Source organism: Phoenix dactylifera, chromosome 14 (genome assembly GCF_051530095.1).
Source record: "Phoenix dactylifera cultivar Ajwa chromosome 14, Ajwa_hap1_PhDact_Kaust_v1.1, whole genome shotgun sequence".
Taxonomy (NCBI): Eukaryota; Viridiplantae; Streptophyta; class Magnoliopsida; order Arecales; family Arecaceae; genus Phoenix; species Phoenix dactylifera.
Window position 1 is genome coordinate 16882998 of NC_143203.1, and position 72089 is coordinate 16955086.

Below are 72089 nucleotides of genomic sequence, written 5' to 3' on the forward strand. Positions count from 1 at the left end.
TTTGAGTGAAGATAGATTTTGCACGCTTATGAGGGAATTAGGCATATGTGATCCTTTTTATTGAGGAGATATAAAAGGGAGCAAGCAGTCTCATGATACACTCCTCCCATTTCTAAAAACCCATGAAATATTTGTCAAACTTGTCATCTGTAGATTTCTTACTCATGTATCATTGTCCCAGTAAGAATTTGTAAGGATTGGAAGAAAGAAAAATTTTTAAAAGGAAAAAAGAGAGAGAAAGAAAAATTTCTGAACTTGGGTCGACCCAACCCAGAATAGGGTCGACCCAACGTTGAGTCGACCCAAGAAAAATCTAGGGTCGACCCAATGACGGGACCCCACTGTTAAAAGGAGGACCCGTGAGCCATCTAGGGTACTGTTTTCACTTTGTCCTCTTCCGAAAACCCTATTTTCCACTCTCAAATCTCCCCCAATCATCTCCAAACAGTAGATTACATCAAGATCTTGAAGAAATGGGACCCAAGAGAGCCGTAGCCAAGCGATCCGGGAGAGTTTCACGGGTCACCCGTGCGGATAGGTCTACTACAGAGCCGTCTACAGTGTCTCCACAAGGTGAGACACGTGTGGAGCCTCCTCCTCCTCCCTCCCCTTCGGTCCAACTTGCAAAATTTGCGGGGAGACCGGTTACCATGGGGAGAAGGATCCACTCCGAGTTTTTGGATCAAGAAGGGTTCCGTTTGGGGGAATGGATCCGAAGGCAAGGATGGGAGTATCTTTGCTCCCTAGATGTAGTGATCTATCCAGGATTAGTCCGTGAGTTCTATGCCTTCCTCAAAACTGGAATGGGAGGGCTTATATCTGAAGTTCGAGGAGTTAGGGTTAGAGTTTCCGAAGAGAGTTTGAGTGAGTTGCTTCATCTCCCATGCGAAGGAGCAACTCCAGAAAAGCCCGAAAACAAACTGAGAGCCTTGCAGTTGATTCTTGAGAATGAAGACTTCGATTATTCTGAAAATGTAATAGCAAGCTCTCTTTTAGCTGAAATGAGGTTGTTGCATAACTTCATAGGTCGGATTTTATTTTCGAAGAGTGGAAGATTTGATCTCATTTCTGAGCGAGATCTGGTTGTTATGGAGCACATTATTCAGGGCATTCCCCTGAATCTCCCGGCTATGATACTGAGGCAGATGAGCAAGGTTATATGCAACTCCAGAGTCTCCCTGCCTTATGGTAAGATACTCACCCTGATCTTCCGACAGCATGATATATCTGTAGAGGGAGAGATCTTTAGGCATCTACTATTCATTGACACATACACTGCACGATCCCTTATTCGCATGGGTTATGAGAAGGTGAACGGGCAGTGGGTACGTGCTGGAGCTGGGATTTAGGGTGATGCACCAGAGATTGGAGACCCCATCCCTGAGGATGAGGAGCCTACGGATCATCCTACAGCACGTTCAGAGGCTGGACCTTCGTCATCTATTCCTGCGGGAGATACGGATGAGTTTTGGAGTAGGATGACTGAGCTTATGTCAGCTCAGGCGAGGACTATCACTGATGGACTGACGAGCAGACTGGATACTATGACTGCTGAGATCAGTGATCTTAGAGAGCAGATAGGAGCTCGACGGAGAGAGAGAGAGATTCATGGACCATCTGTGCCACAGGCAGCTGAGTCAGAGATTTCGGCACAGAGTCATCCAGCTCACCGAGCTCCACGCCAGACTCAGTCCCATCAGGCTCGACCTCCCCTCGCCACTTATGCTAGAAGGATGAGGACTAGATCACAGCCATTAGATACCCCCTAGGCTGATATTAGCATTCTGATTAGAGCCTAGGATATGTATCTAGTTCTCATATGTATTTTGTGTTGATCATGTACTTTGAACTTTGATTGAGGAACATTGTATTTATTTTGTTTTGGCATTATTGTACTACAATGTTCCATTTTGATCAATGAAACTGAAATGTTTGTTAATTATTGTGTCTATTCCCATGCACCTATTTGATGATAACAAAAAGATGGAGAAGCAAGTAAAGAGAAATAAGTTGAGCAAGAAAAGAGAAATAAGTTGAGCAAGGAAAGAGAAATAAGTTGACAAACAAGTTGAAAATTATAATAGGAAAGCATATACATTTAAGGGGGAGCAATTTGTAACAATGAAAATGTTAAAGTCTAAAATTTAAATCGAATTTCAGAATTTGGCACATACAATTTTAGAATTTGGCACATACCTTTCACACCTCGATACATAATCTGAAACTCATGCTTTATCTCAAATTTTTGAAGTTTCATCTTTAATGAAATATAAAAGAAAGGGGGAGTAATTCAAAAGGTCAAATTGGAAACATTTGGATGAAATAGGGGGAGACTTCACTCTCAAATTTGAAAAGCTGAAATTCAGCAACTTGAGCCCTTTTAAAACTAATTTTAAGATAAGTATCAATAGGCTCATACTCTATATTTTGTAATCATCAAAAAAGGAGAGATTGAGGATGATAGTGGTATTTTGATGATTAATACAATAATCAAGAGTATGTTACAAGTTAATTCGATACATCATTTATAAGTCTGTTACTCTCAGTACATTAGTATAATAAGATAAAGATGCATTTCATTGTTTATATGGATGAATCTAACCTTAAGTTGCAGTAAAGTGTGGATTGAGTCGACCCTAAGGTTGATTGAGTCGACCCCGGCACATCAAGAAAGCATCTGGCACACTTCTGCAAAAATGGCATGGATGAACAGTAGTTGGGTCGACCCAAGCAAAGAATGAGTCGACCCAAACCTCAAGCCTCTCAAGCCTCAAGAAAACAGTTCTCTGGAAACACTGAGAGGGTCGACCCAAATGAAACTTGAGTTGACCCAAACTTAAGTCGACCCTAAGTTAACATGAGTCGACCCAAAGGCAATGACATTCAAAAATAGGTTCTCTGAAAATCCTGAGAGGGTCGACCCAAGTGGAAGTTGAGTCGACCCAACTGAACCTTGAGTCGACCCAAAAAGATGTTGAGTCGACCTAAGTGAAGGAAGGCTGAAATGCAAGGTTCTGTGGTTCTGAGAGGGTCGACCCTAGCAAAGGTTGAGTCGACCCAAGTGAAAGTTGGGTCGACCCAAGTAAAAGTTGAGTCGACCCAAACACGGGCAGAAGCATAACGGCTAGTTCTGCAGAAGTACTTTTTGACCTTCCAACAGTGAGTAACGGCTAGTTTTTGAATTCTAACCATTGGGGCTTGTCCAATGGATGAAGGAAACTATTTAAAGTGACACTATTCATCAGAGAAAATATCCTTTTGCAAAATATCAAAGATTACACAAGAAAGACAAGTGTCCTAATCTTCTTCATCCAAGTGCTTCATTCAAGAGTAAAAAGAAAGTGGTTGAGCAGATTCCAAGAGACATTAAGAGCTCCATCCACCCTTGAAGAGTGAAGCATTCTTGACAAAGAAGAGAGAAGTCTCATCAAGCGATAACTATTCTCTAAACTCTTCTTTGTAGATTATAATTGTTATATTTGCTCATCTAGGAGCTTAAACTTTCTTCCTTCTTTTATTAATCACCTTGTAAAGGTTTGTTGGTGAGCCCGCAAAACCAACGGAGTAGGTTTATTGGTGAACCCGTAAAACCAATTGTAAAGTTTCGTTGGTGAGCCCGTAAAACCAACATAGGTTCGTTGGTGAGCCCGTAAAACCAACATAGGTTTTTGGTGATCCCGGAAAACCAAAGTGTAAAGGTTTTTGGATTGTGAGCCCGGAAAACAATCCAACTGTAATCCGCGGGATTATAGTAAATTCTCAAAGGGTCGCTTGGGGAGTGGACGTAGGTGCTTGGGAGAGCACCGAACCACTATACTTCTTGTGTGTTTGTATTGTGCTTTGTTATATTTTACTAACTCATCAATTGACATAAGTAAGATAGTAAAAATTAAGAGAAACCAATTCACCCCCCCCCCCCCCCTCTTGGCTTGTCACCTTGGGCAACAGTATGATTAGTCCTTTGACCTGAAGTGCCTTGGCTGTTCACTATGAGGTTGTTATAATTTGACGAGTACATACACATAGGCCCTAGCCATTCGGATCCTTATCGTACAGATTGGTTGCAGCAAGTTCACTGTAGGAATAGGAGTGCATCTAGATGGGATCTATCAACCTTGATAGATTAAAAGTGATCCTATGTAATTTATGGGACTAAGTTCGATTAAATTCTTGGCCAGATATTTTAAAAAAGGAGTTTTCCAAATTTCGAACTAGAGTCAAATAAATCTTGCATATGATAGACAATTGGGTTTGACGAGTTATCCATAACCCTCATCCTGTCGGAATCCATGATAGAGGGACTGTATCATACGCTAACTGCACCTAGAGGTTCATATATTTCGTTCTACTGGGTTGCCACTACATACTGCTAGGTGTCACTGGTGGATTGTGAGACTTACGGGCATTTATCTGATGATCGGTAAACCCTGATAAGTAGAACTGAAATCGTTTCAGTCCACTGAAAGGAGTTTTAGTGATATTGAGATAGGGATCTCAATATATCTCAGTACTAGATAGAATAGAACCTACAGGGTCACGTACATTAGAGGATTTGATTAGTCAGATTGTCGTAATTGTAATTTAGAATCACAATTGGTGTCAATTATCAATATGATTGGTGATTGAATTAACCCACTAAGTGTTAGTGAATTAAAGGAAGAAGAATTGAGCGGAATTGATTACAATTGGATTGCAATTGGGCTGATTTGATGAGCCAAATCAAATTGGGTTCGTCCCAAATTGAGTTGGGCTCATAATTGGATCAACCTTGATTAGATCAAGGTATATTCTTGAAAATATGCCTTAAGTCATGTTCACACCATGCGGACTCTAAAGTTCACATGGCATTGTAGGATAAATATGCTTTAAGTCGTGTTCACACCATGCGGACTCCGAAGTCCACATGGCACAGGATCATGCATGGCGCCTCCCCTCCTCCTAATTTGATTAGGATTTAACCATGGGACACATGGCATGCATCCAAGGGTGGGCAGCATGAAGAGAATTCTTATCCTCTTGATCAAGGCGCCATGGACACTTGGCATTAATCCAAGGATGGACTAAACCCTAAACGCCTAGTATAAGGAGGGAGGGGAGGTGTGTGAAGGATCATTGGAGTTCTTCCTCCTCCACACCTAAGGCCTCTTCCTCTCCTTCTTCCTCTTCCACGGTAGCAAGAAAAGTTTCTTTCCTTCTTCTCTTCCATCGCAAGCAAGCAAGGTTGAAGAAGAAGAAAGAGTTTCTTCTTCAAGGAGCAAGGATTGGTTACTATTCTTCTTCTTTTCTTCTACGACAATCAGGAAAGATCTCTGCAAGGAGCTACCACCCCGGTGAGATCCTATACTCTGATTTTCAGATCCTCGTGTGGATACTTGTAAAGGCCGGACATGTGTGCGGCTACAAGGAGAAGCTATACAACAGTCATCAGATTGCGGCGAGCTTCTACCCACACAAAGATGAAGATGGGATCTTTACTTCTGATTTTTGTTTTTGGTTTTTGTAATCAAGTTTTAGTCTTAATTTTCTCCCCCTTATGGATTCAAAGAGATGTTCTGGATTATTGAATCTAGAAAAAATTTTGAATTCAACAATCTGTGGCAAGTTCATGAGATGAACAAACCCTGTGCGTGATTTCCGCTGCGATCGTCGCATCGCGCATGGGGTAACTCAATAGTAGTATTAGAGCCAGGTTTTTGGAAGCATGATTAAGATTTAAAAGTTTGATTAAGTCATAATTAGATTTGATATTTAATTTTAATGCTTGCTGAAATTTTCTGCGTGTTGAAATTTCAGATTGCTGAAATTTTTAGCATGCAGATTTTATTTCTTTTGATCTTGCAATATTGTTTTTGGAATTGCAATGAGATTGCAATGTTTAAATTCAAGTATTGCATGATCTAAATTTCAGAGGATAGCATTATGAATTAAAATACAGATCTGAAACTTTCATGCATAAGATGCATGTAGTGATGATCAATGGATCGAACCCTTTTAGTATCAAATTGTAAAGACCTATGATGTTTATAATGTCATGTAATCTTTATTTTTCAGATGCATGCGCGCATCTTATTTGATGTATTTGAGGGACCTGCATGTCTCATAAAAGGGTTGTAATATTAATTATTATTTTTGGGTTGTAATCTATGATGTGATGTGTGTCAACGATTGATAGATGTACAAGCATGAGATGCATTGCACGATCTGAGCGAATGATGGCGATGGATTAAGGTGTTCATCAGGATCGAATCAAAGGTGCTCAGGATCAGATCAAGAGTTGAAGACGATCTAATCGATTGACGTACATGTGTTTGTAATATGATCCAAACCGGATCCATGATCATCACCAGTATAAATTTACATCTTTTAATTATTGCTTTTAGCATTAATTGATATCTGCCTGCAATGAGCTTTATATGCATGAGATGCGAATGTGAGCTGAGTGGGGTAGATTTTTACATTAGATGTAAACCCATGAGACTTCTGACACCCTTACTGATATGAGACTTAATGAGCATCAAACTTAAGTGATTAGATCGCTCCCACCGCTCATAAGAAGCCTTATCAGTTGGCGAATTTGATTCCATGGGGATGGATGGTTCATCCACACGAAGCCCCAAATCAAGATCCATGCACCCTAAAGTCAACAAAATTTTATCTTTCTAGTAAGAATAATTATCACCACTCAATAATGGAACTCGAGATGATTTAGTACTCAAAAATGTAGGTGGAATAACTGTCATAACGAAGAACATATTATGCTATGAAACATTTCCCAAATTAAAGTAAATTCAAACCTCCCTGTGGGCAAAGGTTGCAACATGCATTGAATTTACTTAAACTTTATTAATAAGACTAGTAAATATCACACACTAAAAATAAGAAATTTTCATTATCTGTGGACATAGAAAATTCTCATTTTAGTGATGAATTCACTAGCTTATTCCAATTAAGTTAATAAAATAATTATTTTCATGTGGGCATAATAATTATTCTATTAACTTGATTGCAATGTTAGATACTGTTTAATCACTTAATTTGTCTTACAATACTGAATGTGATCCAAAATTACATGTCATAATAATTTAAGATGCTGTGGCTACTCCCAAATTATCATGATGTTTTCTTTAAAAACGGTATCAAAATAAAGCTTTAATGGGATAAATGCTTTATTTGAATAATTATAATTTATTTTAATTATTCCAAACAATAAGACTTAATTGTAATATTAGATACCATTTAGTCCCTTAATTTTGTCCACGACTCTGAAGCGATCCAAAATTATACGTCATAATAATTTAAGATGCTGTAGCTACTCTCAAATTATCATGACATTCTTTTTAAAATGGTATCAAAATAAAGCTTTAATGGAATAAATACTTTATATGAATTATTATAATTCATTTTAATTATCCCAAATAATAAGACTTAATTGTAATATTAGATACCATTTAGTCCCTTAATTTTGTCTCACGACTTTGAATGCGATCCAAAATTATACGTCATAATAATTTAAGATGCTGTGGCTACTCTCAAATTATCATGACGTTCTCTTTAAAATGGTATCAAAATAAAGCTTTAATGAGATAAATACCCTATATGACTTATTATAATTCATCTTAATTATCTCAAATAATAACTTTATATGATTTACCCCTTTATGATAAAACTAATGCATTAAGTATGATAGTTAATGAACTTTAGATGTCTAGTTGAAAAATTCAAAAAATAACAGTCAGATCAACTCCAGATCGGTGGTGGAGCACTAGGCTCACTTAAGCACTAGTCTTTCTTATGCACGTATGTCCTTTTGATAAGCTTTTCTTAAACACCGTTATTCAATGGATAATTTCACTAGATATTAAAGAATTCAAGGCTTTTGGGCAACAAGATTTCATCATAAATATCATACTAATAACATTATTTTATCCTATCATTAACCTTGTATAATAACTTCCCTTTGGGGCCAAGTTATTATGTATGATGCAAGTGTTCAATTTTATGAGATGGTGATAAAAAATCTCTTATTGACTAAATTAAAGCATTCAAAAATTTATGGGATGCTATGACTCGTCACCACAAATATGCAAAAATTTAATCATCTTTGTCTTATGCATGTATCACCCTTGATCATAAAAATATTAACAAATTAAATAATCATGATTCATCATAAGAAAGCAATACATAATTATTAGTGTACTATTCTGTAATAAAACTTGAGTACAGAGACCAAATAAATAGATTGGAGGACCTGTATGTAATAAAACTTACTTCTGGGGACCATATGTAAGTTTCAAAAGACCCTTTTTGTGAAATAACGTATGTCAGGGTCAATTAAACATCTTACGGACCTTTATGTAATCCATTTTTTTGGGGGGCTTAAATATAAATTTCTGAAGCCCCTTTATCTGAATTAACATACTATCAGGGGTTTAACTGTAAAAGCATAGTTCAGGCCGAAGGGATTGGGGTTTTAGGATTTTGGTTTGAAACCCAATAACCCAAAACCGATTAATCCCTTTTTTTAGATTGTAACCGGATTCGGATTGCGGGTCGGATTCCAAAGCCCGAAAACCCGAACCCGGTTCTTCATCTTCCCGATCGATAGGGAAGAGAAGGGGCCAAACTGTCTGGGTTCTGCTACAGGTGTGCCAGGCTTGGGCATGGAGAGGGTGTTTGCCTGTTTCCTTCCACAACTCCGGCGATGTCCGGCGAACAGGGAGATTCCCTCCCCCAGGATCAAGGGGCGGAGTTGAAGGAGGGGGACAGGCTGGGAAGCCGGCTGCCCTTCGGCCCGTGGCTGTCTACATCAAAACTTTGGCAGCCGAAGGGGAACAAGCCGAAGGGGAAGCAGGCCGTGGTGCCGGAGGTCGACAGTACGCCGGTGCAGGAGGCCTCCGGGTCGGGGCCAAGGTCCCCTTCAGCTGCGAAGTCCCTCCCCGAGTCGCCCACGGACACGGATGGTTGGCAAAAGCCAACCAAGGTAGCAAGGAGGAGATCGCCGGAGAAGGAAGAGAAGGAAGCGGCGGGTGTGGGGATGGTCACTGAGTCCACTCTAATCGGACCGGAGTCCGGGTTGAACTCGGTGTCTGATCTAATGGGCCGAGCAGAACCTGGGCAAATTGAGGCGGTCGGGCCGGATCCAGGCCCATCATCGAAACCTAAGGATGGATCGGGTCAGGCGAGAGTGGGCCAGGCTAGTGCTATTGGGTTGGCCCGTGGAAAGGGGCCAAGCCCAATGAAGCGGGCTCGCAGCCCGGCCAAGTCGTCCAGGGGCCCGGGGGCGCGACGGAATGCACCGGATCATCTCCCTCGGTCAATATCGTCGTCTTCCTTCGACGATCCGAAGCTCCGACGAAGGGAGGAAGGAAGAAGGCACTTCCGGAGTGCCTCCTTGCCGCCGGTGAGGCCCCCAAGCCGGCCGGCCACGGAGGGTGGCCCTATAGTTGCAGAAGCTATGGGGCCAGCGGCGGTCACCTCTACGTTGAGTAGCTCCGGGCCGGTGGTGGTGGAATTGGTTCCTCAGCCGAGGGAGGCTGTGGCTGGTGGCGGTGAAAAGACACCAGCTACAGGAATGACCCTGGAGGTTGGGTCGATGGAGGGGCTGTCGGCACCAACTGTGCAGAGTGGAGCAGCCACGGGTCTGCTAACAGAGGTGTTGTCAGCTACGGGTGAAGTGGACTTCTCTGTGCCGATGGAGCCCTCCCTTGGTGCATCAACGAAGGTGGTGATGAGAGGCATCCCAAGCAGCTCCGGTCAGGGCTCTGGCTCCCCTATTCATACCCACGGGATGGTGGTGGACCTGCTGCGCGCGGTGATTCAGGGTGGTGGGATGGAGTCCGTGGAAGACACAAGGGGTTCACAGAGTGTGGTTAGCCCAAGTTAGGGGCGAGCCTCATCTTTAAACCATATTGATAAATGAAAATCCTAGCTTGGAACTGTAGGGGGGCGGCCAAGCCTTCATTCTTGACGACGTTCAAGAGATTAGTTCAACTTCATTGCCCCGAGGTTTGTTTTATTTGTGAAACACGAGTTTCTGGAGAAGGGCTGCGCCGGGTGTTGAGGAGGTTGGCTGTTGACTGGGAGTCTATTGTGATCGAGTCTCAGGGCTTGTCTGGAGGTATTGTGATGCTGTGGAGACGTGGAGTGGCCTCAATTGATGTCTTTTGCAACTGCCAGCAGCAGGTTGTGATGGTCATCTCGGAACCGAATGAACCCCCATGGGTCCTATGTGGGGTCTATGCCAGTACTGATTACCGTACCAGGAGAGTCCTCTGGGGTGAGCTGACATGTTTGTTGGCCCAGGGGGTGCCGACTATGGTAGTGGGAGACTTTTACTGCATCCTTGGCCCCTCTGAGAAACGAGAAGGCAGAGTCTATTCTGATTCAGTGGACAGGAGGGAGTTTCGAGAGTTTCTGGATGTGTCTGGCTTAGTGGATCTTGGGTTTGCCGAACCGCGATTCACATGGTGTAACAATCAAACTGGACGATCGAGAGTATGGGAGCGGCTTGACAGGGCCATTGCCTCCCCGGACTGGATTCAGCGGTTCCCCTCCTACCAGGTTAGCCATCTTGCTCGGATTGCCTCAGATCACTGTCCTCTTCTGATCTCTACAGCGTCAAGTTCTAGTTATCATAGTCCTTTTCGCTTTGAGAAATTATGGTTGTCTTATCCCCAATCTTGGAGAATAGTTAGAGAGGCTTGGGGCTTACCAGTACAGGGAGATGCCATGCAGAGGGTGTCGCGGAGATTGGAGCTCACCAAGCGCCGTCTTCGCAGATGGAACAGCGAGGTAGTGGGTAACATATTCAGGAGACTAGAGGAGGTGGAGGGTATGATTGCAGATCTTCAGGGGAGGGAGGATCGTGAGGGGGAGCTGGACGAGGGTGAGATGGCGGACTTACGACGCTATTTGGCGTCACATCATTCCTTGCTGCATCAGCAGGAGACAATTTGGCGGCAGAAGTCGAGGGTCCAGTGGGTCAAGGAGGGTGATCGGAACACTAGCTTCTTCCATCAATCGACGGTTATTAGAAGGCAAAGGAATATGATTCGGTCGTTGAGGGTGGGGGCGGGCCAGCGGGTGGTGGAGGACAGTGCAGTGAGACAGGCTCTGTTTGAGTTTTTCAGATCCAGGTGGACGGAGGTAGAGGGGCCCTATGTGATGGATCAGCTTCCCAGGCCGGCAGTCCGGGTTGAGGAGTCAGCAAATGCAGCATTAATCCAGCCAGTGTTAGATAGAGAAGTGCAGGAGGCAGTTTGGGCCCTGGGGGAGGACAAGGCACCAGGTCCGGATGGATTTCCGCCCTTCTTCTTTCGGAGGTATTGGAGTATCATTCGGAGGTCAGTGGTGGAGGCAGTGCAGTTATACTTCTCTCGAGCGATGATGGCAGATGACTGGCAGGTCACTTATATCACCTTGATTCCGAAGCGTCAGGATGCGGCGGAGCCGGGCCACTATAGGCCCATTAGTTTGTGTACTACTCTGTACAAGGTAGTAGCGAAGATCATGGTTGGGAGAATGAGGGCCTTGTTGCCTAGCATGATTAGTATGGAGCAGGGGGCGTTTGTGGGGGGACGGAGTATATCGGATAATATCTTGGTAGCGCAAGAGATGATGGGAGACTTGCAGCGTGCTTCTAGGAGGCGGTGTTTGATGGCTGTGAAACTGGATATGGAGCGTGCTTATGATCGGATCCGCTGGGACTTCCTCAGGCGTGCATTGGAGAGCTTTGGATTCCATCAGATCTGGATTGACTGGGTCCTTGGCTGTGTGCAAGGGCCTAGTTTCTCCATCTTAGTCAATGGTATGCCATCCCCCTTCTTTCGAGCCACTATGGGGCTTCGCCAGGGATGTCCTTTGTCCCCATATCTGTTCATTATTTGCTCTGATGTACTTTCTCGTTGCCTACATGTAGCTTGCGAGGACCAGGGGTTGGCTGCCTATAGTCCAGCCCCTGGTGCCCAGTCCATTTCTCATTTGTTGTTTGCAGACGATTGCCTGCTGCTTGCCAGGGCGAGAGCGAGGGATGCCCGGACCTTTCAGAGAGTGTTGACTGAGTACTGTGCGGCATCTGGACAGAGGATTAATCTCCAAAAGTCGTCTATACATTTTAGTCCGAGCACGGAGCGGAGGGTGCGACGGGAGATCGGGGGGATATTGGAGTGCGAGAGCTGGAGGGGGCATTGGACTATCTTGGAGTCCCTATTACTGGGAGGAGGCTGCGGGTGACAGAGTGCTCCTCATTGGTGCAGAGAGTTCAGAGTAGGCTTGAGGGTTGGAGGGCCTCATCGCTTTCTATGATGGGCAGGCTGACGCTGGTCAGGTCAGTGCTCTGCTCCATGCCGGTTTACATTATGGCTCACACAGTTGTGCCGAAGACGGTGCTGGTGGGGATTGAGCGGCTTATGCGTAGCTTCCTGTGGGGCTCCTTGGGGAGGGGCTACGGGGTGCATCTGGTAGCCTGGAAGAGAGTTTGTCTGCCTTTGAGCGAGGGTGGCCTGGGGGTACAGTCACTCCTGGCGAGGCGAGAGGCACTCCTGGCGAGGCGGGCGGTGCAGTTTGTGCTGGAGCCACAGGGACTCTGGAGTCAGGTCATGATGGTGAGATATGGTCGAGCAGGCTTCGCGGGCCAGGTGGCGGGTAGTCGGAGGAGCTCCCTCATGTGGCGGGAGGTTGGGAGGTATCTGCCTATGGCTCAGGCACACTCCAGATGGTTGATTGGCGACGGTCGGACTATTGATGTGATGGAGGACCCATGGGTGGATGCCCTCCCACTGAGCTTGTGGCCGACGATGATCAGAGGTGAGAGGGCTGCGGGGCTCCGGGTATGCGATCTCCTCGTGCCAGGGGAGATGGAGTCGGACGAGGACAGACTGGGCCAGTTATTTGGGGAGCACTTAGCGGAGCGGGTTCGGGCTCTTCCCATTCCTGGATCAGCTGGTCCAGATGTCAGGGTCTGGAGTACTACATGCAGGACCAGAGTCAGAGTGGGTGATGTTGCTCGGGTTTTTCTGCAGGAGTCTGAGCTGGGTAGGGACTGTGGTTGGGTATGGAGGTTTGGTCTACACCAGAGGGTTGCACTATTCCTCTGGAAGGTGGCCTGGGATCGACTGCCGACTAGTTTAGAGCTGAGCCGACGGGGTGTTGGCATTTCCCCCCTGTGCACGCTCTGTGAGGTGGAGGAGTCAGTGGATCATGTACTCTTTCAGTGTGGTTAGGCGAGGAGGACTTGGAGACCGTCAGGACTACCAGCGGGCGCTTGGAGCCGGAGGGAGTGCTTCCTGGAGGAGGTTCGGAGCTAGTCTAGATCCCCACAGACGCGTTTTGCGGCTATCAGAGCGTCATGCATAGCTTATCAGGTTTGGTTGGCCAGGAACGGCCGTATTTTTGGTGATATCAGTCTGTCCCCGTGGTTTGTGATGGAGCGGGCCCGAGCACAGGCTGCGGACTTCTTCTACGCAGACATGGACCATGGACCTTTGACAGTTCGGGACACCTAGGGCTCCCACTCTGCTTCGGCAGCTCCTCATGTGGTGTTTTTCACCTGGGAGCCCCCACCCCCGAGCTTCCTCAAGGTTAATTTTGATGGCTCAGTCCAGGAGGGTGGTAGGAGGGGTGGAGCCGGGTTTGTCATCAGGAGCCCGGATTCCAGCATGGTGGCAGCAGGAGGCTGTCAGATCTTCGACAGCTCGGTTCCAGGGGCAGAGCTGCGTGCGGCTTGGATGGGGTTGCGATTTGCGCGATTTGTTCTTCGGGCGAGCTCCATCATCTTGGAGGGAGACTCGGCCACGGTGATCAGCTGGATCCGGAAGGGCTCTCACAACAATAGGGGAGTTCATCCATTGCTCCGGGATATATGGTTGATGCTGAGGGAGGGGGTACTATGTCGAGCTGTGCATGTATACCGAGAGGCCAATGGGGCGGCGGACTGGGTGGCGGCGTATGTTGCGAGCCACTCAGGCAGCTCCCTATGGGTTGGTGAGGATGATTTGCCTGGTGCATTTCGGGACATTTTGTATGTAGACTCTTCTAGGTGCATTCGTACCCGTATAGTATGAATCACCGTTTTTAGCAAAAAAAAAAAGAGAAGGGGCCAAACCGGCACCCCTTTCTCCCCATACGGCGGCGGCAGCCGCCGCCTCCCCAAAACGCGCCGGCGGCCTCTCATGCCACATGGGAGGCGCCGTGTCACTCCCTCCGGGCGGGAGGAGACCCGACGGGAAGGAGAAGACCCCCCCTGCCCCTTTCTTCTTTCACGCTGGCGCGGCCACTAGCCGGACGGCGTGGCCCTTGCAGCCTCCGGTGGCTTCTCAGGCCACCACATGAGAGCAAGGTACGGCGGAGGAATCCTGAACGCCGCCGTCCTTCATCTTCATCCCTCTCCTTTTTTTTTATTATAGGCCGACGGGAAGAAGAAGACCGCCCTTGCATGGTGGCGCGGCCGCGAGCGGCATGGCCCTTGTGGCCACCGGTTGCTCTCCGGCCACCACAGGGGAGGAGGGTACGGCGGCGGAAGCCTGAGCGCTGCCGTCCTTCCTCCTTTTCCCCTTCGCCCGCCTCGGCCATGGTGGTCATGGCAGATCGCAGCCGCTGCTGGCTCGCCGCTGCCGGGGAGGCGGCGGCCGGCTGCCTCCTCTCCCTTCTTCCCTTCTCAAACAAAGGGGAAAGGGGCTTGGGTAAAGGAGAAACTTTAGTAAAGTTTTCGTAAAACATATAAAGAGTTTTTTTTCATGGGTGAAAAATTTTAGTCCAACTCCCGAGATTTATCTTAATGTGGAATAAGCTTTATTAAGTGGGTCACATATTTTAGAAAACTTGATGTGGCCCACTTGATCAAGCTTATCCCACATCAAGATAAACGTCGTTTAAATACTGATTAAATCCAATCAAGAAAGAGGTTATATTGAGTTTATCTTATCTAGTAGTTTTTTTTAATGAATGGAAGCAATTAGAGATAAATCTTATGGATAAGAATATGGATCCCTTACCTAGCAGTATAAATAAGCCTGTGGATCCATCACCTAAAACACTCAAGTCCTGCATAAGTTAGAAGCTCCGGATCTCCTCTTCTCTCTCTCCGACACCAGGGCTTTTTGTTGCCAAAGCCTAAAAGGGTTCTGCACTTCTGCTGGGCCAACACCGGTCCAGTTGGATCCGGCCTGTCTGATAAGCGGCAACCCCGAGAAAAAGAAAGCAAAAATATATGTGGGCACATGAATTGCACGTGGAGGAGTCGTCGTCATCATTATTATTTGCCTGCATTATATAAAAAAAAGAGAGAAAAATGCCATTTAATGGATGGTTGTGAAATAGGCCACATTGTTTACGCTGTATCACTCTTTCCTTATAGTTGATGTGCTAAAATTATTGTTAGCACGTCTCCTAATTTTAGAAGACTTGATGTGGCCCACTTGATCAAGCTTATTCCACATCAAGATAAACATCGTTTAAATACTGATTAAATCCAATCAAGAAAGAGGTTATATTGAGTTTATCTCATCTGGTAGTTTTTGTAATGGATGGAAACAATTAGAGATAAACCTTATGGATAAGGATATGGGTCTCTTACCTAGCAGAATAAATAAGTCTGTGAATCCATCACCTAAATCACTCAAGTCCTGCATAGGTTAGAACCTCCGGATCTCCTCTTCTCTCTCTCTCTCTCGCAAGTCTCTTTCTCTTTCCCTTCTCTCTCATGTGGGTGCTTAATTAAGGTGGTTTTGGTGCTTAATCTCAAGGGTGCTTAATCAACAATTGCCAAAGGTTAGTAAAAATTTATTTGGTTATTATTATTTCGCTGCATAATATGCTTACATTGTGGTATCAGAGCGGATAAACTGCTCTTCTATGGCCTTCATAAAATTATTTGCCTTATGACAATCAGGGATCGAACCCTGATGCCTTTACTGATGCGAGACTTAATGAGAATCAAACTTAAGCGATTAGATCGCTCCCATTGTTCATAACCGATGTAGGACTAAACATATGCCCATACGGTCCTCATAAATACTTAAAAAGTATAAGATGCAATGCATACTTAACTTGTGGATTGCAACTTATTTAATATTCAAGCTCAGATCATCCAGCATCAGGCCATAATAAACCAATAATATCATGACACCACGTCCCGTTGAAGATCAATAAAAATATGTCTACATAAAAGTTCATGTACCTTTTCATTTTTGAATACAGGCAAATAAATCTTTTTATCAACTAACCTCTGAAAACTTGTGACCAACTTTAAGCGGTTCGTAAATCACTGCATTCACTGCACTAACCATTTCCGTTGGTGATGTGAATCCATCATTTTTCATATAAAATAGGTGCAGCGTTCTGCTCGTCTTGCAAATAGGTCCTTGCAAGCTCTTGGAACCACACTTCCCTCATTCTGCAACACTAGTCTCCGTAGTTCTGCTCTGCTAGAGTCAATTATGCTTTGAATCTCCCTAATAGCCTCTTCTTCGGAAGTGGAACCGCGACTATGAACAATACGAAGCGTCACACTATTCAACTTCCCTTCTTTGCCTTCCCTCTGCCAAAATACTCATTAGTTTCAAAACAAATTATCAATCCACAACTATAGGTAGAGCTTCATAGCAAGGAACTTAATGTCCACTAATATGGGAGGCTACAATCACCCCTAAGCAATATATTACATCGAACTAGATAACTACTAAGTGGTTAATATATTAAGCCTGAGGTTAGTCTAACTCTTAGGAGGAAATCCTACTTTATTTCCATTTTACCTGCGCTATTTGGGTTGTCCTTGTTATCGAACGAAAAACACCATCAAACTTGTTAAGACATCTTGCCCTTCAAGGGAGGAGGTATTATTTGGTAATATGAAGCATAAGTGGCAACTATTGGGCAGGACAAACTAACAATTGAGGCTATAAGGAGAGAGGTTTTCTATAACTAAAAATATAAATAGTGTTGTCGGAGAATTTTGTTCATTATTATGCTCATCTCCTTGCTTTCTCATTATTTCAACAGTTGCTCGATCACTTCGCCTTCATCAAGGTCATTCCTATACTAAACAGTAAGTACACATGTTTTTTCAGATATGTTTGTCCATAACATTGAAAGGCATTGAAACAAATGAGTGACATCCACAGGTTCTAAGAATTTACAGAAGTAGATGATTAGACAAGATTCGAAAGGCATTAATGTGTGAAAGTGGTATCCAAAACAATTGGTAAATATGTCTTAGGTTAAATGATCTTATTGCTAGAAACAGGCTGGATACATTCAAGGAATTTGGTGATGGAATACTAAGAGCCATATAGTCTAATGAAGAAAGTTCTATATCAAAACAAAGTCCAAATTAAAAAATTAAGCCCCATGGTATATACAAAATCCTTTTTAAAGCCTCGCAAGAAGGATGCCAATGAATCTCAGGAAGATGGGTGAACCAAGAATCATCAGTATTAATTTGTATCATTGCACATAAATGTTATGATACTTGGTCCAAAATTTTTAAAGATTTAATTTTGCAAAAGAATACTTCATACATGAAATTATTGTTGATATTTGGAGAATAGTACCGTTAACGTTTAGAATGAGCACTTTTACAGCACAGTGTAAAATTAAATGCACATCCAAAATCTGATGCTATTAATAAAAAAAAGAATACATATTTTAAATGATCAAAACTTGTTTATTCATAAATAGAAATCCATCAAATATAATCTTCAACAGGAACCATTTTTTATTTTGCATTTTTGACATAGCTCCTGAAATAGAAAATCAGACGTATACTGGATGGCACTGGGCATATCCTGCTGAAATAGCTCCTTGAAATAGAAAATCAGAGACATCTATTGGTAAACCGTAAACATGTGCTTCTATGTCCGGAAATCATAATGATAAACAGAATAATGCATGGTATCATTTAGCATACATCTTATTGTTTAATATTTGTATGTGTGCACTCACATGTACACACACACACACACACATGCATGCAGGGGAATTGAGAAAGTAAAACCAAACAATTTTAAATGGAGGTGGTGTGATGAACTGAGAAAATGAAATCTGTGTCAAAGAACTAAAACATGGATGGGAGATAATAGATAACTAGGAAGGATGAATCCAATAAAAAGTACAGGGGAAACAGGCTTGAAGGCTTGCTTGTCTCAAGTACATTATGTACAAGAAAATGCTCATGTATGCAAGTTAAGAAGACATGCTGAACGAAGCATAAGCAGTTTGAATCCCTAGATTTGTCATCTTTGAAGGTTCTGTATGATGTCCAGGCAGCAATATCTCTCTGGTAATCAGATCATAATATCTTGTCCAATGAAGTACATATTGAACGTAGAAGAAAAAAAATAAAAAATGTTACCTCAAAACTTTGCATGTCATTAAGGAGACGCCCGATGATACCGACTAACTTGTTTAGATTATGATATTCTGGATCACCAATGGCATCAACTGAAAGCTCCTGTCCAACAAAAAAGAGTGTCGGGAGAATTATGGGTCCTAAAGCAAATGATATGTACCCATTTGCCATATATTCATCCATTGTGGGCACTGTATTGGTCCTTGCCCACTCTGACTCTTTCATCATTGCTTTCACCAATGTAAGCCACTGTCAAATATAAAGCCAAATGTTGCAACACCGCTCATAAACTTATCTAAAAATAGTGTTGTGAAATCACATCTCACTGTCTCAACAATTTGGTCGGTCACGCAACGCTTTTGCAATGCAGATGCTTTGGCTCCGATTTCGTTAATTGTACTGTAGAGAGCCGAATATAAGATGTTGACTCGTTCAGAGCAAAATTGTTTTTCATGATTTCCATCCCACCTGAGGCACCTAGTGCCCACGTGGGGGCCACATGAGGGGGGAACACGGGGCTCCCCTGCCAGATATTGTCCGGTTCTGGGGCTTCACGCAAGCGTCCTTCATCCCTCCCCGATTTTGTTTTCCACCCAAAACGCGTCTGCAGGATTAGGAGACACCCGCCTCATATACCCAGGCTCTAGAAAGAGTCTTTCCGATGTGGGACTATTGGGCCTCACACCCTTCCCACCATCGGACAAGAGCCGTCCTCGGCTCTGATACCAAATGTCACGCCCCCGTCTCTGCGAGGCACGTGAGGCACCTAGTGCCCACGTGGGGGCCACATGAGGGGGGAACACGGGGCTCCCCTGCCAGATATTGTCCGGTTCTGGGGCTTCACGCAAGCGTCCTTCACCCCTCCCCGATTTTTTTTTCCACCCAAAACGCGTATGCAGGATTAGGAGACACCCGCCTCATATGCCTAGGCTCTAGAACGAGTCTTTCCGATGTGGGACTATTGGGCCTCACACCTAATAACTTAGAGCAACCAGTAGGGTAACACCAATTGAAAAAGAAAATAAGTCATACTTCTCAACCAATGATATAAAATTTACTAATTCTTCTCTAGATCCTCCATTGTCAAAAAAGTCATCGATGGCGATGGGCACAGTATTTTTGGCCCAAGACATGCGAGCATCAGAACTTTCAGGGGAGAATATCATAGCCGCAGCTGTGAAATAGCAATATATCTGTTTCTGCCGAGCAAATTCTAGCTGATCCAATCTCTTTTCTTTGACCCAACTGTTCAATTAAAATTATCTACATTGAACTAAGAAAAGGAATAGGCTTGTGTTTCACTTAAAAGTGAGGAAAGAATATGTACCTCTCAATATGTTGGAGTTCTTTGCGGTATATAGACTGACATAAATTGAAATCTTCCAGTGCCAGTTCTAACAGATCCTTGTCATCAATGCCAGAAGACCCGATAAATGGTTCAATGCATGAATCGTAAGTGCAAATGGAAGACAGGATTTTCTTTCCAGACAAGTTAATACTCACGTATATGATGTTTTGAGAACCTGAAGGTTTTCAACTTTAAAGTTCTCAATATAACTCTTGTGCTCTAGGCGTTCCAAGTTGGCATAGAAGGGAAATTTAAGTGCATAATCCACCTGAGATGACAAGAATTTGAGTTATGAAACTTCCATTGCTATTTCCAGATGTTTACAAATTTTCTGTCCTGAACATGCAAGTACATTGAGTTTTTATAGGCTCAAATCAAAACTTGCCTCCTGAGAAAGAACTTGGAGTCCATGCTCTGAATTGGCAGATAATGCCTCTCTCAGAAAATTACTTGACCAAGAACCTAGTTTATCGAGAACCTGCTCATTCGGTAAGATTTTGATTTGTGATGCCTTGTATAACTCTAGAACTGTTTTCATATCTTTCAGATGCCCTTGGTTTGAATTGAAGAAAAAGTTTGAATCACCAAATTGAGTTAAGGCGTCTGCATCACACGTCAACATATTAGACCAACACTAAAGATAGATAGATACACCATGGTAACCACAATTCAAAACCCTACAGCTTGAAGCAGAAAGTACCTGACGATATATCAAATCCATTCATACGTAATAGACGAAATGCCATGGCACATGTAGCCATGTCTGCGTTGATCTCTTCATCATTATTTAACCAGCATCTGAATGATAGCTGAAGTCAGATTAGTAATGAGAATGGTACTATAAGATGTTTTAACTTCTGAGCATGTTTTAAGCTCACTACCTATATATTCTGTCTAAAATGTTCTTTATCTCATAACTAAAATGTCGAGCGATTCCAAGCCTCTCAATTTTGTCAACCACACAAAGAAGTGTATGGATATCTCTAGGATATGAAGTAGGCACTGTACAGAATCAATAGCAAAAATGTTACAGCCTTCCAAAAGTATGAAATATTAGCAATATAATGTTTTCAAAATAATAAAACAGTGGCATTTACCTGAACTGCCAAACTTCTGTAGAAGCGAATGCAAGTACTCAAGGGCTTTAGCATCGTATATATGGGTCAGTGCAGCAGCCGTTGTGGAAGGTGAATTGAACAGAGATCCATTGTCTCTCTGATATTTCATAACCTCATGCCAATCTTGTGACTTAACCAATCCTTCAGCAACATATGCCAGATAGGCTTTCCTACCCTCAGAACTGTTTTCAGACACTCTGAACGAAAGTACATGAATATTACTATTTAGCAACTACAGGAGATAAGATATGATAGTCAAAAAGATGTTGATGATAAAATGAAAAAAATAAGTAATAAGTAGAGCTATAAATACTGAGAGTTTCATAGCATAAGAAATTAGGCTATCATGATACTCCAGTAGAATGTTCTACTACTTTCTAAAGATCGTTTGATGCAACAAATTAGTCAAAAGGTATGCATTATACAAAGGTTATCTGGATTTTCCCACATGATTAGTCATTGGGACGAAAATCCAGGAAGCAGCATGAGATACTAAGTAGTTTATGACTACTCACGATTGCAATTTGGTATCGAACCAACCCTGTAGGTACCGGTCCGAACCAACTGGAACTGCCCTTACTGCCTGGTACCAAACCTGTATTGCTTGGATTTGGAAATAGCATGACTTGGAAGGAGAAAAAGTATTGAGAGCCTACCTTGGTACGAGGTGCGTACGAATCTGGTAGTGTACTGGTATAGTTTTGCAGACCTTGCCAGTAAGTACCCAAAAAACTAAAAAGTTATTTGATTTCATCATCCCCAACCTAAATCTCCGATTAGAATTTTATCTTATTTTGGTTCGCTGGACGAACATAGTTCCAAGTTGTTTCTTCTTCGATGAATTTTTTCGTAATATTTTATTAGTTACCACCCAAAGATCCTTAATATTTAGTAATTTCCATTGACTCTCAATTTTCATCCTCATCTTTTCACCTTTATAGTTGCTAATGTCCTCACTTAACACCTAATTCCATGTTATGCAATTTCTAACCTATCCATTGTTTGCTAAAGTCCAACACCAAGCCATCTATACAGCTAAGACTTCCTTTGATGTGATTTTGAATTACAACGTCTTGCAGGTAGAATTAGTTACTCAAACTGTTGTAATAGATTAGACGAAATATACAAATGTGAATATACATACATATTGTCCAGTTATATTATTTCAATACTTATAGGACACATGCATATAGCATATGCATATTAATGGAGTCTTTATAGAGATACAAGATTTTAGATTGACATGATGAACAATGAGATAATCAAATCAGAACATAGTATGCTATAGTATACATGTCTTGTCATGAGAAGATTGCTTATGAAAAATTGGAAAACATGAAGAGAATCCTAAGATATAGATAACCAAGGGAACCACATACCTTTGCAGCTCTAAATCTCTCATGTGAAACATGACATCTATGTCATTTTGGCTAATAGGAAGATCTAAACCCATATCAATGGCATATCCAAGCATTCCAGGAAATATGATCTCAAAGCCAATAGGAGAATGCAACTTCTCATCCATAGCAGAGGAAAAATAAGATCCAACAAAGTGGAGCCCTGCATTTTCAGGCATAATGTTCTGTTTTAATGCGCATGCAGTCAAAAAAAAATTGCATATGATCTTGTGTTCTTTGAAGATACCCCTTCTGACATGTTCTTCACCAATATTCCATCGCTTTAGTGCAGGTACACAGGCTAATGTAGAAGAGAGAGCATCCTTGACAAGAGAGGGATGGAGACCATGAATTCCCCAAGAGCCATCAGGATGTTGATTCTTTATTATCCAATTAAGACACTCTGGGAAGCATGGAAACTGCGGAAATTCTGGCAAGGGGACCATAGCTACCCATGCAGTGTCATAGGAAGAAGATGAAAGATCAACATTAGGTATCTGCTCCCTGATTCTTTTCTTTGATACTTCATTTCCCTATCATTTGATTTGAAGGTTTTAATTCATGCACAAATGCAGTTATCAGATTTACAGGAACACGGAATTGGCATCATACCGGAATTGGAATATTGGCACTTCTGCTCTTCTTCATTAATCCATGACCCATATATGCTGTCAAAAGTAAAACAAAAATCAAGAGGAATATGGAAACTAGTTAGAAGATAGGAAATTAAAGATCGAAATGAAGAGAGCTGAGCCACTGGGAGAAATAGAAAAAGGAAGAGAAATATGATTGCTGACTTGCAAACAAATTATTAGCACAAACAATTAATAATATATGGCATAGCGCTTGTTACTTTTATCAAGCAATCAAACAAGTATGCTACGTTTTTTAATATTATTGTTGTTTCTGAGTTATCATTCAATCATGACTAGTGTTTCCACCCCTTTCTTTTCTTAATAATTTCTTTTCTTAATAATCAAACAAGCAGATCAACCACCTTTCTTAAAGATCCAATGGCAAAAAGCATATTTTCTTAATGTTTGGGATAGGCAGATTCTGAAAGAACAAGACGTGCAGGCCACGAGATGTTTCATGGTAGATTGTCAATACTGATAAACGGATGAGGGACATCAATTTCAATTGTTTTTATAACTATACTGTCAGATTCCCATACATACAGCTAGAATGGTTGGGAGGGCTCTTCATAAGGGCAAATGATCAAGGTGTTGCAGATTTTTGGCTTACTGCTGTGCTGAAACTTCTGCACTTGAAGCTCTAACATAAGTCAATATGGATTGTATTGGAGAGCATGAAATTTAGTAAGAAACATGTAGAATATGAGTGGTAACCGGCTCTTCATCTACTTCTTCGACCTTTCCAGTCTTGTGTTTTCTCGTATTAACTAACCAATTCATCCAAAAAACTTAAAGCTATCAGGAAATGGTTCAACAATGTATGTCAAGTCCAACACTCCTTCACACATGCACCTGAACCATGCATGTGGAAGAAGAAGCAGGTTAATGCACAAGATAAAATCAGGATGACAACCAATTTATTAAGTAGATAAATAAATAACTAGCCTGGAGGGGTTTTGAACTGTGAGGATCGAGCGGGCATGTGTTCAGCTTCACAATGGCTATGCACTAGGTGAACTTTGGATATTTATACAAAACCAAAGTACTCAAGTAACACCTTCAGCTAGCTTTTTAGGTGAGATCCTAAATCATCATAAATGGAATCAGAGCAAATTCGGACTATGGCTCATGTGGATTAGAGGATACTGTAGCACGGGTTGACCACAAGCTAATCATGATATATGTGATTTGATTATGATACTTGTAATTGGATTTGAACCCATAGCCTATTTGATGACCCATAAAGACATATGTTTAGTTCTATATCAACTATGCATTAGATAGACTTTGGAGACTTGTAGAAAGCCAAGAAATTTAAATAATATTTTTTAGCTAATCTTTTTGGGTGGGGTCCTTGAAAGCTTAAGGGTAGTTATATATGCTGCTAAAAATATTTTTTGTTGATATTTCTTGAAAATGCTAGCAATAAATTACCGACACTGTATGAAGACCAAGCCGAAAGGAAGGCTTCCGGGAGGCAAAGAGAAGATGGATAGAAGGAAGGGAGAAGGCAAAAAGGCACCGACTTGCAATGAAATAAAGAGAGGAGAGGGAGAGAGAGGGAGGGAGAGAGAGAGAGAGAGGGGGGGGAGAGGGAGTTTCCTTGCTCTGTTTTTTGTGTCTGACCGTGACCAGAAGGAAGCAAAGGCCCCATATAAAACGGGAACAAGAGCTGGCTACGAGTCTTCCCCCTTGATGGAAGGGAGGTGGAGAGTTTCATGGCCTGCAGAGGGGCAATTTGGGAAGTTGGGGACAGTAGTTTTGTTTTGGGTGGAGAGAAAGAGAGAGGGATTTGGTTGGCTTGATACACGTCTGAAACCACTCTTATCTTTCATCCCTTTTCTTTTTTGGTTTTGGTCTTGGTTTTCCTTCCCTCACATTACTCCTGATCCAGCTGGGCCATCAGGAAGAAAGATAGGGGGATTGGAGATGGACTTCTTGGATGGTGGAGATTCTTTTAATTTTATCCTCTCTGTTTCTTCTCCCCTCCTGGGTGGTAGAGAGAGAAAAGGAGGGAGAGAGGGGGGGGGGGAGGGTTTGAATGGCTGCTGTTAGGGGTGCAAATGGGTCGGATTGGGTCGGGTCTTGAGTGACCCCGATCCGACCCGATTTTTTGTTCGGGTCCTAATTTTGGACCCAGACCTGACCCAGTTGAAGATCGGGTTGGGTCGGTTCGGGTCCGAGTCGGGTCCGGGTCCGAGGCGGGTTGGGTTCGGGTTCGAATTAGATCCATTTTTTGTGCTTTTGGAAAGAATTTTAGGCAAATCTAATTTGGCCATATCATAACTATGAGGTGCCGGGTGACCCATGACTTGAAAGACTTGCAATTGACCTCTAGTCAGAAAAGATGACCCGTGACGAACTAAGTAAGTCCGTCTACAAGCCAAATTTCATATCACACTATTTTTTATCTATATGACTGATTGGACGGAACTTGGTGTCTCCCAGCTCCCCTCTCAGGAGGGCAAAGAAAATCCCAGACCTTCTTCCAAAATCCAATTCCATTGCAGAAACTGGCACATGACCCATATTCAGTTCAGCGTTCCCTCACTTTCTCCCTTCAAAAGTTAAAAGAAACAAAAACCAAAAAACAGAAGGAAAAAAAAACCCAGCTACCGAGACACCAAAGGTTTCAACAGTGTAATAGATCTAGAGAGAATCCGAGCTTTTCCTTTTTTTTTCTTCTCTCCCTCTCTCTTTCTCTCTCTTTGGGTCCATTCGGATCGGGTCGGGTCCGTTCGGCAAACCCAGACCCGACCCAGAAAATGATTCGGGTCCAATTTTTGGATCCAACCCGGATCCGCGGGTCCTAAAATCCGGGTCGGATCGGATCTACGCGGGTCGGGTCGGGTCGGGTCACGGATCGACCCGACCCATTTGCAGCCTTAGCTGCTGTGCTGTGATGTTGCAGTTGCTGCTTGGGTACTCCCTTGAAGGGGACATCGTGGGATGGGATATTTATTAATTAGATGGAGTGAATTTTCCATAATGCCCCTATTTTCTCCTCTATGGAGGTTCCTTTCCAGACAAATTCTTTTCTTTACCTTGACTATGTAGTGCCATGGGATGACCTTTTCCTATTCCGCTCTTGCTTGACATGGTAAACAGTATTGCCAAGCATTATCTCATTTATTTAATCAGTTTCATGGGCCTTCTTTTTGAGTAATTACTTTTCTGTGCTTTTGTTGAAATAGTATACTTGACAGCTATCTATTTCCATACCATATTTTTAAGTATTTTATACTTATTAAAAAAAATTATTATTAAAAAAAAGGCCTCATTTACTGAATTCTAAGTCTCCAAATGTATTGGGCCGCCCCTGATGAAGACGATACTTAAAAAAATACTAGAAAATATATTAGCAACAACATTTTAGCTTATAGAGGCACTTACAAATGCCGCTAGTAACTCTTTTTGAATCAACATGCAAGATGGCATGATATGGGTATAGCATACAGACATAAACAACACAAATACACTGATAGAGAAAATATTGAATATACATGCATTATGATTAGGATGTGATAATATATATATATATATATATATATATATATATATATATATATATATATATATATATATATATATATATATATATATATATATATACACACACATTTGAACAACGATAGTGGGCTATAAACAAAATATAGTCTATACTTTATATAATTGATTCAACTTCCATGAACTAATCATTTAGTCATCATTCAAATGCATAAAGCCCATTCTATGCTCTCCATTATAATATCAACATCACAAACTCCAAAAGTTTTCATTTATTATTAAGCTATATTAAATAAAGGAACGTAATGCACCTCCCTTCACTGCTAGAAGGAGGGAAGTGTCTCAAGTGTATCTACTAAGTATCCCGAGTCTTTTTTGAATATTTTGGCAAGTTGGAAACATGAAAACATAAGTATGGGATGCATATCCTAGAAGTATTCGATGATTATCAGTATCCGATACTTATTTGATATGGACATGGCATGCGATATGAATTTTCTGTGCTTTCTAGGTGACAACCCTATACTTTTCAGCTATACTTATGGTTAAGAAGAGCTGGTATGTGCTCCATGATTTCATAATCCTAGAGCACAGACTATGATATATATGCAAGTAGTCCTACCTGTACTATGTTTTTAGTGAGACAATTCTTCTTTAACAACATCTTTCAAACATGCTTCAAGATACTACTAAATTTTTGACTCGTACTACTCATGCAAGAAAAAGTGAGACAAAACTTACAATTTACGCAGTATCCTCTCAAAGAGCTAAATGAAAAGGTTTTCATTATCTTCACTTCCGTAGAACAAATGTTTCTAATATGCTTACAAGATGATGATAAAGATACTCCATATACATCTGTCTAAACTATTATCCAAGATATCAGAAAAGAGGGAAAGAGACAAAAAAATGGTACTTAATTGTCGTTGCTTTTTTTCCTTGAGAAAAGTGAAGGGGTTATCCCACACCCAGCCACCCATATGAGAAAATGGTACTTACTTATCATCATAACACCGATCCATTAAGATAGATATAAGCCAACAGGATTGCTTGATGCAATCATTAATACATCTATAACATACTATATCCTGCCGACTAAAAAGTTACAATAAGAGCTATATGAGTTTTGAGCAAGAAAAAAATTTAAGATACATTTGACACAAATAAGATGAAAACCCAAGAATATATGAAACATAGAATCATAAACTTGCTGATATTTTCAAATAGCACTACTGCAACCAAGGCCTGGAGAACAAATTGATGCGTCGAGATATCATTTTATTTGACTAAATGGAAACTTGGAACTTTTCGTACCTGTGAGACCTTTAGTAGCAACTGCTCTTGTGGAATGTGTGATCCTCAAACTAGGCATATAGATATTTGGATATCCAATGCCACAAACGGAACTACAGAAAGAAAGAGAAAGGAACTGTATCGCCATTGAGCTATGGTTTGGAATGTTTCACTGTGAAAAGGGAAAGACATACCAAGAAAGATCAAAGGATAAAAACAAATGGGAGAAAAGTGAAACAAAAAAGTAGGAGAAAGAAAGCATAAGTGAGTTGTTTTCCATTGGCATTGTCATGCCCAAAATCTGGACCATGACATGGCTGTGCTACCGAGGGGTACAGCCCACAATGATATAAAAGCAAATGTTTCATTTAGCTTTCACTTCCATCTTAATATAATAGAATAAATAAGAGTCCAATTTCATTATCCACTAAATGCAACCATTATTAGTTCAGAGCTTCTAAATCCAAATATAACTACCAAACTCAAAATTCTCAATATTCAAAAAATCATTGACTACAATTCATACTCAATTTAAAATACTAAATTTCTTCTACAAAATTGCCAAGTTTGGTAGCGCGAACTCCAAGCCTGAACCAACCTTCGTCTCTAGTGACCCTATTGTGGCTCAAATTTGGCCCGAGGGTGACCACGCCGGAGGGGTCGAGGAGCTGCCGGTCTGTGGAGGAAGAGGATGAGAGCCACCTCCCGCGATCGGTGGTGTACCTGTACAAAGCCTCATCGGTGTTTCCGGTGAGAGCCCTCCGACGATCAAGTTAGTGTGGAACTCAGTTGGTTCAGCCAAAAAAGTCCCTTAGGTGTTACCTGTCGGGGCTTTTTATAGTCCCGGTAGGAGCGCTTAGGCGGTGGAGGTATGGCCCATTCTTATCATGAGTGGAGGTGGCGTGCAGCCAGTGCTTGCTTGTGGCGTGCAGTGCAGTCCATCCCTGGTGACGATAACGCATTGACAGTCGTAGCAGGGTATGACCGGAGTAGCATGGCGCTGTCCTTGACTGTTGGGGGCCAGCAAGCGAAGCATGGCATGATGGCGTCGCAATGTACGACCTCGTAGGAGAGCGTGGGCACGCACATGGGTGCGGTTGTTGTCAGGGCCGAGCCCATCGAGAGGTCGCGTTATGCATTTGGCGAGGTCGGCTTAACGGGTGCTGAGGATAGCCTAACATCCCTGGTTCCGAGGTACGCTCAGCAGAGCGCCCCGAGCTCAAGGGTCGGGGCATATGATTGGAGAGGGTGCCTCAAGCTCGGTCGGGGCGAGTCGGCGAATACAAGAGGCGCCTCGAACTCGGTCGGGGCAAGTCAGCGAATACAGGAGATGCCTCGAGCGTGGTCGGCGAATGTAGGAGATGCCCCAAGCTTGGTCGAGGCGGGTCGGCGAATGGAGGAGGTGCCCCGAGCTTGGTCGGGGCAGGCGGACGAATGTAAGAGGCGCCCCAAGCTTGGTCGGGGCGGGTCGGCGAATGCAGGAGGCGCCCCAAGCTTGGTCGGGGCGGGTCGGCGAATGCAGGAGGCGCCCGAGTTTGGTCGGGGCAAGTCGGCGAATACAAGAGACGCCCCGAGGTCGAAGAAGCTTCTGGGGCATCAAGAGCTCAGGCTCGGGACGTCCTCACGAGCATCAGAAGGTTGTTGCGGGTCGCGGTAGCGGAGAAATTCCACCGAGGTCAATTGTGCCTTCAGCGTAGTCTGGGCTTGGACTGGTTCTTGGTGGGGCCGATATCCGACCCGGTCGGTGCTAGGGCCCATTTGGACAAAATTGAGTGGCCCTATTGTTCTGAGCAGGACGATCAATTTTGGCCCCCATCATTTGTCCCTCGACTTTCAAGGTCGAGGTGCCCTGTGGCTCGGGCGAAGGAAGTAGTCGGATTGTTGGTCGTCCTGTGGTGTGGCCAAATGTTTGTGAAGACGTGCACACCGAGTATGGGACACTTGGTGTATTTCATAGCTGAGGGCTTTGAGTCAGGCTTTTGGAGCTGGGCTTAGGTGGCTTAAGCTGCCACGTCACCCTGAGCAAAATTCGCCGTGGGAGCTTCTTAATGTTCCCCGTACACACTCCTTTTCAAGGAGTTGCTGGGTGGAACGCGAAAGGCGGGCTATTAATGTTCCATTCTCCGAAGCGTCTCGCTTGATGGAACGCGAGGGGCCGGTTATTAATATTCCGCTCGCCGGAGCACCTCGCCATAATGATCGGCATTTAGTGCCGCGATCTGAAAAGATTTGTTGAGGTCGTTTCGGGACCTGCCACGTGACGGAATTTAGCTCGACTGATCGCTTGGGCTATCCGATCAGAGCTGTCGCAGCTGGCTATATAAGGCTTGGAGGGGGCCCTAAGATCGTTATTTGATCCTTTCTGCCTCCTTTCTTCTCGGCCGCTGATAGTCAACTTTAAAGACCACGCAATAGCACGTATCTAGTAGGATAGTGATTACGGGTATCGATCCACAGGGATTGGGGTATAGTTGTTTTTCTTAAAAATAAAAATATTTAAAAGGATGAATTTGTGAAACTAAGCAATTTAATAAAAGAAAATGCAATTAAAAGGATATCAGTTGGAGGAACCTAGGGCATGGAATTCACCACTAACATCGGAACAAGGATTAATTATATTTTATTTCGTTCTTGGATTAACATGCAAATTGGCTACAAGCCTAATAAGCATTTAAATAAAAATTCACAAAAGTAATTTGGGCATAATCCATCTTCAGTTGGCATGAAATGTCTACCCTAATCTAAGGTGGTAGCACACTGCATCTTCCTTAAGCATGGACTATCTTATATTTACTTAGTGATCATGAAGAACAGTTGTACGAACGTCATACTTAAAATCACAGAAATTAAATATGATTCAAAAGAAGATATCCATTATAAACAATAAGTTCATACAACCCCAAGAATATAAAATCAAATATAAAACCCGTGTCCCTTTGTTAGGACTACATTCAGCCCTGGAGAAGAGCTCAGCCTTCCATGGAGTGGCGGACGGCAGCAGCAGCACAGCAGCGGGCTCCCATAATGATTGGCTTTCCCTCCTTCCTCCCGTCAGCTTCCTCTCGACACTCGTCCGAAGTGATTCCCAAAATACACCAAACTCCTCTCCCTCTTATGCACTTTATGGGAAGTCACCTGAGAATAGATGATTCAGCTCCTGATGGGGAAGAAGGAAGAATCGGAGCAGTCCCCTCCCCTGGTGGGGAAGAGGAGGAATGGAAGAGAATGCCTCTAGCCTTCATCATCGACTCCCTTTTATAGCCTTCTCCATCTTCTGTTAGCATCCGGAGGATAAACTTCCCGAGTGAAAGGATGAGGATGGAGGAACAGCTTCTGTTTCACGGCAGCGGGCGACGCGTAGAAGATTTGATTCGAGCGAAGAGGCAGATGGTTGGGGAGCTTGATCCGCGGACTGTTGCAGTTCTGATCCGTTGAAGGGATTTTGCTGGGATGAATCAAGGGGAGTTTGGATTCGGCGGAGATTGGTTCCAAAACAGGGGAAGATTGTGACAGACATGGACGATGGAATCAATCCTAACGGCTGGAATGCTGCGGACGTGGAGCAGAGAATATGATGCGTGGAACCATCCGTTGATAGGCTGGGAGATGATCCGAAAGAAGGGGTCTTGAATCACGGATAGTTATTTCCTTTGTTTCGGAACAGGGGAAAAGGATGCAAGGGATTTGTTCCGAAGAGGAGATAAGGATGGAATGATGGATTTGAATGGGATTGGCTGCAGATGTTTGGGATTAATCCGGGAGTTTGGATGAAGCTCACGGCTGAAAACGGATTCTGTTTTGAGGATGCTGGGATGATTCGGATGAAGATAAAATGAGCTGGGAACAGGGGATAGCGGGGATGCATGATTGAATGGATCCTGAGTTTGGTTGGCGATGAAGACGGGATGCTACACGTAACAGGGGAGCTGGAAGCTACGAAATAAGGATGTAATCCGAGATGCAGGGGATTTTGTTTAGACTTGGTCCGTGGAGGCTAAAGGAAATGAAGACACGGAAGGGAAGAAGTTTGGATACGCTCGAGATGTTCATTCGGCTCCGATGAAGATGGGGATGCTGTTCCGGAAGATGTTGGGATGTGAAGAAGATAAGGATGCTCGGAGGAAATCCATGGAAGAGTGATACGGTTGGGATGCAGAAGCTTCGGAAGACATGGGAAATCCTGGTTCTGTTCCGAAGCAAGGGGAGATCATGGAAACTAGGGAGAATCTCGGATGGGATTTTGGGAAGGCGTTGGATTTGGTTTAAATGGGTTGCTGGGATTCTGGGACTTATCACGGAAGAAGAAGAAGATTTGTGGCTCTGTTCCTTGGTTCCATTTTGGGTCTGAATGAAGGCTGGGAGTGTGAACAGAGGAGTTTGTTCGTCGACGTGGGATTCAACACGGAGCAAGGAGAAAATGCATGAATTCGGGACAGCCATGGGGTAAGGATGGATCGCGGGAAACTCGGAAGGAAGATTGGAATGGATGTGGAGTTCGGGAGGATGAGGTGGATGTTGGGAGATTAGTTGAGATGAAGACACGGGAGACTTGATGGATACGGCTGAGAACACATGGGTTGTATCATGGGTGTTTGATACAGGGAATGTGATCCTATTTAGTTGGTTGGAACGTGTGGGAAGGGAATTAAGTGACTGATATGTGACACAGAGAAATTTTGCTGAGCCAAATGCAGGAAAGGACCAAGGGAGTTGGGATGAATCTGAAAGGGTCTTGATTTGCGGGGCTGCATGCGATTTGGGTTCAGAATGAATTTGACTTGACCTGCATGCGTTAGATTCAACCAATAAAAAAAATCAAACTTGAATTATTTTTAATACTTTATTAAAATGTAATGATGAAAGGGAACATTTATTTTTTTCATGTTTAAATATAAAATATGTGCATTAAAATGATGATAAGTGCTATGAAAAAGATATTAATTTATGCATTATTTAGCACTTATCAGCCGCCATTGCTGTGGTGTTCAAGCCTCTCCTTGGGCGTTCTGGGAGCTTTTCGTCGACCTTTGCATCGAGTGCTATTTTCGATCCTCGACGATCATTCTTCTTTTCTCTAGTCATCTTCTTTGGCGAACTTTCAGGTAGGTGTTTTATCCTTCTCTCGGTCGCTCGGAGAGTTTCTTGTCTTCCTTCTTCTTTACAATTTTGTGACTAAGGCAATGAGTTCGCCTATGAGGGCCTTGATGCTCGTTGCAGGTTCGTCTCGAGCTCAGGTTTCTTTTGATGTGGAGGAGACCAAGCTCGAGGTGGGCCCGGATCCATATGGGACCAGCTCGCTCATGAGTGATGAGGATCTAGGCTCGGTCCGAGCCCGGTTCTTTGTTCCCCCGGAGTTTGTCCTCAAGCTTTCGGACCTCGGAGGGCGAGTCACCAACTCGCCTAAAGGTTGGATCGGGGTGTACCAAGCGGAGCTGAGATTCTCTCTGCACGGGTTCGTGGACGAGCTTCTGACGGCTTACTGTCTTGTGCCTGCACAGCTCGCCCCGAACTTGTGGAGAATGATCATTGGCTTCCTTGCCCTCTGCCTTGCACATGGTCTGTCCCCCTTGATGAATGTCTTTCGGAGTTGCTTTATATTAAAAGACAACCACGCAGACAAAGGATGGTGGTACTTCTCCCCTCGAGGAGGTTGCAAGCTCTTCGGGGGCATTCCTACCTCCATTCATGGGTGAAAAGATAAATTTTTCTTTATTTTCTCCGAGCGGTCGTGGGGGTTTAATTCGACCTGGAGCTTTCCGCTGGCTTCGGTGAATAACAGGCTTCCACAGTTATCACAGACCAAGCAGAAAATTCTAGACAGTTTGCTCGGACTGGAAGAAACTCCATAGCTTTTCGACCTGCTCAGCAAGGAGGCTTTGGTAAATGTTGGCCTGAGCCCAGCTCGCTCCGAGGCTAAGAGTAGCATAGTTGCTCCTTTTTTTCTTTCCATGCCGGATTCTAATAAGATCTTTTGTCATCAGACATCGCAGGGATGATCTTCAGCGCTAAGACAGTAATGGCTAAGTATAGGAAAAGGATGACCGCCCCGAAAGGGGCTCACTCTAAAAGGAGGCCAAAGAAAGCCAGAGTTACTTCTGGCCCCGAAATTGAGCGGGGAGAGCTCGCCTCAATTGAGGCCGCCGCTCCTACTCGGGATGGATCCGATCAGGCTCTTGCAGTGGAGGCCAAGGCGCCCCCATTGGCGGCAGGAAGGGGCCCTTCTGACCAAGTGGTGATCGTGTCCATCGGCCAAGTTAAGGAGGTTGGAGAAGTCGCCCAGTTATCCGAATCGAATCTCGAGCCGGGGAGCGGGCCCGAGCTTCCGACTCCCTCTGTGGCCCCGACTCCTGCTGGGGCTGCGACTTTTCCTGAGGCTCCAGCCTCAGCCGGGATTTCAGCTCCCCCTAAGGCTTCGACTCAGCTGGGGTCGACTCCATCCCTTCCAACTCTGGAGGGAGGCGATTGCGGCATCAGTGTTGCTTGTCCGAGGACGACACGACCCTTAAGTCCGGCGATGTTGCTCGCGAGCTCGTGCGCAGTATCATGCTCCCGCGCGACCGAGATCTAATGGAGGAGAACTTTGATGATATCGTTCGTCACGCCTATTTGGCCAGTGTGCGGGTGAGTGATGCAGCCCTCCCACTCCTTATCCATTTTCTTTGCAAGTGCCCGACCTCTGTTGACATTTTGTCTTTTGTGCCAGTCCCTCCATGCGGTTGACATGCTAATGTTTGGCATGCTTGCCTACCGGGAGGAGTTGAGGGCGCTCAGGTCGAGGATGGAGCATGCCAAGCTCCAGAAACAGGAGGCCGAGGCTTGCGCAGTAAGAAGCCGAGGAACGGGCGGCGGTCGTCGAGCAGCAGCGGCGCGATGCCGAGGAACGGGTGGCGGTCGTCGAGCAGCAGCGGGGCGACGCCGAGGAACAGGTGGCGGTCGTCGAGCAGCAGTGGTGCGAGGCCGAGGAGAAGGCCACAGTTGTCGCGCAGCGGCTTCGAAGGGCTAGAAAGAAGGTACGGGCTGCTGAAGTCTTGATTAAAGATAGGTTCGTCTAGTTCAAGATATGGAGGTCGAGCACTTCTGGGTTTGCTTGTTTGCTATAGACCGCAACTCCGAGCTCGAAGCCGCCCTGATTCGACTGCAGGGCGAGGCCGAGGCTCTGGGGCTAAAGCTTGGGCGACTCGAAAGTTTCGTGGAGGAGTTTGCTTGCGAGGCTGTTAGGAGATGTCGCCAGTCAGAGGAGTACCTTGACGAGCTGGCGGAGGGGGCTACCACTGCCATGATCTAGGGCTTCGAGAATTGTCATAGCCAAATGCAAGGATTCTACCCTGGAGTTGACCTTAGTAGCCTTGAGCCGAATCTGGACAAAGCTGCTGAAGTAGTTGGAGGTGCCGCAGAGGCCAGTACCGAAGTCAGGCCAAAGATCATCTCCGAAGTCGCCACTGGGACGGAAGAAGCCGTTCCCAAGGCTAGCATCGAAGCTGAAGTCGCCCTTGAGGTTAGCGTAGATGTCACTCCTGAGGCCGCCTACGGAACGGAGGCCGCTCCTGACGCCGATGTAGAGGTCATCCAGGTCGACTAACTTTTGTTTTTATTTCTGTAAAGTCGGCCGCCTGGGCCTTTTGTATTCAACCCGACCTCAAGGTCGGGCTCCCTTGTATTTGGCCCCTTTTGGATATCAATTAAATATGCATTCTTTCAGTATGTTATACCTTTGACCAAGTATTTTGAGCTCATTTTGCTTTGCTTTTGAAATCTGGCTAGGCATTCAAGCTCGTCCTGCTTTGTGTCCAGTTATCAAAATTCGAACTTCATAGCTTAGGTCCGGACCTATCTTGTATAGCAGGAGCCGCGTTGGGCATTTGCCGAAGTCCTTATATTTGGCATTTTCTTCAGGCTTGGGGATAACCCCGCAGTCGAACGAGCTTGTAGCTCTTCATTTGATATCGCAGGTCACCTCGAGCCCGGCTCGAAGGGCGATGCTGGTGAACAAGCGAAGCTAATTCGAGACCAGCTCGATAATAGAGATTTGCTCGAGGATTGACACCAGCTCGAGAATAGAAGTCCGCTCGAGGGTTGATACCGACTCGAGAGTTGAAGTCGCCCGAAGGTTGATACCAGCTCAGGAATAGAAGTCCACCCGAGGGTTGATACGAGCTCGAGAGTTGAAGTCCGCCCGAGGGTTGATACCAGCTCGGAAATAGAAGTTCGCCCGAGAGTTGATACCAGCTCGGGAATAAAAGTTTGCTCGAGGGTTGACACCAGCTCGAAAGTTGAAATCTGCCCGAGGATTGATACCAGCTCGAGAATAGAAGTCTGCCCGAGGGTTGTTACCAGCTCGGGAATAGAAGTTTGCTTGAGGGTTGACACCAACTCGAGAGTTAAAGCCGCCCGAGGGTTGATACCAGCTCAAAAATAGAAGTCCACCCGAGGGTTGATACCAGCTCGAAAATAGAAGTTTGCCCGCGGGTTGACACCAGCTCGAGCTTAAATGGACTAAACTGCCGCGTCAGTTGGGACGGGAGCGGCCGTAGGAATTCTTTGGAGACTTATGTGGGCACCGCTTTTTGAGGCGTTACTGGGTGGAAAGCGAAGAGTCAGGCATCAGCGGCCCGTCCTCTGAAATGGCTCTCATAACTATTTCGGTCTTCGAGGTTATGACCTGAGGAGGTCCGCCAAGGGAGCTTCTAGGTATGCCACATGGTGAGATCCAGCTACTTAGGCATTTGGTTAATCCAATCCGAGCCGTCAAAGTAGGCTATATAATACCTTAAGAGAGGAGGTCTCGGGGCCCTCACTCGATTCCTCTTATTTCATCTCCTTTTCTGGCTACTATCCTTGCTGTGAGAAGTTACAGGGATGGTCTTCAGCAATAAGACCCTGATGGCCCGACACGATGGGGTGGTTGCGTCGGATGGAGCTCGGTCTGAGGAGAGGTTGAAGAACCTCATCACCGGCGTGACGAAGGGCTTCCGCTATAGGATGTGCTTCGTCCATACCTACGGACACCAGGGAGAATGATGGGGACATCAGCTAGGTCCCCATTTTATTTGCATATTTGTTTATTTTATTTCTGGGTTTATTTGCATTTAGGGTTTATTTTATTTCTGGGTTCATTTACATTTTAGGGCTTATTTGTGTTATTTGTGGGCTTATTAGGAGTTATTTTTGTGTAAGGGGGTTTTATGCAAATTGTGTTTATTTGACCCTATATATAGGGAACTATTTTCATGATTAGGGTTTAATGAAGAATTAAGAAATTTCCTCCCCCACGTATTCTCCTCCTCTTCTCTTCTCCTTCTTCCCCTCCTCTTCCTCTTTCTCTTCTCCCTCTTCTTCTGTTTCTGATTTAAAATCCCACTGAAGATTCCTTCCGAAATTGGTTCTACACCAACTTGGTATCAGAGCAATTGGTTTTGCTTCTATTGCCAAAGCCCCGATCCAACAACAATCTTCCTTTTCCCCGGTTCCCATCAACAACAAGATCAGGGTCCTCCTTCCATCAGTTCTGCTCACCAGGAAAAAGGGGTCCCTCGCTCTCTCAGTTGTCACAAGAAGGAATAGAGGGGAACAATCCCTCGGTTTCAAAATAGAAAAAAAAAACAAGAGAAACAGGGTCTTCGTCCCCGTTCGTCCGTCCGCTGCTACCATCGTCGCGGTTCCTCCGACGTACCCTGCCCGAGCCGCCGCTGCCCCACCACCTGCAACCACCGTCAGCCGGTGTATGGCCGAGCGTCGCCGGATCCCTGGATTTCTGTGGGCGCATGAGTACTACGCCGTACCTCGATCGTGGACACCGGAGCATATCGAAGGGCCACGAGCAGTTCCCGCCGCCGGAAAGAAGAAAAGCGTCACCACCCTCCTTGCGGCCTTGTCCCTCGAACCCGCAGTCGCCACTGCGTCGGCCGCCCCGCTTGCAGCCGCCGGTCCGCCCTCCGTCCCGCACGCAGTCGCCGCTACAACCGCCGCCGCATCCTCCGCCCTGCATCCAGTCACCGCCGACCATGGAGCTACGGCCGCGAACCCCGTCGCCACGCCGTTCGGCCATTCCGCAACCGCCGCCGAAGCGACCGGAGCTCCCTCCCGAATTGATCGGGAGGTTGAAGAAGAAGCCAGGTAACGAGTAAGTCTTAAACCCGTTACCCACAACCCGGTAACCCGGTTCAGCAATTCATTAAAAAAAAAAAAAATCCGTCGGATCACGTGACTTGCACGTGTCCCGCAAAAAAAAAAAATCCTTACCTCTGTCTTGACGAAGAGGAAACCTTAAGGGGTTTCCGCCACCGACGTCGCCGCCCTGTGCTGCGACCGCCCCGCCTCCATCGCCGCTGCCCTGTGCTGTGCCGCCCTCTTCCTCCGCCATCCACACGCCGCGCCGCCCCGTGCCGCTCCGTCTTTGCCACTTCTGACAGTGCCGCCTCCTGCCGCCACCGAGGTCCGCCATTGCCGAACCGCGACGCCACCGATCGAGGTGCCTCCTCCCCGCGGCCAACCACAGCGCCGCCCGAACCAGCCGCAACACCGTTGGGCAGCCGGCAGACCACCCGAGCTCTGCCCGCCTCCTCCGAGCGTCGTCTTCTCCCTCCCCACCAAGCCGCACCACCACGCTAACTCCGTCACACGCCACCGCCGCTACGCCCACCTCCGTTTGCCGCTGCACCAGACCGCCGCCTCCATCTTCTCCTTTCCCCTCTGCTTTCTCCCCCCCCCCCTTGTTTCATTTCCCCTTTTCTCTCAAGCTGACTCCACTCGTGGACCGTCAACAGACCCACAACCCCTCTTCAAGCCCACGGCCCGCATGCCTGTTATTCTTTCCACTCTTGATCCCAGGCCCACACAGCAGGAGTCTGCCCCTTTCTGAACCCCAAACCCACAAGGCCGCCAGCCCTTTGAGCCCAAGCCCAATCGGCTGCAGGTCCTATTTCAGACCCGATCCAGCACCTCTTTTCAGCCCAGTACAGAAGTCCGAGAGCCCTTGTGCTACAGATCCAGGCCCATCGCTCCAGCTAGCTCCACCCGACGCCAATTTCGTGTTCGAGAATCTCCAACGGAGGCTTCCGGTTGACTGCATCCGCCACAGGTAACAGGTTCTCCTTTCTTCTGGACTTGTTTATCTAATTATGTTCTAGTTCTCTTGCATGACAGTCCTATTTTGAAACTTATTTTCTTGTCAAACTGCAAAACCTAGAACATTTACCACCACACCCATCCTACCCACCATTTAACTCTAAATATTAAATTAGCACACCTTAGCGACAGGATAGTTCTCAACATCCATAGATCAGATTACTTTCGGACTTTGAATGACCGTAAAACGTGTTTGCAACCTAATTTCTTATAGTGACTAATTTTCTACTTTAATTCTGAAATAACCAAAGTACAAATTAGTAACATTTAATTTTAAGTTACTTTTGTAAAAATTTGCTGATTTCTGAATTCATAATAGATTGCATTAGTAGGTTGTCCTGCATTGCATTTGGTACGTTAGGGTTCATTAGTAGTATTACATATCATATCACCAACTAGACTAGTCCCTGCATGCCAACCCGTAGTGGTAGAGAGTACCTCCTCACTGACTCTCAGACCCCTTTACCCACCATGGACCCTAGAGTTCTACAAGATATTTTGGAACAATTAGCTGCATTACGAGCTGATCAAGATGAATTCAAAAGAGAGATCCATGCTCTAGTGCAACATCCTAGGACTCCTGAACCGTCAACCCAATCGCAGCTTATCCCGAGTGTAGTTTGACCACACCACCTGTAGCTTTTTCCCATCCCCCTAGGAACCAACTTCCTCCTAATCACCAGCGCGATCTTGATGAGCGACTACTTCGTACCGTCCGAGTAGATGCTCCCACATTTGCTGGTCAATTAGAGCCTAGCGTGTACCTTGATTGGGGAGCAGCCATGGATAACTATTTTGAGTGGTATGAAATGACTGAGGATCGAAAAGTATGGTTTGTTAAAATGAAGCTTATTGGGCAAGCTCACTGGTACTGGCATAACGTAGAACATAGGCATGAGACCCAGAGGCTTCCACGTATCACCACCTGGGAGGATATGAAAGAAAAACTGAATGAGAAGTACCTGCCATTCTCTTACCGACAACGCCTTATGGATAGGTGGCAGAAACTAACTCAAGGAACTTCAACTGTTGCCGATTACATTGCACGATTTGAGGAGTTTCACATGAGGTGCGGTGTAATCGAAGAGGAGACTGTTACTCTTTCTAGGTTTCGGGCAGGACTCCGCGAGGAGATCCAGAAAGAATTGATCCTCCGAGAGATTACCACCCTTGGCCAGGCATACCAGTTGGCTCAAGATATGGATAGTTTTTTACGAGTCCCTGTAGTGAGACGTACCGACTCTCGGTTCTTACCCCCAGGAGCCCGACCTAATCAAAGCTATCTCCCGCAACCCAGACCACTCTCCAACCATCCTACCCAGCCCAGTTCTAGCCAAACGGCGACTAGGAAGTTCCCGATGCCTGCTCAAAGTACGTCAACTGATAAAGAAAAAGGCATATTAGGGTCCAACCCGCCCTCAAGAAGCCAAACCCAGTATTTCAGGTGCCAAAAGTTTGGCCATATCGCGTCCCAATGTAATGCCAAGACTTATTTAATGACTGAACTAGAAGCAGGAACCCTGGAGACTGAATGTGTCGAAGAAGTCTATGAACCAAACATCGAGGATTTTGTAGAAGATTTTGGAGACGAACAGACCGTGTTAGAGTATGCCCAGCCTACATCCCAATATGAGCCCACTGATCGGAATGACCAAAACCCTAGGCTTCAGGTGGTTAGGTGTACACTAGCCCAAACAAAGACCGAGCAAGATTGGCGTAGAATCTCCCTATTTTACACGCTTATTAAGATCAATGGTAAAACATGCAAAATCTTATTTGATAGCGGGAGTTGCATCAACGCCATTGCATCTGGAGTTGTTTCTCGCCTTGGCCTGAAATCTACCCTCATCCCAACCCATATAAAGTAGCCTAGGTAGATAAAACGTCCATCTCGATGTCGGAAAGATGCCTTGTCCCGATTCAATTCATATCGTATAAAGATGAGATCTAGTGCGACTGTCTTCCGATGGACGTAGGTCAACTCATTCTAGGGAGACCTTGGTTATATGATAGGGATGTCACCCTTCATGGTCGGTCGAATTCGTGTAGATTTATGTTTCAGGATCGGAAAATTATACTGAATTCATTGCCTCCTAGAGATCCCGCCTCTGAAAAGAAGGGTGCTACACCACGGAAAGATGAGTCACTTCATATCATTACTTTGAAAGAGGTAATGAAAGATATCGAAAGCCACTCACCTGTGTTCGCCCTTGTGGCTAGAGTTATCAATGTGGAGTCAAATGCCGAGCATCCGACCGCCGTAGTTCCCCTGTTGGAGGAGTTTCACTCTGTTTTCCCAAATGATCTTCCAGATGCACTCCCTCCAATGCGTGATATCCAACACGTAATTGATCTCATTCCTGGAGCGTCATTGCCAAATCTTTCCCATCATAGACTCAACCCAAACGAGCACACTGAACTGAAACGTCAAGTTGACGAACTCTTCACTCGAGGGTATATTCGTGAGAGTCTGAGTCCCTGTGCTGTACCTGCACTCCTCACTCCCAAGAAAGATGGCTCTTGGAGGATGTGCGTCGATAGCCGTGCTATCAATAAAATCACGGTTAAGTATCATTTTCCCATTCCTAGGTTGGACGACCTTTTAGACTATATGTCTGGTGCTACAGTTTTTTCCAAGATCGACCTAAAAACTGGGTACCACCAGATTCGGATTCGTCCTGGGGATGAATGGAAAACTGCATTCAAAACCAAAGATGGACTCTACGAATGGTTAGTAATGCCTTTCGGATTAACAAATGCTCCAAGTACTTTTATGAGGGTGATGATACAGATCTTTCGACCTTTCTTGAATAAATTTGTCGTTGTATATTTTGATGACATCCTCATCTATAGTCAAACTCAAGAGCTCCATCTCTCACACTTAAGGCAGGTTTGTGATGTCCTGCGGAAAGAGAGCTTCTTTGCAAATCCTAAGAAGTGTGCCTTCCTGACTGATCACGTCACTTTCTTAGGGTTCATAGTGTCTTCCAAGGGTGTATCCGCTGATCCAGAAAAAGTAAGCGCGATAGTCGATTGGCCTGATCCCAAGACCCTAGCAGAAGTACGTAGTTTTCATGGTCTGGCTACTTTCTATCGTCGCTTCATTAGAAATTTTAGTTCGATAATGTCTCCCATTACAGATTGCATGAAGAAAGGAGACTTTATCTGAACTACGTCGGCATTCCAAGCATTTAAAGATATTAAGCATAGGATGACCGAAGCATGTGATGCCTCTGGCGTTGGCATAGGTGGCGTGTTAAGCCAAGAAGGTCACCCTGTCGCGTTCTTTAGCGAAAAGTTAAGTAACGACAGGTTGCGTTATTCCACTTATGATAAGGAATTCTATGCGGTAGTGCAAACTTTGCGACATTGGCGACACTATTTGCTACCGCAAGAATTTGTCCTGTATTCAGACCATGAGGCTTTAAAGTATCTCAATTCTCAAAAGAAACTAAACCTTCGACACGGCCGATGGATTGAGTTTCTGCAAGCCTATACTTTTGTGCTGAAACATAAAGCTGGAGTTGAGAACAAGACTGCTGATGCGCTCAGTCGACGGATCTTTCTTCTATCCGTGATGAGCACTGAAGTAATTGGTTTTGAAAGGATCAGGAAACAATATACCACCTGTCCCGATTTTAGTGATGTATACCTGACCTTACGAGATGGAGTAGAGAGAGAGCAAGATGATTTCTTTTTACAAGATGATTATCTCTTTCGCTCCGACCGATTGTGTATTCCTCGAACCTCATTGAGAGATTTTCTAGTATGGGAAGTACATGCTGGAGGACTGTCTGGACATTTCGGAAGAGACAAAACCATTGAAATGGTGGAAAGACGTTTCTTCTGGCCGAGTCTCAAGAGAGACGTGGCCAAAATTGTCGCTCAGTGTTGCACATATCAACTAGCCAAACAACGTAAATAGAACACTGGGCTTTACACTCCACTACCTGTTCCTGATTGTCCGTGGCAAGATGTTAGCATGGATTTTGTGTTAGGGCTTCCACGTACCTCGACCAAACACGATTCCATTTTTGTAGTGGTGGACCGGTTCTCTAAAATGGCTCATTTTCTCCCATGTTCTAAGACTTCCGATGCTTCTAAGATTGCAAAACTTTATTTTGATGAAGTCATTAGACTCCATGGCCTCCCAAAATCTATTGTATCCGATAGAGATGTTAAATTTATGAGCTATTTTTGGAAAACTCTTTGGCACATGATGGGTACCAAATTAAAATTTTCCTCTGCCTATCATCCCCAAACTGATGGCCAGACCGAAGTTGTCAACCGAAGTCTAGGGAATCTTTTAAGATGTCTGGTAGGTGAGCATGCTAGGACTTGGGATCTCGTGTTACCAACTGCCGAGTTTGCATATAATAGTTCGGTCAATAGGACCTTAGGCATGAGTCCTTTTGAAGTGGTGAATGGATATAAACCTAGGCAACCCATAGACTTGATTCCCATGTCTCATCAACATAGAGTCTCTGAGTCTGCACAATCATTTGCTTCACACCTGCATTCATTGCATCAGGAGATCAGCAAACATATTCACTCTAATAACTTAAAATATAAATTCCTTGCTGATTTGCACAGACGTTATAAAGAATTGAATGTAGGCGATTCTGTCATGGTAAGAATTCGACCTGAACGACTCCCTTCGGGGACGTTCAAAAAGTTGCAATCTCGTAGTGCGGGACCGTTCAAAGTTCTAAAGAAAATCAGTTCAAATGCTTATGTTGTAGATCTTCCTGAAGACTATGGGATTAGTGCGATATTTAATATTGAAGATTTAGTTCCATACAAGAAATCAACATTCATCCCTTCTGACCCTTTTGTTGATACATCCACTATTGTTGATCACCCTAATCCAGCACCTACTATTGAGCCTCCACCTCCACAGTTTCATGCACGCAGAGAACACATAGAACATATATTAGATGAGCAGGTTATATCTACCAGGAGAGGAAGCTACCAACGTTACCTTGTTCGGTGGAAAGGTTGATCCGAATCAGATATGTCGTGGATTTCGCGAGCCGAGTTGCAGCGCCTTGACCCTGATCTTTTGGAGCAGTACGACAGTCGGTTAGATCTACACTCGACGGGGTCGAGTTTTTTCTATCCAGAAGGAGTTGATGGGGACATCAGCTAGGTCCCCATTTTATTTGCATATTTGTTTATTTTATTTTTGGGTTTATTTGCATTTAGGGTTTATTTTATTTCTGGGATCATTTGCATTTTAAGGCTTATTTGTGTTATTTGTGGGCTTATTAGGAGTTATTTTTGTGTAAGGGGGTTTTATGCAAATTGTGTTTATTTAACCCTATATATAGGAAACTATTTTCATGATTAGGGTTTAATGAAGAATTAAGAAATTTCCTCCTCCACGTATTCTCCTCCTCTTCTCTTCTCCTTCTTCCCCTCTTCCTCTTTCTCTTCTCCTTCTTCTTCTATTTCTGATTTAAAATCCCACTGAAGATTCCTTCCGGAATTGGTTCTACGCCAGAGAATGACATCTAGGAGGAGCAGGCTCATCGAGTCGGGCGAGCTATCGGAGGGGGTGACGGTCTGGGATGCTGCAGAAGCTATTCAAGCCAATGATTCTTTTCGAGTTCTCTTTTTTCTTTTTTACTTTTGCTAAATAGGCTACTTAGGCCTTTTTGTTTTTAGCCTGACCTCAGGGTTGGCCATTTTGTAATCAACCCCTGGCCTTTTAGCAAAATAAAGTGGATTTTCTTCACCACCTCGGAATCTGTCATAATGTCTCAAATTCGCTTCGCCTAAGTCTTTTGCCTAACTAGTAAGACCCGCGCTGCATAGCTTAGGGATTAGCTCGGTCTCCGTGTTGCCATGCAACTCCTGCGGAGCCGCCGAAGACTTTTTAGATGAGTCCAGCAGTTGCGAGGCTCTTTGGCTCCTAGTCGAAACCGCAGGGCGTCCCGAGTTGAGCTCAAAGGATGACTTTATAGATAGATCCCACAATCATCGAGCTTTTTGGACCAGGCTCGGATGATACGTCCCTTAATGTGGCAGCAGCCAGAGGAGCTCTTCAACGGCTCCCCATTGACGCCGCAGGGCGCCCCCCACTCAGATCGGAGGCGTACTTGTAGAATACTACGGACGGGAGAGCTTTTCAGTGGCTCCTCGTTGATGCCGCAGGGCGCCCCGAGCCGAGCTCGATGGACGACTTTGTAGATAAGTCCTGCAGCTTCGAGGCCCTTTGGCTCTCGATTGGCACGGCAAGGCGTCCTGAGCCAGGTTCGAGGGATGACTTTGTAGATAGATCCTGCAGTTGCGAAACTCTTTGGCTCTGGGTTGGCACTACAGGGCGTCTCAAGCCGAGCTCGAGAGACGACTTTGTAGATATATCTTGCTGCTGTAAGGCCCTTTGGTTCTCGGTTGGCACTGCAGGGCATCCCGAGCTGGGCTCGAGGGATGACTTTTTAGATAGATCCTGCAGCTGCGAGGCCCTTTGGCTCTTTGTTGGCACTGTAGGGCATCCCGAGTCGGGCTCGAGGGACGACTTTGTAGATAGATCCTGCAGCTGCGAGGCCTTTTGGCTCTGATGCAAAAATAAAATTGTTCTCCCAAGTGCAGGAGAATCGCACAAGTAGTAAATTCTCGGGAGTCCGAGGTCGAATCCTCAGGGAACGAAATATATGTGAGATTATTTAGTATAATTTTAGAGTAATCAATTCAATAAATTTGTGGATTAAAATGATGCTTTGATTTTCAGAAATTAAATGCAAAGAATAATAAACAAAATTCAATGAAATAAAGATGGTAGGGATCTGGAATCCCCCTTGATGATATTGCATCCAAGGAATAAACTCTATGGTTCTTGATTAAAGATTAGTGGTAGGATAGATCTAATCATGGTATATGTTTCATGAACATATGAACTCAATTTCTAAGCATTCGTCGTGCTTTCTATGTCTACGACGAATCAAATACTAAAGCAATCCATATATCAATAATCATAATCCATTTAAGAACTATCTACGAAATAACTATGCATGGATCAAAAACATATCAGTAAATATAATTCATTCAAGGCAAAAGTTTAGAGTTTACTTCAAAGAGCAATACATCAAAGGTTCATCCATCTCCCTCCCTAAGAAATTAGTCAGCCATAAACATAAAAGGAACTCCCCTGTTCCTCTTCCTTCTTTTTTTTTTTTCTTTTTATTTTCGGAAACAGGGGCTCCCCTGTTTCTCTCTTTCTCTGTTTTTTTCTTTGTTTTCAAATGAGAGCTCCCCTTTCCTTCCCAGCCGAGAGGGATATAACAAGCTGGCTTTTTGATCCTCCTCTCGCATGCGGTGGAGATGGCCGGATGAGATGAATCCACGGGAGACGAGTATGGACGTGGACGGCTGGGGTTGCTCGCGAACGGAAGGATGAACGCGTGGATCCGGAAGAATCGGGTGCTGGAATCACGGACTCGGAAGCTGGATTTTTGCTGGGGACTGAGACGCAGATGAAATCTGGATGAAGCTGTAGATCCGGAAGAATCGGATGCTGGGAAGACGCTCCACGGGATGTTGGGGGATCTGATGCACAAAAACATCACGGACGGCTGGATTTTCCACGCGGACGCGATGAAGGAGGCTGATAGCGGAAGATTCACACGCGGACGCGATGGTCTGGGACTCGGATGATACGCTGGATGGTTACCGAGCTGAAGATGAAGCTTGGACTCGTGAAGCCTAGACGAATGAAGCTTGATCGTGGAGTGTTGGAGCGTGGAAGCTTCGGAATGCATCACGGGAAGGAGCTAACGGACGGAAGCTGAGATTTGGGATGTTGGGAGGCTTCGTGGATGCACGGGAGAAAGAACTGATCGCGGGTTCCAAGAGGAGTCGGGATGCGGACGATTAGATCATGGATCCTGGGACGCGGGCGCTGGGAAACTTCACTGGAGATTTGCATGCGGAGAAGACGGACGCGGTGGAATCGCTACGGACGCGTGGATGGGCTTGCGGGAGAGGCGGACTCAGAGGCTTCACGGGATGCTGGGGCTCGGGAGATTCGCAAACGGATGCGGAATGGACTGGCTCGTGGATGCCGTTGATCACTCGTGGGAGGATGGGTTGCACGCTGGATGTGGCTGCACCTAGTCGGCTAATGCTCCTTCTAGTGTGCAACTAGGACTGACCCCATGTGGTTGGCTGGTCACCTGTGGTGATGCATATTTTTGGACCCGATGCGAAATTTAACTTTGATTTACGATCACCTGCACCCTACAAAAATATAATATTAATGCAGCATTTTTATCATTTTTTTGTTAGCAATAATACTAATTTAAGGGATGTATAGATCGCACTTTTGTGCTCTCATCACACCCCCCAACTAGCTTATTGCTAGTCTCTAGCAATTAACGAGCAAATACTAAAATGAGAGTGCAAAAGGTGTGGTCTAACCTATGATGTTTTATTAGAACTAATTGCATAAAATTAAGATAAGTACTCACTTTCGTAGGAATCACAATTGCACTTAGCACGTGCAACAAGCCGTTAAACCCCTAGGTTACCCTAGTGGACGAGTGTTGTCTCGTGAGGGTTTTCAGGGATGTTACCCACAAACATCATGAATTATATGACATGAGATTCTAATAAAAATAAACCCTAAGCTAATACACATGTAATTAATGGACAAATATTTTCAAGTATGGCAACTGTCAAAGCAAGGAATATAAAAGTGTAGTGTGCATCAAATCATATGACTTTCTCAGAGTACTAATACCTCCACCACAACAGGGCACCGCCTGAGTTTTAGGTGCACTACTCAAGTTCACAAGTATTTTCTACAATTTATTAGAACCTGATCCATCAAATTTTCAGAATATCACTTGTTGTCTAAATTTGTCAAGAATGGTTCGCATATAAAGAAAGAGCTATCAATCCCAACTAAATAACCCGGGTACATAGAGGTCCAAAACAATGGAGTCAAACCAGTCATTACCACCTGTCACTAGGTTCAGCCTAACCAACTCATTCATGCTTATTTTTATTTCATTTTTTTTTCAATACACATGACAATTATAGCTATCCAACCCCATTAGGCTCTAGTAAGGTCCATGTAGCGAGCTTTCAGTCAATGACCCCCGATCCAGTTGGCTCAAGACATTAGGTGAAACACCCCTCGGACTTAATTACTCGAACCAGACTACGCCACAAGGCCAGACTTGTCATCATAAGTTTTTTTTTTAAAAAATATATATATATTTTTATTGTGCAAGAAAAGAGATGGTAGACTGAACCATATAGATATTTTTATTATATATGTGACTGCATTGTGACTATAGGTCAACCAATGTCGGATCATAAGGCACCTAAGTAATCTAGTCGGAATATTCAACCTCTATTTTTATATGAAAACCAAATCATGAACCTTATGGTACGAACAAGGACACTCATACTTCTTTTATGGATAAGGCTAACAAAAATGCAGTTAACAAATATGAACTCCTGAGGCCTTCCTATTATCATTAAGTGCACGTGTGGGGATCTAATAATAGGTCTCTGATCAATCATAGTATGCATGTGTTCCTTGCCTTAATAGTTGCACAAACTCAATATGAAAATACATGTGCATTTGCTCAGAAAAAAAAGTAATAAATCAAATGCAAAAACAAGTTTTTTTTTTTTTTGATCAAAATATTTTCCTCCTCCCAACTTAAACATTGCATTGTCCTCAATGTAAAAGATGCAAGAAAACTATATATGAGAGACAATAGAGAAAATAATAGAGAGAAGAAGAATACCTTGAGCTGTTGATTTCCAGAAAAGAAGACCTACAAAATAAGAAGAAAACTAGAAATAAAAGAAAAAAAATAATTCTAACTAATATACACATACCTTGGCCGTCATGCTCAGTCATATGAAGGCTCCTCCAAGGGAAAGGAGTCCTCTTCATCTGCAAAATTCTCAAGAAAAGGTTTTAATTTGTGTCCTACGTTTTCAGGAATAATCATGCATGAAGGTTGACTAGTCCTAGTGGGGTGTAAGTATTGTCGAAGTGTCATAACTGGGGGTCTACCTTCATTACCATGGTGACTTCCTACATCATCATCAGCCATCTCACTAGATCTGAGATTTTGCAAAAGAGTTTCAATAGTATGATCTAAGGAATTGTCAAAAGTTTGTCGACTCAGATGCCCAGTGTTGTCCCTATTCCAACCTAGCATGCAAAATTTCAGAGTTTATTTATTTGTTTTTTTTTTGTTTTTTTTAATGATTACCCTTGATTTTTTTCTTAAAGTTCTTATCAATTTTCAAGTAGCAACAAGGGTTAATGAGATATGATGATGATAAAATTCTGATTCTAAACAAAAAAATTAAACACAGAAAATTCAAAGCAGACAGCAGCAAAGTTTATATTAATTTAATGGTCGTAAAAGTATCAGAATATCAATCAGACCGTTCAGATGAAAGAAACATATGTCCTACAGCAGCCGACGAAATTTGAGTGCAATCAGACGGTGGATTACTCAGATATCAGAGTTTGATGTAGACTGTGTAGGGAATAAAAAAACAGCAATAAAGATTTTTTTTTTTTTTTGAAAGAAAAAGACTAAATACTAAGATACTGATTAAATCTAAAATTATACTAATAAATCAGCCGTTCTCCGGCAACGGCGCCAAAAATTTGATGCAAAAATAAAATTGTTCTTCCAAGTGCAGGAGAATCGCACAAGTAGTAAATTCTCGGGAGTCCGAGGTCGAATCCTCAGGGAACGAAATATGTGTGAGATTATTTAGTATAATTTTAGATTAATCAATTCAATAAATTTGTGGATTAAAATGATGCTTTGATTTTCAGAAATTAAATGCAAAGAATAATAAACAAAATTCAATGAAATAAAGATGGTAGGGATCTGGAATCCCCCTTGATGATATTGCATCCAAGGAATAAACTCTATGGTTCTTGATTAAAGATTAGTGGTAGGATAGATCTAATCATGGTATATGTTTCATGAACATATGAACTCAATTTCTAAGCATTCGTCGTGCTTTCTACGTCTACGACGAATCAAATACTAAAGCAATCCATATATCAATAATCATAATCCATTTAAGAACTATCTATGAAATAACTATGCATGGATCAAAAACATATCAGTAAATATAATTCATTCAAGGCAAAAGTTTAGAGTTTACTTCAAAGAGCAATACATCAAAGGTTCATCCATCTCCCTCCCTAAGAAATTAGTCGGCCATAAACATAAAAGGAACTCCCCTGTTCCTCTTCCTTCTTTTTTTTTTTTTTTTCTTTTTATTTTCGGAAACAGGGGCTCCCCTGTTTCTCTCTTTCTCTGTTTTTTTCTTTGTTTTCAAATGAGAGCTCCCCTTTCCTTCCCAGTCGAGAGGGATATAACAAGCTGGCTTTTTGATCCTCCTCTCGCATGCGGTGGAGATGGCCGGATGAGATGAATCCACGGGAGACGAGTATGGACGTGGACGGCTGGGGTTGCTCGCGAACGGAAGGATGAACGCGTGGATCCGGAAGAATCGGGTGCTGGAATCACGGACTCGGAAGCTGGATTTTTGCTGGGGACTGAGACGCGGATGAAATCTGGATGAAGCTGTAGATCCGGAAGAATCGGATGCTGGGAAGACGCTCCACGGGATGTTGGGGGATCTGATGCACAAAAACATCACGGACGGCTGGATTTTCCACGCGGACGCGATGAAGGAGGCTGATAGCGGAAGATTCACACGCGGACGCGATGGTCTGGGACTCGGATGATACGCTGGATGGTTACCGAGCTGAAGATGAAGCTTGGACTCGTGAAGCCTAGACGAATGAAGCTTGATCGTGGAGTGTTGGAGCGTGGAAGCTTCGGAATGCATCACGGGAAGGAGCTAACGGACGGAAGCTGAGATTCGGGATGTTGGGAGGCTTCGTGGATGCACGGGAGAAAGAACTGATCGCGGGTTCCAAGAGGAGTCGGGATGCGGACGATTAGATCATGGATCCTGGGACGCGGGCGCTGGGAAACTTCACTGGAGATTTGCATGCGGAGAAGACGGACGCGGTGGAATCGCTACGGACGCGTGGATGGGCTTGCGGGAGAGGCGGACTCAGAGGCTTCACGGGATGCTGGGGCTCGGGAGATTCGCAAACGGATGCGGAATGGACTGGCTCGTGGATGCCGTTGATCACTCGTGGGAGGATGGGTTGCACGCTGGATGTGGCTGCACCTAGTCGGCTAATGCTCCTTCTAGTGTGCAACTAGGACTGACCCCATGTGGTTGGCTGGTCACCTGTGGTGATGCATATTTTTGGACCCGATGCGAAATTTAACTTTGATTTACGATCACCTGCACCCTACAAAAGTATAATATTAATGCAGCATTTTTATCATTTTTTTGTTAGCAATAATACTAATTTAAGGGATGTATAGATCACACTTTTGTGCTCTCATCAGGCTCTCGGTTGGCACTGCAGGGCATCCCGAGCCGGGCTCGAGGGACGACTTTGTAGATAGGTCCTACAGCTGCGAGGCCCTTTGGCTCTCGGTTGGCACTGTACGGCATCCCGAGTCGGGCTCGAGGGACGACTTTGTAGATAGGTCCTGCAGCTGTGAGGCCCTTTGGCTCTCGGTTGGCACTGCCCACAGCTGAGCTCGAAGGACAACTTTGCAGATAAGTCCTGCAGCTACGAGGCCCTTTGGCTCTCGGTTGGCACTACAGGGTGTCCCGAGCTGAGCTCGAGGGACGACTTTGTAGATTTGTCAACATATAACCCGTGCCACATGGGCAACCAGAACGCGTCAATCCCATCAGGGCGTTTTAGAGACGTCTTAAAGAAACCCCAAAAGGGAACTTTATTAATTGACATATTCGGGGATTTAAAAACCCTAACCTAGAGTGGCTAAAGTCCCTTCCGGGGTTGTAGCTTACATCCCGGGTCGTCAGACTTGGACTGATGGGGGTGCGGCCTCATCCCTGCCCCCCGAAGTAAGGAAGTCGCTAGCACGCGGGATGCGCAGGTGCGGTGTCGATGGTGCCCGTGCTGGGGCGATTGTTGTTGGGCCGATTGGGTAGCTCCGGGCTCTGTCTGTCAAGCTCTAATCTATCGGCTTGACCACAGACAAACCGACTCAGCAGGCCTTGGCGAACAATTGCTTCAATCTTATCACGGAGCTGGTAACAGTCTTCCATGTAATGGCCATGGTCTTTATGGAAGCGACAGTATTTGTCCGGACGCTTCTGTGACCCCGAGGGCCGCATTTTCGGTGGAGGTCAGAGATAGCCGCAACCCTCGATTTTCATGAGGATCTCTGTTCGAAAGGATGTGAGGGAAGTGTACTTCCCGAAACCTTAGAGGAGGGCATATTGACCGGACCTCTGAGGGGATCTGCTCCTCGATCGATGGCGCTCTTCGTGGCATTCTGCAACTTGAGCTTGGAGCATCTGGACTTGTCGCCCCACTTCTCAACTTTCCTGTCGAGCTCGTCAATTGATGAGGCCCCTACCAGCTGAAGGCTTTGAATAGCCACGGTAAGAGCTTGGACTTGCTGAGCGAGCAGGTAAAACTACTCTGACTGGACTTGAGGAATCTGGTCCACTGGTGCGGGCGTTGCAGGGGGTGGACTTTGAAGGGAGTGGCCGAGCGTTGATACCCAGCTGCTCGATGTGTTTGGAGCTCCATGACTCCTTAGCCTCACGATCACGACTCAGGCCCTTCCTCTAGCACCAAATATTGTGATTCAAATTTGGCCCGAGGGTAACCATGCCGGAGGGGTCGAGGGAGCTGCCGATCTGTGGAGGAAGAGGATGAGAGCCACCTCCTACAGTCGGCGGTGTACTTGCACAAAGCCTCATCGGTGTTTTCAGTGAGGGCCCTCCGATGATCAAGTTAGTGTGGAACTCAGTTGGTCCAGCCAAAAAAGTTCCTTAGGTGTTACCTGTTGGGGCTTTTTATAGTCCTGGTAGGGGCGCTTAGGCAGTGGAGGTATGGCCCGTTCCCATCAAGAGTTGGGGTGGCGCGCAGCAAGTGCTTGCTTGTGGTGTGTGGTGCAGTCCATCTATGGCGAAGGTAAGGCGTTGACAGTCGTTGTAGGGTATGGTCGGAGTAGCATGGCGTTGTCCTTGACTGTCGGGGGTCAGCAAGCGAAGTATGGCGTGATGGCGTCGCAATGTACGGCCTAGTAGGAGGGCGTGGGCATGCATATGGGTGCATCCGTTGTTAGGACCGAGCTCATTGAGAGGTCACATCATGCATTTGGCGAGGTCGGCTTGACGGGTGCTGAGGATAGCCTAGCATCCCGGGTTCCAAGGTACGCTCGGTAGAGCACCCCGAGTTCAAGGGCTGAGGCGTATGATTGGAGAGGGCACCCCAAGCTCGGTTGGGGCGAGTCGGCGAATACAGGAGGTGCCCCGAGTTTAGTCGGGGTGAGTTGGCGAATGCAGGAGGCGCCCCGATCTTGGTCGGGAAGGATCGGTGAATGCAGGAGGCACCTCGAGCTAGGTCAGGGCGAGTCGGCGAATACAGAAGGCGACCCAAGCTTGGTCGGGGCAAGTCGACGAATACAGGAGGCACCCCAAGGTCGAAGAAGCTTCTGGGGTGTTCCGAGCTCAGGCTCGGGACGTCCTCATAAGCATCAAAAGGTTGTTGCGGATCGCGGTAGCGGAAAAATTCGGCCGAGGTCAACTGTGCCTTCGGCGTAGTCTGGGCTTGGACTGGCTCTTGGCGGGGCCGATATTCGGCCCGATCTATGCTAGGGTCCATTTGGCCGAAATTGAGTGGCCCCATCGTTGTGAGCAAAATGATCTATTTTGGCCCCCATCAGACCCTATTCGCGTGGGAAGAGAAAAAAAATAGGTTTATGAGCGACATAGCTCAGTAAGTAAACCTTTCACTACCTTACCAAATCAAACATAAATTTCTGTGTCAATGCATCATTTTAAAAAAAAATAAATATTACAAAATAAAGCATTTCATAGTACAACATATTTAAATAAGCCAATCATGCATGCATAAATCATTCATATTTTATAAACATGGTTCCTAGTGTCTAGCATAAATAAAATCATAAATCATTTACCATTTAACCATATCATTGGTCATATTACTACCTCAGACTAAATGCTAAGGTCACTATTATACCCATGATAGGACCATAATCAATAAACACCAACTACTATTATTATTATCCGCTGGCAGAGTCGTATGCCAATTGTTATTATCTGCTGGCAGAGTCGTATGCCAACTATTATTACTCGCTGGTAGGGTTGTATGAAACTGGATGTCGATCTACTTGACTTTCAGAAGCCATAGATAGCTATCTGAGAGCCTTTTTGCTATAGTTCTTAAAATAATTTTTCTTAAGACATATTTCATAAATCATATTTTCTTGAATCATCTATGAATAACATACTAAATAGGTTTATGGAGTCAATAGCTCATAAATAAGCATTTAACAGTAGAATAATCATAAAATTATTCTTTCATAACATAAATACAAATTTCATAAATATGGAGTTCATAGTTCATCAATAGTGCTTAACGATCAAACAATCATGGAACCATAATTTTGCAATAAATCATAAGTTTCATAATATCGTATGCTTGATCCTTAATTTTAAGAAAACATGATATCATTAATATTTAATACTATTTTCATATTTTCATAATACAAGCAAATAAGTAAAAATTTGAACATAATAAGAAGTGTACGGCATACTTACAAGTTCAAAAATTAGTAAAGAGTATAAGATTTACTTAACTCTTAATTAGACTGTCAAACTTCTCTAAGCGATTCCACCTGACCTATTTGAAAATATTAAAAGTGAGATTAATTTCTATTCAAATTAAAATAATAAGAAATAGGGATGATTGGCCGGATGATAGCATTCAACAATTCTGGATGAGTGAGGCCTGAGCATTTAACAATTTTTTCTTAGGCTATATTTCTTGAATCATACATGAATAAGACACTAAATGGATTTATGGACTTCATAGCGCATAAATAAGCATGTAACAATAGAATAATCATGAAATTATTCTTTTCATAACATAAACACAAATTTCATAAATATGGAGTTCATAGTTCATCAATAGTGCTAAATGATAAAACAATCATGGAACTATTATTTTGCAATAAATTATGAGTTTCATAATATCGTATGCTTGATTCTTGATTTTAAGAAAACATGATATCATGATATCATCAATATTTAATACTATTTTCAAATTTTCATAATACCGGCAAATAAGTAGAAATTTGAAAATAATGAGTGTAAGAGCTACTTACAAGTTCAAAAACTAGTAAAGAGTATAATACTTACCTCTTCTTAGATTGTCAGACTTCGCTAAGCGATTCTGTTAGACCTATTTAAAGACATTAAAAGCGAGATTAATTTTTATTCTAATTAAAATAATAAGAAATAGGGACGATTGGCCAGATGATAGCATTCGACGATTCTAGGTGAGTCAGGCTTGAGCGATTGGATTAATAAATCATAGGGCATGGACTTGATCAAAACCAGGGTTATTTAACATAGTTCATCATCGGTGGGTTCCATGGACACTTGACAAGGCCGGTGATCGGTCCGGTAGGCGACACGGGCACCAAGAAAGTTTAGGGTCTCTTTTTAAGGATCAATATGGGTTCGTAGATTAGGTTGACAGGACCCGATACTGGGTTCCATAGATCTTCTAGAGAAAGAAAGTAGATAGAAGAGAGAAAAAATATGAGAGAGAAAGATAGGGATGGTTCTCTCTCTCATTTTTTTCTTCTTCTTTCTTTCTTTCTTTCTTTCTTGGCGAACAGGAGAAGGTAGAGGGTGGACTGGTGGTTAGCCATGGTGGTCCGGCGAGGCGGCGACGGCGGGCAGTAGAGGGAAGTCAGCGGCTGGCCGGCCGAATTTGGTGGAAGAAGAAGGTGAAATAGGGACTACCCTATTTCATGTGTTCTAGCATCTCGTCGACGTCGGCCCAGATCAAGCGACGACGACACAATGAAGCCGAAAAACTAAGAGAAAAAATAAGCTTGACCCATTACCTCAGTCCAACGAAGTTCTGGCAGTGGCGAAACTCGAAAGAAGGGAGCCAAAATAGGGCTCCCTATTTTGGATCAAATTTCGGTGATTTGCCAGCTCAAACCCATGCAAAAGTCAGTTAAAACACTGGGAAAGAACGAGGAACAAGATGAGGAACATTTACCTTGGTCCGGCAAAGCCTCTAGTGGGTTTTTTCGGTGAGGAATCGAGGAAGAAATCTCAGGAAGAGGGCTTGAAATAGGTGGCTACTCTTGACGATTCTGATAGAGAAAGTCCAAGGAGGAGGGGAAATAAATAGGTGAAGTCTCCAAGTTCTAGACTAGGCCCTGGAAGTCCCCGATTTCTGCCAAAACTGGAGGAGGAAGATGACTCCTATTGGAGTCTTTTTCTCTGCTGCTTCTTGCCATAGGGCATGGTGGCCTTGGGCCTGGCCTCTTTGGGCCGCCCATAGGCTCAAGGCAAGTGCGGGTCGATCAGGGGGACCGAGCCCTCACACTTGGAACCTCGTATAACATAATCCTGGCTTTGCCCCTAATCATGCCATTAAAGTTGTCCATTTGTCCACTTAATACAGATACAAGAGACATTCAAAATAGATGCTTTTTTGCTTTTCGTTATTTCAAATGTTGTAGATCAAACATGACCAACGCACACCATGCCTATCATGAAATTTGCACTGGTACGATTGAAGGTTCCATAGTACCACAAGAATCTTAGCTCAACACTCTCTATATACCTATTTGTCTGTTTGTGTGCCTAGTTGGCTTAATCACCCTTAAAAGGTAAGAAATTATTTTAAAAGGTGGGAAACTATGCAGACCCTCTTGAGAGCTTGAAACTTGGTCGCGTGCCCCTTTATGACAACCTAAGCTGGCTTTAGTAAGCATTTAATATCTATGAACAATCAAACATAGATAGAGGGGGGGGGGGGGGGGGGGGGGGGGGGGATGTAAGAGAAACATTTTCAACGTACGGCGATCCTTCTCGTCGTCGAACGAAATGGACACAGATCAGAGCCAGGCACCAAGAAGAACCAAGAGAGAGAACGAAGAAGCCACGGTGGGGAAGGGAGAAACAACGTAAATAAATAGACGGGAACACTCCCGACGATGACGCTCTCGGTGCCGTGTGTGGCACTACTCCATGACCGTAATGTCCCCCTTGATCGGTGGAAAAAATTTGATTAATCTATGTGCAGCTTGTCAAGGAATCCACTCATCGATGTCGCAATATATATTGCCCATCGTGACCAGCTGCGACTTGTTCATTTTCTTATGGCGCTTGCTAGTGAGTCTGAAGGAGTCCACTCTACCCTCCTGCACTGTAGTCCTCCACCTATATTTGATAATGCAGTTTATGAGTTGATAGCCGAGGAGATCAAACTTGGCATTTTTCAATCACAGCATACCGATGCCATTCTTGCCACTACTTCTTGTTGTCGTCAAATTCGGACCGAGGTGAGAGCACAGGCCGGACGACCTTGAGATCGGCTGAGGCAATTTGAGCATGCTGGTTGACACGTCGGATGCGGGTCTACTCCGCTAGTGGCCTGCAAGAAGTTTGCTTGCCGGAGAATTTCTAGCAGAGAACCCTCTAATGTCAAAGTCAGAAAAATGAGGCAACCGTATGGATTCAGGAGAGTGTGACTCTGCGAATATTATCGTATGTATTATATATCATGTACCTAAAGTGCCTCAGGCTACCCCTTTATTTAGGAGAGCTCACTTTGTCGTTACCTGATGTGACATGGCATGCAATGATAGCTAGATAGCAACTGGTAGTACGGCCACAACATGGGAGCTAGTCCCATAGGCGGCCAGTAGCGCTGGTGGGACGCAGGCCATGGTGCTGCCATGGCTATGGGCTGCCAAAGCTGTCGATTATTAGGATTGTTAGTCCTTGTCGACACGTGTTGATTGTTCTCCTTATTTAATGGCTCCTCTCCGATCAGGACCGAAGTTGCTCACCTCGGTTGGTTGGCTGCTCGGCTGAAAATTGTTGACTGGCTAACTAAATCAGCACACTTTTTGCCATTCAGAGATGGTTTCTCCTTAGAGAGATTGGCAGATTTATATATAGAGCAGATTGTGAGGTTGCATGGGGTCCCAGTTACCATTATTTCAGACAGAGATTGTAGATTTGTATCATAGTTCTGAAAGAGTCTTCATAAAGTTCTTGGAACCAAATTGAGCTTCAGCACAGCTTTCCACTCCCAAACCGATGGACAGTCAAAAAGGACCATCCAAATTTCGGAAGACATACTGAGAGCCTGTGTCATGGATCTAAGAGGAGCGTGGGATAGTCACTTGTCACTAATAGAGTTTGCTTACAATAATAGCTGTAAAGCAATTATACAAATAGCGCCTTTTGAGGAGTTGTATGGCTGGAAGTGCCGATCTCCTATTTATTAGGATGACGTGGGCAAGAGAAAATTATTAGGCCCAGAGATAGTGCAACAGACCATAGATAAGGTGCAAGTGATCAAAGAACGACTTCGTAGAGCTCAGAGTCACCAAAAGAGTTTTGCTGATAATAGAAGAAGAGAACTAGAATTTCAAATTGGAGATCATGTTTTCTTGAGAGTGTCACCCACTAAAGGCGTGAAGAGATTTGAGATTTGTGGTAAATTGAGCCCTAGGTATGTTGGTCCATTTGAGATTCTGGACTGGGTTGGAGAGGTGGCATACCGACTGGCTTTACTATCGGCTTTATCCAGTATGTACAATGTATTTCATATATCAATGTTGAAGAAATACGTCCTAGACCCGAGTCATGTGGTAGCATATGAGCCATTACATCTTTATGAGTATTTGACCTATGAGGAGTTTTCGATACAAATTGTGGATAGAAAAGATCAGGTACTACGACCATTCCTTTTGTGAAGGTACAATGGAATAATCATATAGAAAGAGAGGTTACTTGGGAGCTCGACGAAGAGATGAAGGGCAAGCTCTTGACTTCATCGGGTTGGTCCTTATTGCCATTTTCAACCTCTTCTTTGTCTTTGCAAGGGGTTTGCGGTTGCAAGGAAGAAGATGCATGCTTGTTGAATTTTTCTTCGATGCATGTTTGCACTATCTCTTCTTGCTTCTTCTTGATGATATGCTCATGGCTTGCCCTCCTTATTGCTCAGGAATTTATGTTTGATCTTGGTAGGGCCTCAAGTAGGAGGAGTTTGATGGGGATCAAGCTTGACATGGAGAGAGCATATGATAGGATGAGATGGGATTTTGTGTAGCAGTCCTTGCAGGGATTTGGCTTTTCTGAGGTATGGATCAGATGGGTTATGGGGTGCATCAGAGCCCCCTCTTTTGCTATCCTGGTAAATGGATCGCCTTCACGGTATTTTGTGTCTTCTGGGGGATTGCGTCAGGGATGCCCCCTCTCTCCATTGTTGTTTATTATATGCACAGATGCACTTTCCCGGACCCTTCGGCATGCAGTGATCTCCCAGGAGCTGGAGGTTTATAGGCCGGTGGCGGAGGCCACACCGATTTCGCATTTGCTCTTTGCCGATGATTGCCTCTTGTTAGCTCGGGCGACTAGGCAGGCTGCACGGATTATTTGGAGGATTCTTCGAGATTATTGTTCTATGTCTGGTCAACGGGTCAACTTATCTAAGTCAGCAATTATTTTCAGCCCGAAAACCAAACTGACTGTGAAGACCTCCATTTTGGAGATTCTGGGAGTGGGTGAGCAGAAGGGCACGCTGAGGTATTTGGGAGTACCGATCTCCGGTCAGCGCCTACGCAGTAGTGATTGCTCTTCCCTCGAGCTTAGTATCAGACACAGGTTGGAGGGCTGGCAGATACACTCACTATCCATAATGGGCAGGATTACTCTGGTACGGTCAGTTCTTTCCTCTATCCCTGTCTACCTACTAACTAATTCCCTTATCCCAGTAGCGACAGTGAGGAAATAGGAACTTTATTTGGGGGAGGAACAGAGGCAGGGGGGGCATCCCTCTTATGGCATGGGAGGTTGTATGTCAGCCAACAAGATATGGTGGTTTGGGGGTGCATCCTTGGTGGCGAGACGGGAGGTCCTAGCGGCACGGCACGCTGCTAGAGTTGTGCTGGAGCCTAGTGGCATGTGGTCTTCACTGATGAGGGCCAAGTATGGCGTCCTAGTGCCTAGGGCCCATGCTGGACATCGCCATTCACCGGTCTGGAGAGAGATTTGTGCTAGGGCAGGGTTGGTGCTTCCCGCGATTAGATGGGCTATTGGAGATGGTCGGTCCATTGATGTGTTGGAGGATTGCTGGGTGACGGAGCAGCCTATTAGTAGATTACCAGTTATGGTGGATACGTCGAGGTTAGCCGGCCTCAGGGTCAGAGATCTGATGGAGCCAGGGGGTGATCGCTGGATGTTGCCCAGAGATGGTCACCCAAGAGGGGGGTGAATTGGGTGTTTTAAAACTTTTTGACTAATTAAAAGAAAACACACAAGTGTATGCGCTAAAGTAAAGATAAAGCTATAAGCACAGTCAATCGCAAACACGAAGATTTATAGTGGTTCGAAGCTTCCACTGCTCCTACATCCACTCCCCAAACACCTTTGGAAATTTCACTATAATCCGCGATTACAGTCCGGTAGTTTTGCGAGTGCACTACCCAACTCGTTGTTTTACACCGGGCTAACAATGAACCCTACAATCCCCCAATTTAGCCTAGGCTTGGGATGCCTATCCCTTGTTCCAAGTCCCTTGACTGGAACAAGCACAATAAACAAAGGTTTTACAAAGATTTAAAAGCTCTTAATGAAGCGAATATAACAATGAGAAATAATAAAACCCGGAAGAACCCTTTTTGCCGTTGGAAGCGTGGGTAATGGTGGTTCTTCCGATGTGGATCGCGTTGGCTTGAATGTGAGCTTTGAATGCCGAGTGGGAGTGAGTAGTTGAGCACGAAATCAGATGGGAAAGCTTGAATGCACTTGATTTCTCCTCTTGAAAGCACTAACTCCCTTGAACCTCTTTCTCTTTCTTCTCTCTTGAATGATCTTGTGTTAGGTTGGTGAGAAGTTGTTGGAAGGCACTTAAAAGCTCCCTTTTATAGCCCAAAAGGCAATAGATCCGTTAGACACAAAAATATGACCGTTTGAAATTCAAATTTACCTGAAAAAGTGTGTCAGTCGTGTTCCAGGCGCTCCGGAGACGTCTCCGCTTCGACGCGAGACGTCTCGGCTGTATGAAATTTCTCTTGACGTTGTTTGGAGTCGACTCGGCACTTTTACAGGGACGTCTCTGAAGAAGAACGACTTGAATGCTTGTTCTTCTATTTTTCTGAGAGAGTCGGCTCGGCACTTTACGGGGACGTCTCGGGATGTTTACGCTTTTTCCATGGGGACGACTCCGCGACTTCGGGGACGACTCCGTAGTTGTATCACCGAAAAACATGTCCTCTGGAATCCCCTGAGAGAGTCGACTTCGAACTCTCTGGGGACGTCTCGGGAAGTCCGCTTTTTACTCGTGGGGACGACTCCGCGTCCTTCAGAGACGACTCGCGCGCATCCCTTGAAATCGGCCTTTCTGCCGCCTCTGAGAGAGTCGACTCCGCAGAGTCAGAAGTCGACTCCGACCCTGCGAGACGCCTCGCCAGGTGCCGGGGACGTCTCCAGACGTGCCAATTCTTCCTGTTCGTGCCAGAGATGTCTCTGAGACAACCCGAAGACGTCTCGGCTGTCCCTGATCTGTTTTCTTCAACTCAAAAATTCTTCAATAAATCCTTGAAAAATATGGGAACTTGCCTAGACATTTTTTAACAATATTCTTAATTAAACACCTGAATTCCTCAAATAAATTGTTAAGATAAGTGGAATTATACTCTAGTGTTTTGTATTCATCAAAATCCATTAGGTGTTCAACAATCTCCCCCTTTTTGATGATGACAAAACACTGAGTATATGCAAAAGTCGAAATTTAAACATATACACAGTATTTGATCAGATGTACAAGTATTGTGCTTTGGTTAGAGCTAGATATAGCGTGCATAATTCAAAATAGTCAACTTTCAGTTCTATCCTTATGCATAAGTATTGATCTTAGTAGCTCTTGAGCAATTTTAGCATATCAACTGAGTTTGAATCAAGTTAAGATGTAAGTTGATGAAATATTGATGCTGAAGACAATTGAAAGCTAAGCACTTTTTGACTCCCCCTTTCTTTTCCAGAAGGGCAATTATCTTAAAGCCAATATTCTTCAATTTTATCTTTTCTAATTCAATTTTGCATTTCATATATTTGTTCTATTTTCTATTCCATATACTCCATATATTGGTTCTACTCCATACACTCCATATATTGGTTCTACTCCCCCTTTTTGTCATCAACAATGAAGGGGACAAATTTTCCTTAGGTACCTAAAACACAATTCCTAGTAGAATTCAGCATATTATCATGAATCACTCAAGGATATTCAAGTTATGCTCCCTCTGTCCAAGTTATTTTTATTAATGAATTCAGCATACATTTCACTCCCCCTTTGTTTTGGAATTCATTTCAGACCTTTTAAAAGTAGTTATCACAAGTTGTGCTCTCCCTGTTTCATATTCGTTGATAAGTTGTGTCAAATTTGAACACTTAAGGTATGTTATGAGATTTTTGTGGCACATCACAGAATTACATACACAAAGTTTGATTCCTCAAAATTAGATACATACACAAGATTTCAAAAGGAATTGTATGACATTCATATATCACTGCAATCATTTGAAGTCATTACAAGGTTAGAAAGGAAATCATTACAAGTATTGATTCCTAATACAAAAGAGGTTTCAAAATGAGCCTAGGATTTTACAAAAAAGTGAACCCTAGATGTTTACAAAATGTCCTTCAACGGCGACGTTGCTCAATAGCCCTAGCCGCAGCCTCTATAAATGCATTTATAGAATCCAGTAGAGTTCTAAACTGATCTCCCTGAGATTGATAAAAGGCTGCCACTAATGCTTCGAACTTAAGACTTGCCCTTTCAATTTTTCCTTTAAGTTGGGCAGCCACGGTGCCCAGATTGCCTCCAGGGCTCGTCAACTCTTGAAGACCATCTGATATGACCTTCAATTTCTCCTGTAGCTCAATTGATCTTATAGTTTGGATGGTACCCACATGAACCAATTCTGATGCTGTAGCTTCTACCTGAGTTTTGATTTCCTTCAATTCTTGTAGGAGAGCTTCATGTGAGGTACGGATGGGGGCCAGCTCAGCAGAGACTATGGATCTCATCTCTTCCCTCATCTGCTGGCATATCACAGATGCTAGGGTGTGCATCTGCTCATCTGATAAAGTGAATGGCCCACTGACTGGAGGAGGAGGAGGCATAGAGGTGGATGGTCCAGCCGAGCTTGAAGGTACATCAGGGAAGGCCATAGGGCTATGTGGAGGAGAGTGGTGGTCAGGCTCCTGATGTGGGATCTCAGGCTCTAAGGTTTGGGATTTTCTTTTAGGGACCTTAACCCAAGATCCATCTACCTTGTGAAACTCCATTCTACGCATTGTGCTTTCATTGTAGTAGTCGGTGTTTCTTAGAGGTTTTGCCGGCTCATTTTCTGGAATTGGAACTTTGAAATGTTTGAACAGTAAGGTAAAGATCATCCCATATGGTATGCTAAACCTAGAGTACCTATGACATATGGAGATGTAGTTTAACATAAGTCTAGGGAGGTTTAGGGGAATCCCTAGCAAGATATGGTGCATGATAGCTAAATCTCGCTCCGAAACGAAATCGAAGCGACCGGTTTTTGAAAACAAGACCCGGTTAACAATGCTCAAAAGCAGTCTCATCTCGGCATTGAGGTCTTGGGAGTTAACTACGTCAAGAGGGCCGCAGTCCTCTCTTCCTAAGAGTAGGTTTAGGGCAATCTCCCTTTGGGGATGTGAGGTCGGAGCCTCACCGTATTTAGGAATTTGTAATACGCTAGATAGAATATCCTCATTGATTTCTATCAATGTCCCTCGGACATATCCGGTGTACCCCGAGTCCCCTAAGGCCATGTTGCTAAACATTTCTCTAACTAGGCCGGGATAGGTTGATGTGTTTAGGGTACATAGATATTCCCAACCTTGGGCTCGGAGTCTCTCTCCAATAGAGAACCCCTCACTAGCTAAGAACTGGAAATCTATGAACCTACCCGTGGTTACTGTGCGATTTGCACAGGAAGGGGTCACGGTTGGCGGAGCAACCGGAGGAGACGGCGCGGAAGGCTCTTCCCTCCGTTCCTCGTCGTCGTTTGCTACCCTAGGACGCCTCCCACCCGTTCGCCTAGCTCTCTTAGGTGCCATGGATTGGAAACTCTAGGGAAATGGGGAGATTTTGGTTTGGTTTGTGGTGGAGAGAAAATGGAGGCTAGGGTTTTTCGTTGGGGACGAAAGAGGATAGCTCGGGTCGGCTCGAGCTGTTTCGACCTAATTTAAAAACTTTCGTTTGGTCCCCGAGACGTCTCCGCGACTAATGCGAGACGTCTTGCCGGGGGGACGTCTCTGTGATTTGCCAGAGACGTCTCCGGCACTGAAAAATTTCAGACTGATTTCTATCTTTTCCCAATTTATTTTATTCAACCACAATAATCAACTTGATTTCTTTTGGTGAATATAGAGTGAGTTTGCTTGTGATCCTTCCCTTCAATAATACATCCTACAAAAGTTTTTATAATGATTTTTGAATTTATAAATATTGAAATGAGGAATGTTTGACCAAGTTTCGAATGCCTATGAAATAGGCTCTGAAAATATCTCCATGAAGAGTCCAAGGGAGGGTAACCATCCTCCGGAAAGTCAAACAATTCGTCATTTAACTTAGATAGATTCATGCTTTCACTTAATAGATACTAGGTTTGCTATTTGTGACCTTAAGGTGTATTACTAGCTTGAATAGCATTCACATGTATTTCTAGAGTTTACAAAGCTTTGCATTACAAGTTCAATCTAATTGCTAGGGTCATACAAGCACAAAGCATTCCTTAGAAAGTTGAACCTATCTTTACAAAGGGGCTTTGTAAAGATATCGGCCAATTGATTTTCAGTACATACAAATTCAATCATCACATCATTTTTCAGCACATGATCCCTTATAAAGTGATGCCTAATCTCTATGTGTTTTGATTTAGAGTGTTGGACAGGATTTTTTGTTAAATTAATTGCACTTGTATTATCACATCTAATTGGTATGTTGTCCATTTTGATACCGAAGTCTTCAAGTTGTTGCTTAATCCAAAGAACTTGGGCACAACAGCTTCCAGCTGCAATGTACTCAGCCTCAGCTATGGATAAGGCAACTGAATTCTGTTTCTTGCTAAACCAAGAAACCAAATTAGCACCCAAGAATTGACATGTGCCACTTGTGCTTTTTCTGTCGAGTTTGCACCCGGCAAAATCAGCATCGGAATAAGCAATTAAATTTATGTCAGATTGTTTAGAATACCATAAGCCTACATTAGATGTCCCTACTAGATATCTGAAAATTCTTTTAACAGCTTGCAAGTGTGATTTCTTGGGACATGCTTGGTATCTAGCACACATGCAAACACTGAATAATATGTCTGGTCTACTAGCAGTAAGGTAAAGAGCCTATCATACCTCTGTACAATTTGCAGTCTATACTTTTACCTTTTTCATCTTTGTCAAGCTTGCAACTTGAGCCCATGGGTGTGCTGATTTTCTTTGCATCCTTCATCTTGAATTTTTCCAACATTTTCTTGATATATTTGGACTGACTGATGAAGATGCCTTCCTCTGATTGTTTTATTTGTAGCCCAAGGAAGAAGTTGAGCTCACCCATCATGCTCATTTCAAATTCTCCCTGCATAAGCTTGGCAAACTCTTGACAAAGACTATCATTAGTAGCACCAAAAATTATATCATCCACATAAATTTGCACAAGCAATAAGTCATTCCCTTTTCTTTTAATGAAGAGGGTTTTGTCTACATTTCCTCTTTTAAATTTATTTTCAATTAGAAAATTACTTAATCTTTCATACCATGCCCTAGGGGCTTGCTTAAGTCCATACAATGCTTTATGCAATTTATAAACATAATCTGGATGTAAGTGGTTTTCAAAACCTGGAGGTTGTCCTACATAAACTTTCTCCATTATATAACCATTTAAAAAGGCACTTTTTACATCCATTTGATAGAGTTTGAAATCCATAAAGCATGCATATGCCAAAAGTAGTCTAATAGCCTCTAACCTAGCAACAGGAGCAAAAGTTTCATCAAAATCTATTCCTTCCTCCTGATTATATCCTTTGGCTACTAGCCTAGCTTTGTTTCTTATTACTATTCCATCTTCATCTAGTTTATTTCTATATACCCACTTGGTGCCTATAATTGAAACATTAGGGGGTCTTTTCATTAGGGTCCAAACTTGATTTCGTTCAAATTGGTTTAATTTCTCTTGCATAGCATTCATCCAATTTTCATCTTTTTCGGCTTCTTTTAGTGATTTAGGCTCTATCTGTGAAACGAATGCAAGATAATTACTAGTGTTTCTTAAAGAGGATCTTGTCCTTATCCCTTGTGAAGGATCACCAAGGATTAGATCCCTTGGATGACCATGTGCATACCTCCATTCCTTAGGAAGATCTTGATTTCTCGCTGGAGGTTGATCTTCTTCATCTTGCTGAATTGTATCTTCTTTGATTTCATCCTCATGTTGTTTGTCTTGTATAGAGAATTCCTTCATTCTGTCTTCAAGTATACCTGCATCATCACCTTCTTCTTTTCTAGAAGAATCTCCATTAGCTTCATCAAAAACAACATGAATGGATTCTTCAACAACGAGAGTTCTCTTGTTGAAGACCCTGTATGCTCTACTAGATGAGGAATAACCTAAGAAGATCCCCTCATCTGATTTAGCACTAAATTTACTTAGATTGTCCTTTCCATTGTTTAAAATAAAGCAGTGACAACCGAAAACATGAAAATAGCTTATATTAGGCTTCTTATTTTTCAACAACCCATAAGGTGTTTTCTTTAAAATAGATCTAACTAAAGCACAGTTTAAAATATGACATGCAGTATTTATTGCTTCAGCCCAGAAGTACTTTGGTAGATCCGATTCACACAACATGGTACGAGCCATATCTGCTAGTGTGCGATTCTTCCTTTCTACCACCCCATTTTGTTGGGGTGTCCTAGGTGCCGAAAAATTGTGATTGATACCGTTTTCTTCACAAAATTTTTCAAAGTGCTGATTTTCAAACTCGGTATCATGATCACTCCTAATTGCTTTTAGTTTAAGATTAAGTTCATTCGAAATCCTATTATGAAACTTGATAAAAGCGGAAAAGGACTCATCTTTATGTGCAAGAAATGAAACCCATGTAAAACGTGAAAAATCATCAACAATCACAAGACCAAATTTCTTACCCCCTAGACTAGCAGTTCTAGTAGGTCCAAATAAATCCATGTGAATTAGTTCTAAGGGTTTTGATGTCGAGACTATGTTCTTAGACTTAAAGGAACTTCTTATTTGTTTCCCTAGTTGACATGCAGCACAGATTTTGTTCTTTTCAAAGTCTATTTTTGGTAATCCTTTGACTAGATCTTTTGTAATCAATTTAAAAATTAAATCCATGCTAGCATGCCCTAACCTACGATGCCATAACCAGCTAGTCTCATTGACTTTGGCATCCATGGCTACAAGACATTGGCCATCCTTCATGGTGAAATCATCAAGATCTACCATGTAAACATTTTCACGCCTATGTCCCGTAAGTATGATTTCATTGTCAATTGGACTACTAATTATGCATAGTGAAGATTCAAAAGACACTTTAAAGCCTTTGTCACAAAATTGACTTATACTTAATAAATTATGTTTTAATCCATTAACTAACAATACATTGTCAATAAATGAGGAGGGTGATATGGAGATTTTACCAACGCCAATGATTTGACCTTTAGCATTGTCTCCAAATGTGACTACTCCTCCTTCTTTCGATTTCAAGGTGACGAAAAGGCTCTTATCACCGGTCATATGCCTTGAGCAACCACTATCAAGATACCACATTCTCTTTTTACTTCCGGCTGCAAGGCATACCTGCAAAATAATCATATGAAGCTCTTAGGTACCCAAGTTTTCTTGGGTCCTTCTTGGTTAGTGTAGTTGGTCCCCTTAGGCACCCACACTTTAGTTGTGTTTTTACCTTTTACAAATGTATTCTTGTTAGATTGAATCTTTCTTTGAATGCAAGAATAGGCTTTATGTCCACTTTTCCCACAATGAAAGCATGTAGGTTTTTCAGTTTTGGTATCTTTTGCTTTCACAAAAAAGTTCTTTAGATATTTTTGTTGTTTGCTAGTTTTGTATCCTAATCCGGCTTTATTAAAAACAGCTCTTTGATTGGATAGAATAAGATTTAATTTTTCAGAACTAAGTGTAAATTTCTCCACAATTGGTTTGTACTTATGTACCTCATTTTTAAGAACCAAATTTTCTTTAGCCAATTCTTCCTTATCATTTTTAAGGGATTCGACATTTTGCGTAAGTGAGGTATTACTATTGAGTAGGGATTTAACTTTTAGATTTAATTCCTTAATTAGTGTTTTTGCCGTTTCGTTTTCAATGCTAAGCTTTGAATTTTTATTTTCTAGGTCAATGGTGTTAACATTTTCAACGCTCTCCTTCTCAATCAATAGATTTTTAATGTCATCCTTTAGTTTTTGATTGGAGGCCTTTAATTCTTTATTCTTTGCTCCTAACATACTACAATCACTCATGAGCTCTTGAAAAGCTTCATATAATTCTTCTAAAGTAAAATTTGTGGTTGAGCTTTGACATACCTCATCGTCTTCGAATGCCATGAAGCACAAGTTGGCGGTCTCTTCCTTCTCTTTCTCGGAGGATGATGTGTCACTATCATCCCAAGTTGCTTTCAACGCCTTCTTCTTCTTCTTCTTTCCAAAGTGCTTTTTCTGTTGAGGGCATTCGGAACGGATGTGCCCCGGTCTCTTGCAATCATAACATATGATTGGGTCTCTTTCTTTTTCTTTTTCCTTTTCCCAATCATTTCTCCCTCCAAACTTCTTTCTTGGGAAGGGTTTCTTTCTTCTCATGAATTTCTTGAACTTCCTTACTATTAAGCCCAAGTCCTCATCTTCACTTTCTTCTTCACTCTCACTACTTTCTTCTTCACAAACACTCGAAGTAGCCTTGAGTGCGATTGTCTTCTTCTTTGGCAAATCTTCTTCATGTTGCTTCATTGTGAGCTCATGCGTCATCAATGAGCCCAATAGTTGTTCAAGTCCCAATGTGTTGAGGTCTTTAGCTTCTACAATCGCCGTGACCTTCGCTTCCCATGCTTTTGGCAAGGACCTGAGAATTTTACTCACAAGTTCTGGGTTAGTGTAAGATTTACCCAAATTCTTTAGACCATTTATTATATCAGTGAAACGTGTGAACATGCATGAAATGGTTTCGTTGGGTTCCATCTTAAATAATTCATATTTGTGAACCAGAATGTTCACTTTAGATTCTTTGACTTGATTGGTACCCTCATGGGTAACTTCAAGCCTATCCTATATTTTCTTGGCGGAAGTACAGGTGGAGACTCTATTGAACTCATTTGCATCTAGAGCACAAAATAATGAGTTCATGGCTACCATCATTCTCATCCCAATCCTCTTCAGGTTTGGGAACTTGAATGCCATTAACTATGTGATATGGTTCGTGTGGTCCTTTGATTATGACCCTCCACAAGGCATAATCTTGTGCTTGAATAAAAACTCTCATTCTAGTCTTCCAATAGGAATAATTTATCCCATTGAAGAGTGGAGGTCTATTGGTAGCCTGCCCCTCAGCAGGAACATTGTTGAAGGGTGTTGCCATCTTGATCTTTGGCAAAGACGGTTAGGTCTTCAAGAAATACACAGAGCACCTGCTCTGATACCACTTGTTGCCCAGAGATGGTCACCCAAGAGGGGGGTGAATTGGGTGTTTTAAAACTTTTTGACTAATTAAAAGAAAACACACAAGTGTATGCGCTAAAGTAAAGATAAAGCTATAAGCACAGTCAATCGCAAACACGAAGATTTATAGTGGTTCGGAGCTTCCACTGCTCCTACATCCACTCCCCAAACACCTTTGGGAATTTCACTATAATCCGCGATTACAGTCCGGTAGTTTTGCGAGTGCACTACCCAACTCGTTGTTTTACACCGGGCTAACAACGAACCCTACAATCCCCCAATTTAGCCTAGGCTTGGGACGCCTATCCCTTGTTCCAAGTCCCTTGACTGGAACAAGCACAATAAACAAAGGTTTTACAAAGATTTAAAAGCTCTTAATGAAGCGAATATAACAATGAGAAATAATAAAACCCGGAAGAACCCTTTTTGCCGTTGGAAGCATGGGTAATGGTGGTTCTTCCGATGTGGATCGCGTTGGCTTGAATGTGAGCTTTGAATGCCGAGTGGGAGTGAGTAGTTGAGCACGAAATCAGATGGGAAAGCTTGAATGCACTTGATTTCTCCTCTTGAAAGCACTAACTCCCTTGAACCTCTTTCTCTTTCTTCTCTCTTGAATGATCTTGTGTTAGGTTGGTGAGAAGTTGTTGGAAGGCACTTAAAAGCTCCCTTTTATAGCCCAAAAGGTAATAGATCCGTTAGACACAAAAATATGACCGTTTGAAATTCAAATTTACCTGAAAAAGTGTGTCAGTCGTGTTCCAGGCGCTCCGGAGACGTCTCCGCTTCGACGCGAGACGTCTCGGCTTTGACGCGAGACGTCTCGGCTGTATGAAATTTCTCTTGACGTTGTTTGGAGTCGACTCGGCACTTTTACAGGGACGTCTCTGAAGAAGAACGACTTGAATGCTTGTTCTTCTGTTTTTCTGAGAGAGTCGGCTCGGCACTTTACGGGGACGTCTCGGGATGTTTACGCTTTTTCCATGGGGACGACTCCACGACTTCGGGGACGACTCCGTAGTTGTATCACCGAAAAACATGTCCTCTGGAATCTCCTGAGAGAGTCGACTCCGAACTCTCTGGGGACGTCTCGGGAAGTCCGCTTTTTACTCGTGGGGACGACTCCGCGTCCTTTGGAGACGACTCGCGCGCATCTCTTGAAATCGGCCTTTCTGCCGCCTCTGAGAGAGTCGACTCCGCAGAGTCAGGAGTCGACTCCGACCCTGCGAGACGCCTCGCCAGGTGCCGGAGACGTCTCCAGACGTGCCAATTCTTCCTGTTCGTGCCAGAGACGTCTCTGAGACAACCCGGAGACGTCTCGGCTGTCCCTGATCTGTTTTCTTCAACTCAAAAATTCTTCAATAAATCCTTGAAAAATATGGGAACTTGCCTAGACATTTCTTAACAATATTCTTAATTAAACACCTGAATTCCTCAAATAAATTGTTAAGATAAGTGGAATTATACTCTAGTGTTTTGTATTCATCAAAATCCATTAGGGGGTCAACACTGGAGGATGGAGTTGATCAGAGAGACTTTTGGGGAGCAGTTGGCAGAGATGATCCTGGCCCTACATATCCCTGCCCGAGAGGGGTTGGATAGACTAGTCTGGATGCCGTCAGGGCGATCGCAGGTGCGGGCCAGGGATATTCACACTTTTCTGAGCCGAGAGCCAACCTGGCAGATAGAGGGAGGATGGATTTGGAGGATGCGGATTCACCCGCGGGTGGCGCTCTTCATCTGGAAGGTGGCATGGGGCCGCCTACCGACCAGGAGCTTGCTAGTACGGCGAGGTATGAGGATCACTCAGTGTTGTGAGGAGTGCACGGAGACCGAGGAGACGATTGATCACGCTCTTCTGCAGTGTCCCAGAGCTAGGGAGATTTGGCGCCTATCACCATCCGTATTATCCCACTCAGTCGAGTCGACACAGGATTTGATTCACTGGCTGAGGGTTTCCATGAGGAGGCCTAGCACTGTTGAGGCCGGCATTTGCTGGGTATATTTGGTTTATTCTATTTGGTTGGACAGGAATGCTGGCATCTTTGAGGGTAGGCAATTACCCCCACGGAGGGTGGTGGACAGAGCCATGCTTTATGCCAGGGAGGTTACTACAGCTGCCATTAGCTTCACTTCTGAGATAGCCAGGGACACCTGGGGTACTCTTTCAGCTGTCACAGCGCCCAGGTTCGTCCTAGTTTCTTGGGTACCCCCACCCCTTGGTCATCTAAAAGTGAATTTTGATGGTAGTATGTCGGTGGACGGGGTGTCAGGAGGAGCTGGCTTTATTATCAGAGACTATCTGGGTAGGCTGATTGCTGCTGGTGGGTGCCGTACGCCGGGATTTACCGCAGTTGGGGCAGAGCTGCGGGCAGCCTGGGAGGGCATAGCATATGCGAGGCGGGTACTCCGTGCTGAGCA

The 72089-nt window shown here is 44.1% G+C and overlaps 1 pseudogene across 1 annotated transcript; it reads right to left on the reverse strand.

Moving 5' to 3' along the window:
- Positions 1–16211: 16211 nt before the first annotated feature.
- Positions 16212–27789, reverse strand: LOC103722282 (ent-kaurene synthase-like 1; annotated as a pseudogene). The gene is made up of 14 exons (XR_016398288.1): positions 27663–27789; positions 22819–22874; positions 22454–22739; positions 22189–22369; positions 20789–21006; positions 20573–20693; positions 20392–20489; positions 20077–20294; positions 19845–19959; positions 19671–19767; positions 19376–19588; positions 18670–18811; positions 18347–18592; positions 16212–16534 (listed from the first exon to the last, which is right to left on the reverse strand). The product of XR_016398288.1 is annotated as an ent-kaurene synthase-like 1 (transcript).
- Positions 27790–72089: the final 44300 nt, after the last annotated feature.